Genomic DNA, 71,432 nt, shown 5'->3' on the forward strand with positions numbered 1-71,432 from the left:
ACAGAGCTCAGAGGCTTGCATGAGGGGCCATGGGCTAAGAACGGGAGTAGTGGAGGCACTGGGCACAGCCCCTGCCCGAGGGCTGCCCCTGCGGTCACATCCAAAAGCCTCGCCGACCTCTCACAGTGCCAGGCCTGGCCTTTGTCGCCAGCCTCGCGTTGGGCTTCGGGCCGCGCCGGGCAGGGCAGGGGTCGGGGCGCTCCCCCAGCAGGGAGCCGCGGGGCGGAGAAATGGCGGCGCCTGAGGCGGCTGCCCCCCCGCGGGACTCTCGGCTGGGGGCAAGTGTGAGCATGTGTGTGTGTAACGGGGGTGAGGTGTGTGAAGGGTCGGTGCGTCTCTGTGCGCGGGTGTGGGTGTGCGGGTGTGTATGTGCCCGCGCGGAGGCGTGTGTGCGGGTGCGTGTCTGTGCCGGGAGGTGAACTCTATCAAGGGGGTAACCGTGTGCGGGAAGTCGGGGAAATTCGGCGCCTGTGGTGGCGACGAGGACGGGAGAGGGGGCAGCCTGTAGCGGGGCGCACAGAACTGGCGGGTGCGGGTGGGTGCACCCCGTGCGTCTGCCTGTCGGTGCCTGTATGTGCGGGCGCGGGGCGGCGCGGCGAGGGCGGGGGGGGGGGGGGGGGGGCGCAGGGGCGGGCCAGCGGCAGCGGCTCTGCTGGCCGTGGTCCAGCCCGGCGCACTAATACAGCCTGGCGGCTCCCGCCTGACTGACGCCGGCCGGGGCTGCTGCTGCCGCTGCCGCTGCGCCCTGGCCCCGCCGCCGCCGCGCAGCTGCAGCCCCGCTCCCGCCCGCGGCGCGACGAGACCCCAGCCCGCGCCCGCTGGCAGGTAAGAGCCGGGGCTCCCGGCTGCATCCCGGCAAGGGCGGAGTGAGAGGACGGGGGACAGGGAAGCAGGGAGACAGTTTCGCAGCCCCAAACTTCCCGTGAGGGCTGCTCCGCATCCTTCCCCGTGCCGGGTCGGGTACCGGGGCGGCGGCGGGCCGCAGCATCCTGTGCTCCCGGCGGGGCAGCCGCGGCGGCGCCCCGGGCTAGTGTCCGTCCCCGCGACTGCTGGCCCCGGCCCCGCTGCACTGGGGCGGTGTGCGGGCGGGGGTTGGGGCTGGGGCAGCAGTGAGATGAGACAAACCGACGCCAGGACTACAAGCGAAAGGAGGAGTGCGAGGGAAAAACAGTTTTATGGATGGCTAAACGCTGACAAGTCTTCCCGCTGTTAGGGTTTCTTTCCTTCTCATTTAAGTAGGAGGGGAAAAAAAAGCCACTAAAGCCAACAAAACCCCACATGACACGTTTGGAAATACTTTTCCTTTCAGAGGTTATTTTCTGTTAAAGAAATCCCGCTTCTGGACATGCTCCCAAGCAAAACGGAGCAGAATTGCTGGGCTTTGGGTTTGTATTCTAAAGAGGGACTCTCTCTTTTTTTTTTTTTCCCTTTCTTTCTTTTTTTTTCGTCTCCCGGCTAACGTTGCTTGTCAGCAAGTAACCAACATTTCCAAAAACAATAGCCTTCGGTATGGCAAATTCTGAATTATTGTAATGTTATCTCTATGCCCGGGTAGCTCATCAGTTGAGGGAACTCTTAAGTTTTTTGCATTGGTAACAATTCAGATATTGTGTCATAACTTTGTGTTTTCCTACTTTGATTTTATGGGGGAATTTATGTGCACTAGTCAGGTCTGCTTTAAAAGAGGTATTAGTGGGAATAAAAAGAAATGACATACACATAGACGTGCACACACAGATGCACAGTTAATTAATTTCTTGTGCTTTGTAAATTAGTGAAAAAGATTTTATGCCCAGAATGGTCAGTTTTTCAGTGAATGAGCACTCCTTCAGCAGAAATGGGAAATGATGAGCACAGCTTGGGAACGTGTTCGAGTTTGCAGTGTTTTGGGAAGGACACTGCAGATAATGCGAGTTTCAGTACATTGTATCTCTAGCATGTGGAAATGTACATCTCTATATGTGTATGTATGTGTGTGGTAGGAGTAATCTCATTTCAGGAGTATAAGCTGAAGAAAGTGCTGCAGAATTCTCCCCCTCAGCAGTGGTGGGAGAAATGTCATCACTCAAACAAACCTCATCTGTTTTAATCCAGCCAGACAACTCCCTTCTTTCAGATTTGATAAGTACCAGTGTCTGTCTCATTCATGTTTGCTTCCTGTTAGATTTGAAAGCAGAAGCTGGAGATGTTTTGTCGTCTGTTTGTTGATTTTTGGCTGGTTTGGTGGTTGTTTTTGTTTGTTTGTTTGGTTTTTAAATATTGCGTTAATCTGACATATTAGGTTAAATAAACATGTCCAGAAATACATTTAAAGTGAATCGTATCAAGAATGGTATCTTGTATTGTATTTACTGAGTTTGTCAGCAGTTCCCATTCTTGTCCATCCTTTGTGATGGACTGGAAAACATTTCACTCTTCACTTTGTTAATTTGCACATAAGCTGATAAACAGCAATTCTGCAAAAAAAATTCCTGGAATAAGGGTCACGTGTATTTTATCATAAATCCTTATGATAATCAGGGTTTGTAAATTGACACAGGTGGGAGATGGAAGCTTTTATTTATATGCACTAACTGAAACAAACATACACAAAGCTGTCAACTGGACAGTTTTGTGAAGAAGTTGAATATTAATATTTTATTAACACATTTGTTCAAGGCCAAGAGACAAACACACATGTGCCAAATATCTGCGGAAGGTGAGGATGTGTGTAGAGATGTTGGGTAGCACCTCAGATTTGGAAGCTGCTCTCATGGAAATTGGTAGTAGTGCCATCCCATGTTGTCTTCAGTGGGTAGAAGACGAGGCCTGACTCACTAAAACGGGTGTAGAAATATCAGTATAAAGTATCACATAACATCTGAACAGTTAATCCTCCTTTCTCGCCTTTTATTCTTCTACAGACTTTCTGCATCTCACATTTAACAGGTATCTGCTGTTATCAGCCCAGGAGATAGCGTGTCACATAATCCTCCCTCCTGAATGCTGAAGTGCTGTAATTTTGATGGCTAGACTAACCTGTCTTTATAAAGTTTTATTTTTCCATTGTTAAATTCAAAGGACAATGACTACTAATTACAAGTGACCTCTAACCAAAACACTAGCTAGAGTTTATCACTGGTGCTGATACTGGCTAACAGTAATTTCAGCATGAGCAGCACTAGGCACCCAGTTTCAAAGAATCTTGATCAGGACAGCCAGAAAGGAAATGATATATATACTGTGGGTAATTTGTCTGCTGAAAAAAAATAATACAAAAAAAGAAGAGTACAAAGATGCCATTTGCTGTGCAATATACCCCTCACAAGTAATAGTTACAGAGATGGGGAAGAAAGAAGAGTAAACCATCATAAATATTTTAACTGCGAACAGCATAGTAAAAACATACATAGGAAAGGTTGTTCTGGTAGACTGCCTTATTTCCTGCTGCAGGCAGGTATAAAGAATCATTAGTGTTATTGAACATTAATAACCAAAGATAGTAATAACAATGAGAGTTTGAGAAAAGCATTGCTGTGCTGTTACTGTCTTTGAGATCATTTGTTATTGGGAAGCATTAGACTGAATGCAGTAGAATGAAATTGATTTTTCAAAGATATCCCAAATTATTTCCCATCTTATATTTTTTTATGTAATGTTTGAATGGTTAATACTGGTGGAATTTTACAGATGAAGAGGTGAATTAAAGAGTCTAGGGCTCTGTGTATTTATTACAGCAGCTGAAAACCTTGTTGTGCTTTTGCAGATGAGTGAATAATAGACCGCGGGATCAGAGCCCAGACTGAAATCCTGACTAATGTATGTATGTGTTTAAATCAGAGCAAGTGAAACATTATCTGCCCAAGTTTTGTGCAGATACCTGTGATTTTTAGACAGATTGTTCTCCAGGACAACTTGCAGGTTTCTGCAAGAACTATTGCAACATCTTAGACTGATGTAAGGTTGAGTAGTTTGCTTTGAGGTTCAGCTGCTTTGGACAATGGCACAGCAAGGACACAGTGGAGATGGACATGGAGTGGAGTCAATTTGCCAGTTTATGCAGTCACCCCTACACAAAAGCATGAAACAAAACAGAAGATCTGATAATCAGTCTCTTTTTTATGAGGCAGCATTAAGATTGAGGTGTGTTTCTGATTGGAAAGAGAAATGTCTTATCTTTCCCAGATCCTTCTCTACAGAGTTTTTCTGCCACAGTCTTTCTCCTTGTCAGTAGCATCACCATACTCACCTCTGCCAAACTTAGCATCATCTTTTCCTCTTCGGTTTCCTCACAGGTCATGGTACTCTCAGGTGCCTCTTGACATGTTTTCTTCATGCTACTTCCTACATTCCTCCTTCCTTTTTTTTCCTTTTTGCAGCTGCCAAAGCATTAGTCCATACTGTGGCAACCTTCCAGCTTGATACCGCAACCTCTTGTTTCTCAGTGAGCTCTTCTCCCACCTACGTTCTGTTCCCAGTCAGCACAACCTCTGCCGAAATCCCATATCTTTTGCTTTTCTTTCTGAGACGTCTCCATGCAGACTTCTGTTCTGGAGTCTCTCAGTATGCCTGGTCTTTGCCTAGGCTTTGAAAATGTTCACCACTTCCAGAGTTCACCAGAACTATTGGCTTCAAACTCGCCATCCACTGAAAGAGAGAACTGGCTAGGAAAGAAAACAGACCCTTGGGTCATTACAGTTTGTTCTGCTTTAGGCTTCTTTTCACCCTCATTACCTGGCTTCAATAGGAGTCCGATTGGCTGTTTGTTGGTAACAGTTACTCAGTGTTTGTTCAGTCTGGTGGTGTACTTGGTCATGCAGCCGTGCTGTGAAGAACAGCAGGCAGGGAGCTGGCAGTAGTGGTACCCTTTCCAAAAAGTAACAGCAAAGCTCCATGTAATGAAGAATCCTTTATAACACAAGCAACCCCACTGCTGAGGTCATTAGATTTCAACAATACTTACTTTTTCTGTGGGCATGTTTTCTTGCCTTTCCTTAACAACAACAAAAAATTCTGGGTTTTTTTTATTTTTTTTTAAGCATTCCCTTGCAGCATTCCTCATCCAGAGAGTTCTTAGTGCTTTTCCCATCAGTGTACCTATATGATAGATGCAGAAACTGAGACACCTGAGGGAAAACCATATACCAAGAGGCCTGTGGCAGCCTGAGGTCCTCCTGCATGCTACCCAGTACATGCAAAGCTGACTGGAGGCACAAGCAGTTCATGTGGCTTTTCAAGACTCCTTATGGTTACTTGCTGGCCTGGCCTATCCAATCCAACTTGTCCCTGTCAAATTACTCTGACTTCAATGCCAACATGTAGTTTCTTACCCTGCAGCGCATATGAGGTAGCTAATTTATCTCTCTCTCATCAACAGATCTTGAATTACTTCACACAGGGCATGAGAATTTCACAGGGACATCTAGAATAGAGAAACCAAAATTAATTCCTGTGTGAGGAAGCAGCCTGCAGCTCCCATGCCTGCCCTTGCTATGTGCTTTGTAGGACTGATGCAGGAACAAAGGCTTCTTGGTGGTAACCTCCTTGGGACTCGGGCTGGAGAGGCTGTGTGGGGCAGAGCTAAGTGATAGGAGGGGAGAGGAAGGGGGGAAACAGCCCTGGAGAGATGGGGTATTCCTTGGACTCCTGGGGTGGGTTTACAGAAGAGAATGTTGCTATTAAAGACTCAGGGACCTAGTACTGCTTTTTGCTCTGTATTTTCTGAAGCTGATTGTTAGCATTTCTTGTCATCTTGTTAAAGAGAATCTAGCCTTTTTTTATACTTTCAGGGTGAAATGTAGGCATTTGAACCCTCTTTAATCTCATAAACAAGTCTCCTGATTTGCAGAGTAGCTGAGCACCCACATCTTCAGCTGAAGTCACTGGGAATGGCCAGCTGTCTCCTCCTTTTCCCCCACACAGGAGGGAAGTAGACAGACAAGTTCTTGCTCCTTTTGTTCTTAGTCATGTTGTGAAATAACTTCCATAGAAAGTCCAAGCATATCCAGATATTTTTCATGGAAAATGTCTCAGTGCTATTGCTTGAGAGCATTGGCCCCTTGTCCAAAACAATCTTTGCTACTGAATCCAATCTTTACATGGATAAACCATACTAATATTAGTGCTTACCTGTCCTCTACACTCTTTATTTGTCACAGTTCTCCAAGATGTAGGCCCTGTGGATGCTCCACCCTTCCTCCCCCCTGCAGGGTTTTGCAAGCCACTTGAGGGTTCAATTAGCACAGATTACTGCGGATGTTCATGCAGGAAAACCTATATGTCAATCTTATTGCATTAGCAATTTCCCACAGTGATGTACAATGAAAGCCTTTTAGGAAAAACACATTTGAATGTGATATGGTTTGAGCACAATGAAATGCTAATGTAATTCCATGGAAAACTGCTAACGTGATGTATATGGAAAAGCTTTTTGTGTATGAAACACATTCCCCTATATGCACTCAGCCGGGCTTTCTCATCTGGGAGGAGGGACAGGAGGCCCACAGTCAGAGAGGAAGAACTTCTGGAAGTTCTTCCATGTGAGTATTTTATTGATGATGTATATAATCTTTTGAGCTGTATTTCATTTGCCAAGCTGCAAAAGATGTCCAATGTGTTAACATCATAACTGAGTAAGTAAACCTTCAGGCAGACCTCCCGGATGTTTCTGTCTGGTATCTTGGGTGTTAAGCGGGGAGACTTTGTGCCAGGCTACAGCTGGAAGCATGGCTGGAGGTGCCTGTCAACATGAGGTGCTTAGAGGCAACAGGCTCCCCAGCTAACTCCTGGTGTCACACAGTATCTCTGACTTTGTGGCATTAGATACCTGGCACAACTAGGCAGCAGATTTCAAAACATGAGATGCAGCCCTTGGGTGGGGAGAACCAGGTGCCAAGAGTTTGCATCACCAGGAATGGAGCTTGTAGGTCTGACAATAGGAGCCAGCCTCCCATCAGTTCTGTGTATTCCCTCTGGAAATAAAGGTATTCATCACTGTGCTGAACCTCACCAGCTGGTCCTTGGGTCTCCTGTTAAGTAAGTGGGTTGTGCTACCCAACAACACAAGAACATTTGCTTTACCCTTTTGCCTGTGTACACTATAAGTGTACAACCAGAGCTCCAAGAGTGCATTCCTTTCTAACGACTTAAGACACTGAACTTTCAGGACAAGCTCTCATCTGACTTGAGGGCCACATGCTTGTTGAAGTAATTGTTCTTTAGACGTATCCTTATTCACAACATTCTTGACATCCAACTCTAAGCAGATCCTTTTCCTAAAATGGCTATTTGGGAATGGCTCCAAGAATCCCAGTGATTGATAATGAGGATTACAGGATCCGATTAGCGTGGATATAAACTTTACGCCAGCAATGAAGCTGAAATTCTTTTCTAGTCCTCTTCTTCCTTTGTGTAGTGTTTGTTCTGGAGGCGCTTGGCTGCATGTTTTGTAGTAGAGACGAGTCAGCGTTTATTTTAAAAGTAGGAATTCTAATTTTTGCGTATTTCTAGCAGTTCCATTTTTAGAAACACTGATGGGCTTCACTAGACTTTCTTTGGGAATGGTGGGTATGTAAGGAATGCAAGACCAACTGTCTATTAAATGGGGATAACCAGAGCCACAAGAAGATAGTTTGATTTTGCAGGGCAGGTTGATGCACTTCCTCATCATATCCCACTGCCTTCTGCCTTATCCCACAAATACATCCTTAGGTCTCCTGCATGGCATGTGTGCTCCTTAGCTTCTGGCTCTGTGAGAGGAAAAAGGGTCTGAGAAAGAGTGTCTTCCTCAGAGCTGCCAGTCTGAGCCTAAGCAAGGCAGCCACAGGAAGGGGTAAGTCAGGGACTGGGTGACAGGGTCTTCCTCCTGCCTGTAGGGAGCTGGGTGTGGGGCAGAGATGAGGATGTGTCCTATGGGATTGCATCTCAGTAACTTCGGTGTGGCCCAGCCAGGGAGCACAGTGCAGTTCAAGCCATATAAACATCAGTCGCTGGTTTCCTTTAAAAATTAATACCGAGGAAGGAAGTTCAGTCAAAGAGAGATCATGGTGATAAATTAGTCTTGCTTTATGTTCTTGCACAGACTTTGCATGTAGTCATTTTATGGGGTGCCTGCAAATATTGTGGGAGATTTTAAAAGGCAAAAATGATTGAGAATGTCCCTGAGCAGCAGGATGCAAGTAGGTCAGGGGCTAAGCCCAGTGTAGTTATATTAGCTTGCTGCTGAAGAGATGAGCTCTTTTGCATCATCACAGTAAGGGACATAGGGTTGGAAGGGCTCATCTCAAAGGGTTTTCCAATCCCTTTTTACTCTCTCCAAGGAGCATAGTCATTCTTGAAAGCTATGTAATCTGCACTCACAGACCTTGAGCAGAAATAACTATCCCAACACATAGCTACACTGTTCATATGTTCTCCCTCTTTCTTCAAGCGGACATGAAAGACAGATTTCCCCTGTCCTGCTTGCAACAGCCTTTGGCATGTTGATATACTGTTAGCATGTCCATGCCCCTCTGCTCTCCCCATATGAAGTCACACTAATGAAGCTTTGTTGAAACATCAGTTGATGTGCACACCTAGAGTGGTCCCGTTGCAGGAACTGGTACATCCCTTTCAAGTCAGGCATCATGAGCATACTAAAAGTGAGCTGAGTACTTAATTTTCTTTTTAAATGAAATTTGCAAATCTTAGACACATCCAAAAGTGCTTGACCTATGGAAATTTATGTGTCTCTGGTAAGGTGTGCAGCTTATATACTTGAATCTTTCCTTCCTTATATCAAATGTGAATGTTATTCATAGAATAATTGAATCATTATTGTGGTAAAGACCTTTAGGATCATCAAGTCCTTTTTACATTAAATGAAATCTAAATTTCCCAAAGCCTTTCCATAGTGGAGATGTCAGCACGCTGCCATGTGAGACTGCCCACATGTGAGGGCATGTTCAGTTTCCAGGAATTCTGGAACCCCTCTTACTGACTTCAGTAAGAGGTTCTAGCTCTGATTTGAAAATAGAAAGCCCACAGTGATGGAGTTTACTCTGCTTTTCTCTGCTCTTGGTGTGTGTGTCAGGCTCTTCTATAAGATAGTGGAAATTACTGCAGGGAAGTTGCTGGAGGAAAGTATTTCTACTGTTGACCTAAGGACCTACAAGTTAATTGGTGTAAGGTGTAAAACAGGCTTAGGAGTAGGAGAAAGTATCCTAGTCCCTTCCACTTTCATGTTGCTGAATCTCAGTCTAGGAGTCATTCAGGCTTGAGCTGAGATTCATCTTCCCCAGCATGAGCTGCATATAGTGCCTGGGTTTGATAATTTATTTTGTACATGTTTACTTTTACGTGGAATGGTCTGTGCCATGTGCACATGTGTTTTTCTCAAGTAGTTTTTCATGTTTTTGAGGGTTAATAGGACTGATATGAGTGTCAGCTATTTGGGGATGTTATATGACCAAGTAAATTCTACTGAGAAGCTGTTTCCATACAAATAAATATGCCTAGTACTATTCTTGGACTGGAGGCCAACTGGGATGGAGAGGCTTGCTTCAGTGCTATGACTGTCTCACCCTCCGAAATGGAGTGGCTCTATGCCACTTCATATTAGGAGTGACCCCTCTCCTGCTAACTCTTACACTGTGCACAGAAATTATTTGGGAGAGTGCTACAGGTGCAAACCAAAGGCATTCCAGGTAGTGCTGTAAAAATTTGTGCCATAAATAATCAAGTTCCTGTGCCCAGAAATGTTCCCCAGCACCAGTGTAGCTGTAGCTAGGGTAAGCATCCTGCATTTAAGGATAGCAGAGCCAGTGAACTGAGCCAAAGCATTTTCAGTCCCATGTGCTCCTTCAGACCGCAGAGACTAAAGGGTAGGACTATGCTCATGTGCTATATGTCTTCTACTTCTTCTCTAAAGCAAACATTAGACCTCAGTGATGGAATAGAGATTTACAGCATGGAAGATTGACCTTGTTTGGTGTTGACCAGTCACGTAACTGACAGATGAAGAAAGCCTTCCTTGTAGTGCCAGAGGAGGAAATTATGTTAGGGATGTATCTGAGTGATGCCTGACTGATATGATAGCACATTATACTGTCACTGGGGGAGATCAAGGTGAGCAAACTAGAACTTCCATCACGCTATAGCCCAGGGTTTCATACATGTGCTGAAGTTATCAATTAATACTGTAAAACTTCCCTCCTCTTCAGCTCTCTGAAGCAATGGATGTTGGATCATCAGCACAGAAAATTCATCAAACATGTTTTTGAAACATTTAAATGTTGGAAGTTTGCAGCTGGGTAGGCAAGTTGCCTGTAAAAAAACAAAGCTTACAACTTAAGCAGCTGCTGTCCTGAAAGACTGTTGTTAAAATTCAACCATAAACTGACATCTCTGTCATTACAGCCCTGGAGCAGAGTGGCTGCCTAGGTATTTCATAATAGAGTATCTAAGCCTCACAGCAAGGCTTAGTCTGCTGAATAGTATGACTTACTGAGAAATTAATAACATTAAACAAGGGTGTTCTGATAATGTTATTTGAAAGTTGTTTGGTTTATTTAATACCATTTCTATTTTATATGTCAGTTGAATTTTTGGGGAAAAAAAGATTTTAGAAGAACCTAGGGGGAGAGCAGTAGGAAATTGTGCAATGTACTTATCTGAGGCTACATCACGTGGTCTGCAAAGCACGGCTTTTGCTTTTATACACATCATCTTGGCGACTCTCCCACTAGCAACAATAGTGCTCAGACTCATACTGATGTCACTGTTGAGTTATTTAATTTGACTGAAGGAGATTAATGTGTTTATTTAAAACCTTGGTCAAAATGGAAAAGAAAGTCTCAGGACAATACTTTTACGTGAACATGTGTGTTTTCATTATCTGATGATTGTAATGTTGCATTAACTTATCAGAAGCAGTTGTTTACACACACTAACACCCGGGAGACCCCCTCAGATAAGAAGTGTGAACCATTTTCTTTCTCAGCTTGGAGTAGGGACGTTTACACCGCTACTGGTCCTGTGGGATTTCATCCCAGGCTCTCCTGGCTTCCTGTTGTTGCTTTCAGGGCTGATCTACAGGGATCCTGACACTGTTTCATTTTCTTGGCTGAGGATGGGGTTTGGTGCCACCAAGCAATGACAGCAGTGTGGTGGTGGATCTTTTCCACGTTCTCTCCAGGGCAGCAAGGGGCAGACCTCTAGGTATCTTGCTGCATGGCATGCCTGGAGAGGGGCTGGCATTGGATTCTGTAGGCTGAGCCTGCTTCCTCAAAGCCTGGAGGCTGCCTGACTAAATTCTATCCACATTATATTTTACAAACAGCTTGAGGGATTTTTCCTGTGATAAATCATTCTGAACTTATTTTGTTCTCACACATACCCTCTAAGTGTTTGGAATAGACTTCAATTTTGACTAAAAGGTGTTAGTAACTATCCAGTCATTGGACTTTCACTTAGAGAATGGGGAAAAAAGTCTGGAATTTGAAGTTCCTCTTTGCAAGATGGCACAAGTTTAGGCAGTTCTGTGGAACTGATCTTTGCTTGTTGAATGGTGCAACTGAGGGGGTTTATGCTATGCTCTGTCGAGATCCTCTTTTGGCAGCTGAAGACACACGGACTTACACATAGCTTGATAATGTAGAAATTTTGTAAGCCAGAAGTCCAGTGCCATGGTGAGTGCTTGCTCTTGCTTACAGTTTTATATTCCCTCTGTTCACATTTCCATGCAGCCTCCTGTTCACTGGTGCATGGAATATGAATCTCTTGGGGGAATACTCTCCCCGTGTGAGGTGTATGTGTCCAGGTTTGGGCTCCCTAGTTCAAGTGAGACAGGAAACTACTGGAGAAAGTCCAATAGAGGGACTATGAGGATGATAAAGGGAATAGAACATCTCTCTTATGAGGAAAGGCTGACAGACCTGGGACTGTTTTTCCTGGAGAAGAGAAGGCTGAGAGGCGATCTGATCAGTGTTTACAAATACTTTATGGGTGGATGTCAAGAAGGGACAAGTCTCTTTTCACTGGTGCCCAGTGATAGGATGAGGGACAATGGATACAAACGGGAACACAGGAAGTTCCATCTCGACATAAGGAAAAACTTTGCTGTGAGCTTGATGGAGCACTGCAACAGGCTGCCCAGAGAAGTTGTGGAGTATCCTTCTCTGAAGACTTTCAACACCTGCCTGGATGTGTTCCTGTGTGGCTTGCCCTAGGTGAACCTGCTTTGGCAGCAGGGGTTGGACTAGATCATCCTCCAACCCCTACAATTCTGTGTGATTCTGTGAATAGCAGCTGCTTCTAGGGATTGTGACATGCCAAAGAGTTGCTTTTATGCTTTATTTTCTGTGGGGTCAAATGCTTCCATCTATCTAACTCTGTGGAAGGCTTTTGGAAATTTGAGCCCCTGCCCTGTTGTGGAGGAAGGGGGAAAGATCCTTACCATGATCATAGAGTCACAAAACAGTTAAGTTGGAAGGGACATTAAAGATCCTCTAGTCCAATCCCCCTACCATGGGCAGAAACATCTTCCACTAGATCAAGTTGCTCGAATAACCATCCAACCTAGCCTTATGTTTACATGTATCATAATTTCTCAGGGTGCTGTGCACCTTAAAGGGTAACAGCAGTGAGGCAGAGGAATGTGTATGAGAACAAAATAAAAGAGCTTGGAGGAAAATAGCTCAAGGCAGTCACTGGTCCTCAGCAAATACTGCAAGTTGCCTAAGAGGCTTGGATGCCCTGGGCCATGTGTGCTTTCTCTGCAGCATGCTCCAGAGTGTGGTGCTAAGAGTATCAAACTATACCAAGGAACCAGTCCTTGGGATTTGCCTTGTTTCTCAAGGTGTTGTACCAGTGCCTGTACATGTTGTTTCCAGGTGCCCTTTGAGCTCTAATGAGAGCTGCACATGTAAGGAAACTGCCAAAGTATATGGTTTGTGGAGCCCTGATATTCCCACCACCTGGAAATATCTCTGTCTCCTCAGTGGCTGTACATAAGCAGTGCTGAGGATTATGTCCAGACCTTTACTGATGGTGGGCAAGAAAGACCCAGGTTCTTCCACAAGGGTGGAGTAGGGCAGTCATGGAGCTGTTTCTGCGGAGGCATCCATTTAGGAGCTGCTCTGCTCCTTTAAGTGGCATCTGTGTAATTCAGACCTTTGGACTTGGTATGCACAGAGGGTCCATCAAGTATATTTAAAGCAGTGAATAGCTTGACATGCAAGAATTTTTTTCCTCAGGGTTCCAGTCAGTGGAAATACGTCATTTTCAGCTAAAATTAGACTGTCTCCAGTTACATTTAAAATAAATCTTAAAAAAAAAAAGGAAGAAAACAAAACCAAAACCAAAACAACTGACGAAACCAAACCAATAACAATAAAAAAACCCCACCCAAACACCAAAAAAAACCCCTGCCACAAACAAACAAAAATAATCAAGAACTACACTCTTTTCATTGGACTTTGTCAGATGTAGCAAATCCTAGCAAAATTAACTCTGGATCCATCCAGCAAAAGCCACATCCCAAATCCCTGTAAATTATTGGAGAGTATAAAACAGACTGATGAGGCAAGCATGATTTTTCTCTTGTATGTGAGAAAATATGAGTAAGCTTAAAGAATGGTGACAGGACTTTCAAACACACTAAATGAAATTTCTGAGCAGTTGAATTTTAATTTAATTTTTCAGTTAGTATTATTCAACTCTTGACATCAGAGTGAGATTGGAGGGGCAGAGAGGGAGCTGAAATCAGAAAAATGCCTGCTCATTACTTCCATAAAATTTGAAATTATGGGTTTAATTTCTTAGAAGATGCTTGAGCTGCACCTGCAGCTTCCAGGATGAAACATACCTGCATTTTCTTTTGTAGTAAATATAGCCTTAACCCTGCAACAATTGGCCTAGTGCATTAAACCCAAACACAAATTGAAGTGACTGGACACTTGATGCTTTATAGGTGCAGCTTTTATGTGAGTGTGGAGAGTAGTGGGGAGGAGAGGCTTGAACCTCAAATACATAGCAAAAAACAATCAGAAAACCATTGAAAATTAATTCCATATTTTGAATTATTTGTGTTTCAAAAATGTTATTGAAGGAATAATGAAAGGAGTGTGTGAAGCCTAACTATGTACTGTATTGTTATTCCAGGCTTCATCAGCAGTTTCTTGATGTTTCTGAGTTCCGAGACCCACCCTGATGGACTACTTGTAACCAGTGCCTAAGACTACAAAAACGTGTGTGAAAGAACCTTTCCTTGAAGAAAGCATCCATCTCAATATTGTGGAAACTCGGTGCAAGCCTTGCAAGGCGGGAGAACAATTTGTGCTTCTGTTGACGCTTGCGTGTGATCTCTGCTTCCTATGCACTCCAGCACCCCTATCAGTTCTTTGTTCTCCTTCACCAGCCCTGCAGTGAAAAGGCTGCTGGGCTGGAAACAAGGAGATGAGGAAGAAAAGTGGGCAGAAAAAGCTGTTGATTCCCTGGTGAAGAAGTTAAAGAAGAAAAAAGGTGCCATGGAAGAACTGGAAAGGGCTCTGAGCTGCCCAGGTCAGCCCAGTAAATGCGTCACGATCCCACGTTCCTTAGATGGGCGGCTGCAGGTGTCTCACCGCAAGGGGCTTCCCCATGTCATATACTGCAGAGTGTGGCGCTGGCCTGATTTACAGTCTCACCATGAGTTGAAACCACTGGAATGTTGTGAGTTCCCATTTGGGTCAAAGCAGAAAGAAGTGTGTATTAACCCCTATCATTACCGGCGGGTGGAAACTCCAGGTAATTCTTTCATCTACAAATGATTCACATCTCTATTATCTTTTGCGCTGGCAGGTCTAGGCTTGGTGCATCCTAACAAGTTGTGCTTTGAAATCTGAAAAGGTAGGCTCCACTTGTTAGAAGGACCCTGGCTCTTTCCTTGCTTGGTGACATCACAGCTCCACAACCAGGAATAGGAAGGGAGTAAGGAACACCTTGCCCATGGGGTCTGCATGCTATTGGACTCCTGAAGGAGCTGGGATCCTGTCCAGGGTGCTGAAAGGGAGCTTCTCTCCGTGGGCATGGGTGCTGGCTGGCCTCTGAACCCTCCCCTTGTAAACTGTTGTCCATTTGCATGAAGTCTAGGCAGTGTTCTAGACGTACTACCCTGGGTAGATTTATGTCTGAAACCCAATAATCAACTCATTAATCCACAGGAAAAATGTGTCACTAGCTCCCTGTTTTAACAACTGCAGTTGGAATAAGATGGCTTATTTTGCTATGGGTAGGAAACTAACTCATTTGATTCTTCCTGAAGTGCCTGGTGGCCTACCTTCAGTGGCATTAACTTACCTAAATGGACAGTTTATGTGAAGTAAGTCTCCCAAGTTCCCATAAAACAAATTTTCCCCCTGACAGTCATCTTTAGACTGTTCTTGGTCAGCACTGAAAACTTACGACCTCAGAGACAGGTCATTTAATTGGCCTTTGTGTCAATAAAACAACTGTTAAAAAATTACAGTGTTCTGCCTTGACTTCTGTAGGGATCTTAAAGAGCAGGGCTGGTAGAGATCTTGAGCAGTCATCCTCTTCTCCTCTGCTCCTACCAAAACAGATGACCAAGTACATTCCCGACAGGTCTATTTCTAATGAGCTCTAAAAATCCCATGTGACAGAGGTTCCACAAACTCCCCAAGCAAGTGATTTTGTTGATTTGCTATCCTTACAGTTCAGAATGATTTCTAATGTCTAACCTAGCTCCCTCTTGCTGCCAAAAAATCACAGTAATTTAATTTACTAATGGATACAGTTGGTAAGTGTATACTTATTATTCTGTGATTACTCTTTGTCTGGCATGAACTTTATTCTGAGGTGACATTAGGATCAGATAAGTGAACTGTGGGATGTTTCTCTTCACACAGATGAAATAAGGCAAAGACATTTGTTAACATTTGTTAAACAACACAGGCTGCTCCCTTTTCTGATAGTCCTTCCACTGCAGTGGTGCTGTCATTTTGAAGCTTTATCCAACTGCTGTAAACATTGTCACAACTAAAATTTTACAGCTGTAGTGAGTGGTGCTTGTTTTCAACAGTTTTCAGTGGGAAATGCTGATCTCCTGCCTTGCTAAAGTAAACTCCTCAAGAATTTAAGAATAGATGCTCATAAAGTATCCCATTTTGTGTATCTTTCTCTTTTCAGCCTGCAGTCTTCAGTGTCTTTTATTTTTTTTCTTCTAGTGTAACTCCAGCGTAGTTAATGGAGTCTTCTTAACATGGTAGCTGACAGCACCTCACAGTGCTGTTTTCAACCCTCATCTTCTGATCTCTTCATTGCCAGCTAGCAAATGCTAGCACTAGGGTAGTCCAGCAGCTGCTAAATGGCTGTCCTGACTGAAACTTCGGAAGGTTTCAGCCATGAACATGTCTCTATTGTTTCTTTGTGCAGCAGACTGGCTACATCTATACTGGTACGTAAGCCTAGGCCAAGGTGAAGGTCTGAGTATTCCTAAATTGGTAGCATGCTCCCAGGCACAGCTTTGACCCATGCAAACTCACATGGATGGGCAATTCTCAGGGTGCAGAGGTTAGCCCATAGGAGGGACTTTGGGTGCTTTGACTGCCTTGTTTCAGAGCTGAAAGTGAGAACAGCTGCAAGGATACAAGCTGTGCTGTGCCAGTTCTCCACAGGACTTGGGAATTGTTCTTAGGCTGTTGTATTCACCCCTTCTGCTCTTCTTACAGGGACAACTCACAATCTGAAGTTCACAAATTAATCACTTCCTTGCTAAAGATGAAGTGCAGCAATGACATAGTGTGCAACCTATTCAGGTGTGCTGGGGCAGCAGCAGGAGAGGCAACTTACATCACTGCAAGTGGCAGCAATGCAGCTGCAGTCTAGAGGCTGTTAGAAAGCAGTACTGCAAGGAGGTGGTGGTGAGGCAAGAGAAGAAATGAGCTCCAGGAAAAAGTGGTAGCAGTGAGATCATCACAGAAAAGGCTGGGAGTGACTGATCTAGGCGCCAGTCTGTTTAAACAACAGTCCTCTTTTAACTACAGGAAATCTGCATCTTGGCTGTTGGTGATCTTAGGCTTATGTGAGATTCTCTGAGTCTCATCTTCTGGAGCTAAAGAATCCACCCATGAAGTTAGTCAGCAGCACATTTTTTTTTATAATCCACAGGCCAGTATTACTTTCATACATACATCCACCCTTTTGGGCCTCACTTTCCATCACTGCAGTCTCCCTTGCTGAGTCAACCACTCTGTGACCAGATCTGTTAACTTTTATTTAGACCAAATGAGTTGTGTCAAAGATGAGAGAGCCTCAACTGTTTTGGTTTTTTTTTTTTAGTGGTCTGGCAGATCAGTAGACCTCTATTATTTGAGAGCAAGCTTCAAGCTCTTGCCTGTGAGTCAGGGGTTTTATTGCCTCCACTGTGTCCTCAGATATCCAGCCACATCCTAGTCTATGGTGACCAGTACTGCACAGGTTATGTGTAGCTTTTATTGCTGCTAGCAGTATCTCCAACAGATTTCTTCTCAGGTCTGCTGAGAAACAGGTGCCATTTAGGAAAAAAGCAGCAAGTATTTCCTTTATTTGTGCAATGTCCCACTTGGGGAGGGGCTAGGCCACCTAGCCTAAAGGAGGTAGGTGTGGTATTTAGGCTCTACTTCCCACTTTGTTCTCCTTCAAAGAGCTGGTGAGAATTCTGAATGGTTTATTGTCAGGAGAAGCTGTCATTTCAGAAAAGTACAGAAGCTGCTTAAATACATACTCTGTTATTTTTATATGAAATCATTAATGTGAGGATATTGGATACTCTAGTGTGCACCATCGCTGCAGACAGCAGAAGCCTAAGTGAACTTTTGACTTACACTAACTGATTGTCAAGCACGAATGGGACTAAGAGATGGTAGCCTCCCCCTTGAAAGACCACTTGATGATCTTGCTGTTGGCTGTGAGTCTGGTGTTTGTGAGTGGCCATGGTCATAGGGAGCAAGTGGATCTCACCAGAGGGTAGTTCTCCAAAGGTAGTAAACTCTGCAGAGGTTGACTGATGTATGAGAAATTGCAGTGTGGATGGTGTACCTGGAATTAAACTGCAAGGCAGGTGGTTTGCTTGCTGTAGCACCTGAAGTCACAGGCTATGGGCATGGCCACGTTTCAAGGAAGAACTGTTGCCGATAAGGGGAACAGGAGAAAGCCTAGTGCAGGAAAGGCAGTGGCAGGACTCGGAGCATGACTATATTTGTTTTCAGCTGAACAAAGATCATCAGCACTTGGACATGCATAGAAGGAGCAATCCTCTCTTGCTCTCAGTGGAGAACAGCAGGTAGGAGAAAAGAATTCCACTGAGTGAGACAATGCAAGTAAATAATGAAGACAGGTAGGTCCCCATGCTCTCAGTTACTTAGTTTCATGCCTCTGGTCACATTTCCTTCAGGGTGGTTGAGCCCTGGAGAGTGAAGAACAAGGAGAACAAGGCCCTATGGGGAATTTTTAGCCACAGACAAGAAAATAGCTGAATTCCTCATCACCACAGGAGCTTTAGCCCTCTAGGCAGCCGCAGTGCAGTCAGTGGAAATACTGAGTGAGGTGGCAAAAGCTGTACAGCAGAGCAAAAAAATAAGAATACTTTGGTCAGAGCTGGGAAGGAGTTCAAGGCTTGAAAATTCCTCTTGCTGACTCACTCAGGGCGAGTCAAAGGCTTTCCCTGGCAAGTTCTGTTCACACATTCAGATTCTCAGCTTTCATATACAGACGTTGTGTTGAGCTCTCGCAAGGCTGCAGAAAGCTGCTTCCTTCACAGTGGTACCCACAATGAGATGCCACCTCTCCAGAGCTGTATGACACAGCTGTAGCACAGCTGTCCATAGCTCAGAATCTCTGCTGAGTACCAAGGGATCACCAGTTGCCTGCTTCCTAAGGCTGCTGGTCAGAGCTGGCTGAGCAGCATCAGACCTGGTTCATGGAGCAGCAGAGGAAAACTCCAGAGGCAGCAGCAGCTCAGTCTGGAGCTTCTCACAGGAGTGTGATGAAGAGGTTATTAATTTATGAGTATGAAAGATGAATTATATAAACAATGTTATTAATAATTACAATTATTAATAACCTATGAATCATTATTTTATATACAGATTCTAGGGCACGATTGTGAAATACATCCCATAAGTGGTTTAGTATTTCAATTTGGACCCAATCAGAATATTTACAGAGTTAATTTGCATTACAAGAACACGAAGGGTGCAATTCCGCCGCTTGTCCACCAGGCGGCGACTCGACAGGACGCTGCCGGTTGCTTAACTCTATACAGAGAGTATTACAATATGTCAGAGGCTTGAACTGGAAATGTTACGCTGCTAGGCGCGGGTGCTTTGAACTGGGTGTTAGTGGGTGCTGCACACGTGAAAAATAGACTGTGTCCTTCGTAGCGAGGTTAGTTGATTAGCTGCAGCAGAGGGGCTGGTGGGCAACCTTGTCCCTCCCACTGCAGCGGAGAGGGGGCAGAATGTAGGCTAGCCTCTGGCCAGAAGCTCATTAGAAATGCATTGTGCCACAGACTCGCCTACACAGTCTTTTAAAAGGTATCCCAGGGCCTTGTGTTTCCAGGCTGGTAAGGAAATTACTTTCTCAGTGAACCTCCTGCCATCAAACCAATCTTTTAAAAGTTTTTAGGGCTCAGTTCTTCAGTTCATGAGTGATTGGTTAAGTTCCCAAATGGTATATGTCAGTGGGCAGGAGCATGATTTAACCCTGCCCCAGCTGCAGTGTAGTGCTACATCAGGCAAGAAGCTATAAACATGCTATTGGTACTAGATGCTTGTGTTCCTCCTTCCCCTTAAACTGCCCCAGTTCTCTGAGCAATCAATGTGCAATGAGAATACATTCCTAGGAGAGTGTTCCTACAGTCTCTTCTCATTAAGCACATTGCTATTTGTTTCCCTAAACTAGTGAGGATGGACTGAAAGGTTACATGCTGCTAGGTTTTAGGTCAGAGAAACTCTGAATGCTTGGTCAATCAATACAAGCCTGCTGAATTGTTCCCAGTGTTGGGACAATTCACGCATGTCACACATGCTCATGCATGCCTCTTCTCTGGTGGCTTTTAGATCCATGCAATAGCAGCTGGGGATTCATTCCCTCTAATTGTGTTTGAGGGCTTAACTAAGATAATTCTTTGCATTGAGAGTTGTTAGCCGTTGGAATGGGCTGCCCAGGGAGGTGGTGGAGTCACCGTCCCTGGAGGTGTTCAAAAGGGGATTGGATGTGGCATTTGGTGCCAAGGTTTAGTAGTCATTAGGTTTTGGGTGACAGGTTGGACTTGATGATCTATGAGGTCTCTTCCAACCTTATTGATTCTATGAATTCTATTCTATGATCTGGCACTATTTGAGCTACTAACTAATAAATTTTGGGGTACCTGAATTAATCATTGTAGGTGCTGTCCTCCCCCCATCTACTGTGGGGAATCCAACTAAAGCCTCTAGTTGAGCTCTCATATGCAGAAAGATTTAGCAAGCCTCTTTGTGGTCCAGCCAAGGGACTGTATCTTCATAAATAAGTCACTGGTTGGGGTTTTCTAAAGTATTCTGGCTCCAGTTCTGTTCTCGATCCTGACACATCAGGATCCAAAGTAATTTGTGCCAACTTCAGATTTCGCAATACAGCAGTGCTGTTAACAGCACTGAAAGTATGAGATACAAGTGATAAGAGTTTGTGAAGAGAGGCAGTATCTTCTATGAGACCAGTTTCAGTTTTCTGAATTTAGTTTCAGGTTTTATTAACGTCTTAACTCCCAACCATTGACATTTGCCTCTTCTTGCTAGGTCTTTTCTAATTGTATTGCAAGAGCCAAATTAATATTGTGCCAATATTTGAATTGCCATTTACATTTCCTTTTAAAGATTCCCCTGTCTGGCTGGCAGCATTTTCAGATACCTGAAAAACCTTTTAAATCTGGTGTCTAGCTTCAGATCTGTGCTTCTTTTTGCCCATCTGAGAACGCTGGCAATAAAATATGCAGTGTGTTGTGGAGTGTGTTCCTTGTAATTAAACTTGGCTGTGGTTTTGGCAAATCCTGGTGATAGTGTTTAGCAAACACTTGACATGTTCAGTCTTTCAGGAAGGAGGGAATAGGTAATTTTGAGAGGAAGAAATGTGCCACTTGCATTTCTATAAAAGGACTGGGTGCACGTCATACCCATGCATTTTATTGTACCTTCCTCATCAGGATGGAGTCTATATTTTACATATAGAATTGCTGTAACTGGCTGCAAATATGGAAAAAGGAAATGGTAGGATGAGCTTTTGATGCTTGTTTTTGGAAAAGTTCTGTTACCCTTCAGTGCCTTGTATATAGACAGCAAAATTTGGGCAGTGTGGAATACGCCTCTCTTTAACTTATAAGGAGATATACTTTCAAGAGTACAGTTTTAACCATTTTTTTCCTGTTCTTGTTTTTATTTTCAGTCCTACCTCCTGTACTTGTTCCAAGACACAGTGAGTTTAACCCTCACCTCAGCCTCCTTGCCAAGTTTCGAAACACTTCTCTACACAGTGAGCCTCTGATGCCACACAATGCTACCTATCCTGATTCTTTTCAGCATCCTCCATGCACCCCTTTTTCATCATCACCCAGCCACATGTTTTCCCAGTCACCTAACAGCATCAGCTATCCCAACTCACCAGGAAGCTCTTCCGGACCAGGAAGTCCCTATCAGCTCACAGGTAAGAATGAGCTTTCAGATGAGTAAGAATTGAGAGGTCTCGAGCACAAGCCCTGTGAGGAGAGGCTGAGGGAGCTGGACTTGTTTAGCCTGGAGAAGAGGAGGCTCAGGGGAGACCTTATTGCTCTCTACAACTTTCTGAAAGGAGGCAGTAAACAAGTGGGGGTTGGTCTCTTCTTCCAAGCAACCAGTGGCAGAACAGGAGGACACAGTCTCAAGCTGTGCCAGGGAAAGGTTAGGCCTGAGTTGAGGAGAAAGTTCTTCACAGAAAGAGTAATTGGCCATTGGAATGTGCTGCCCAGGGAGGTGGTGGAGTCACTGTCCCTGGAGATGTCCAAAAAAGGATTGGATGTGGCATTTGAAGCCATGGTTTAGTTGTCATGAGGTGTTAGGTATTAGATAATAGGTTGGACTTGATGATCAGTGAGGTCTTTTTCAACCTGGTTGATTCTGTGATTCTGAATGAGCTCTCATCCCAGCTGAGGCAATTGAGGTTCTTGGCCATGGCCTGGGGTCAGGTGTCAGTTCTATGTGCTCACCACAGGTTGTAGTTACAGACTGAACTGTGGTACAGGATGGATCTGGAACGTGATTTCTTGTGACCCTTTCTTAGTGCTGTCTCCCAGCTGGATGCTCAAGGGACTAAGACTTGTAGCCATAGAATCACAGAATTACAGAATCATAGAATGGTTGGCTTGGAATAGACCTTAAAGATCATCTAATTTCAGCCCTCCTGCAAGGGCAGTGACATCCTCCTGTAGATCACGCCTCCTCCCACTCCTGGAATTGCCCATGTGACATTTTGTGATTACTGTAAGGGAAAAGTTGAGTGGGGCAAGTCTGCCAGGCTACCTTCTGCCTGAAGCTGCCCATCCAAGTTTCTGATATAATCCACAGAACAAAACACTTACTGCATCTGTGTTTAGGCACCTCTAATACAGATGGCCAGGGTAGGGACCTTTAGTAACTCCATTAAGAGAGACAGGATAAAATGTGGAAATTGGTACACAGAAATATTTCTTAAATGTATGGTGATCCCACTGACACTATGAATTTCAGGAAATTAAGGTGTTTAACAAGCTGTCCCCAAATTTGGTGAAGCCACTAGGCAAATTCCTGTGACTTCGGAACATGTTTCATCAGCTCTGCGGTTCTGAGGTCAGCAGGGTTATGTCACTCAGATTGTTTTCTTTGCAAACCTGTTTAGTACTCCTCTAATTACCTGAGAATTTAACTATACTTTTGCTGTCAAATATACCAAGAAGATGTTGTGCAACGTAGCTGAGAGCTAGCTGTAATAGCAAAACATGCTTCAGAATCACTTCTGCACTTGGTTCAAATAGTTTCAATGACCTCAGCTTTTTCTCAAAGATTAATTTCTGGCCAAATCCTGTAATGTAATGCTTCAGTGTTTCAACTACAAAGAATTTAAATTCATATCCTTAATGATACACCTTTTTCGAGTTTAAGTGCAAGAAAGGTGTTTATTTTTACATGGTATTTGTTGTATTTGAACTTCCTCTTACAGTGGACACTTCCAACAGTGTGATGTTTTTCTTTCCCCTTGCATTCATTGAATGGACCTTCATTCATTTCTCCTGTAGATCTGCACTTTGGATTAAATTGTATTTAGCAACACTCAAACATTTCAGCAAGTAGTAGGACTTGTTTGTCCTCTTCCATCTTCTTCTTTCACTGCTGTGTAACCAAAGTCAATTCGGTGGTGCTGGTCCCAACAGGTAAATCAGGCCCATTCCAACTATGCAATGGCTCTTACTCATGCATTTAACTGAACTTGGGACCTTGCAAACCTACTTAAAAATGGATGTGGCTTAACCTGAGCTTCAGTATATCACAGTGTACATCATGCTGATAAGCATAATTTGCCTGTGTAACAATCAGGGGCGGAAGACTATCTAAAGCAAACGAGTTACATCAAGAACCTTGGGTGGGATTGGTGTCACCAAATATAGATGTCAACAATGCAAATTTCTACCTCTCACACATTTGTATATACTCTCTAGTTCATGGAGAGAAATGGACACTCCTAGAGCAAGATTCATTGCATCTTGAAGGTACATGTCTAAAGTAGCAGAGACACACCATGGCTGCAGGTTCCTATTTTTCTTTAGTGGGTGACTAGCTTAGATGGAGACATCAAAAATACCCATATAACCGTGTTATATTACTTTTTGTGACTTGTATTCTCTTCCATTCTTACTTGATTTTGTTTTAGTATTCTAACTTGTTGCATTTTATGTGGGAGGGTTATGTTATGTTATGTAGCGTGTGAAATGCCCAAACCTTGAGCAATGCTTAAATAGAATAACATCTCTATGCAGTACTTACTTGGAATATTCAGTGCTTGTGTTATGAGACACTCTGTTTGCTCACTCTCGGTGAAGTTGCTCTGTTTTGAGGACTAGCCAACAGCACCAGAACAAGGGGACACAGTCTCAAGCTGCGTCAGGGGAGGTTTAGACTCGAGGTGAGGAGGAAGTTCTTCACCCAGCGAGTCATTCGGCATTGGAACGGGTTGCCCAGGGAGGTGGTTGAGTCATCGACCCTGGAGGCGTTCAAGAGGAGATTGGACGTGGCACTTGGTGCCATGGTCTAGTCATGGGGTCTGTGTTGATAGGTTGGACTCGATGATCTTCGAGGTCCTTTCCAACCTAAGTTATACTGTGAAATACTGTGAAATTCCAGGCACAAAAGGAAATGTCATCCTGGACCTTTAGTCCTGCAAGCTTGTGTATGGCTCTAACATGCACACAAACTGACTTTCTATTCAGATGAATAAAATTATATGCTTTCAGTGCTTATGCAATGAATTTAAATGTTTTCTAATATGAATTCCCTTTTTCTTTGGCTTTTTATAGCCTCCCATCTTTCTGGAGAATCTCCACTATTGTCACCTGTTTTCTAGCTTACTGTGCAATAAATAAAACAAACCAGGACAGGGCAGGACAAATATGACCAAGTCTGATTTTTGAGTCTAAAGGCTGTATTTTTTTATAGCCTGGGGAGAAGTTTTAAATTTGCAAGAGAAGTCTGAAATAGAGGGATCAAATTGTTATTTTGTTAGGGTAACAGCCGGTGTTAACAGAGCGCTTTACCGGACACTGACCTGGGGCACTGTTGTGACTGTCCCTCTTTCAAGTCTAGTTTGTCTGATATGACAACCCATCCTTCCTTCCCATCCTCCCTGAACATGTAATGGTCTTAATCTGAAGACATAAGGGATGTCAGGTTCAGATCCATGCTTTTTTTCCCAGCCCTTCTCTAGCTAAATGATGCTGAAGAAGTGTCCATCACAAAAAGCTGGGGAGAGTTTACCAGTGCATTGATTGGTAAATCTCGTTTCTCTTTTCCTTCTTTCAAATAGTGGAAACCCCACCCCCGCCTTACCACACAAGAGAACCTCCAGGAACCCACAATGGGCGGTCCATGGATGCAATAGCTGAAAGTCAACTAGTGCTGTCTGTGCCCAATGGAGGTAAATCTGCCGATGGAGAAGCTGAAAGTAAATAACCATTTGTACTATTCTTAAAAAAAAACCACACCTTGTTAAGCAAAAGACTTACTTCAACAAGAAGGTTCAGTGATCTGTAATAATAGGTTTCAGAGAGCTTTGCAGTAAGGCTGTGTAATCCATCCACTAGCTAGTGTAATAGGTTGACTTGAATTCAGTGAATTATCTGTGAAGTTGCAGAGTTTAAGCATTATTTGCAGTCATGGACTACTACACGTAGAAAGCTGTTAATGAAAGCAAACGCTGTTATCGATGTTGTAAAGGCAAAGATATCAAATTAAGCATAGTGAGGCAATATAACACACAAGAGCACTATCAACAGGTAGTTCTTTATCACCTTCAGTTCTGAGTTTAAAGCCTTGTGGTTGGGACCTTTGTTCCATCTTTGTATTCATGTTACTTCAGTGACTGGCTAGAAGAGAAAAGGATACATCTTAGAGAAGTATAAAGAAATTTTTGCAGAAGGCCAAGCTCTTTGACCTCACGTAAGAATGCTTTAGTGGGAGAAGGCATGTATGGTCAGAGTACAAGGGTCTGGGATTCTCCTTGCTCCACTCAAAGCCACTTATGACCTCTCCAGCTACCTCCAGACTAGTAGTGTCTGGTGATGCCTCCATCATTCAAAGCCCATTGCTGCAGAGCAGCAAAAGGAAATTGAGTTCTTCTGATGGTTTTTGCTTTGGATTCCTGATACGGCAGAAGCCTTTTAGTTCAGCATATTGTAATCCTAAACAAATGTCCTTTATAGACTAAACACTTGTACAGGTCTGCACATTAAAAAAATAATGCCAGCTTTCTGAAACAACGAGGGATGTGTGTATCTCAGAACTGGAGCAGAAGGGAGATGAGGGTGATAGTACTAATTATGGATGAGCACACAGAATGGCCAGATAATAACTAGTTATTTTTAAATACATTGCCAAGATACTTCAATCTCTTTATCATGGTTTACCATTCCTGATCACTACCCTAGTGAATATTAGTTGGAAATTTATTAGAGGTTATGCACAGAGGTGTTCTGGGGACAGAGGGGCTCACATGCCTGTGGTGAGGAGGCAGGGTAAGGTTTCTTACTAATTCCTGTAGGACAAATGAGGCTTAGAGATTCTGTTACACTTTTAAGTCTTTCCCTGTCTCTGAGTTAGAAAACCTGGCAGGGGTACGTCCAGAAGGAATGACCTTGCTGACATTTCTACTTATAGTCCCACATGGAAGTGGAAAACCCCAAAGCATGCAAAAAATTGAGGGGAGTAATTGATTACTTCTGAACTTCAGAGTTTGGTATTAGGCTGAAGGCTTGGCTTAGTTTTGGCTTCCTTTGAGCCCATCTGTCATCCCGAGCTCCTGCTAGTGTGCAGAGGAGATGTATCCCTTACTATTTTCAGTGCACAGATTGGGCCCTGGTTCAGTAAGCAATGTCAGCATGTGCTTAATTTAATGCAGTGGAGTTATCACTTAAAAGAACAAGTGGGACTCCTCAGAGACTTAGAGTTAAGCTGGCGTACTAGTGCTTTGCATGTTTGAAGCTTCAGTCATAAAGTTAAGAAGAAACAGAAGCTGCTATTGGGATAAAGCATAGCATAAGTGACTGTTTACATGAAAAGCCAGGGGTTTATGAATAGGAGGGAGGGAAGGAAAGAGAACAGAAAAGGATTGTTTAAAATATGTTACTGAGACCTGAACAGCTGATTAATTCTGTTTTCTCCAGACTTTCGGCCTGTTTGCTATGAGGAACCCCAACACTGGTGCTCAGTTGCCTACTATGAACTCAATAACCGGGTAGGGGAGACTTTCCAGGCTTCCTCACGAAGTATTCTTATAGATGGATTTACAGATCCCTCAAATAACAAAAACAGGTTCTGCCTGGGACTGCTCTCAAATGTAAACCGCAACTCTACTATAGAAAACACCAGGAGACACATAGGAAAAGGTAAGAGGAAATCTCTTTTCCTTGGGAATACTCAGCTCTTGAAAGAACCATGCACTGCATTAACAAACCAGCTGATTTGTCAGATGTGCTTATCTTAAAACCAAAGCTCAGAGATTACTTCTGAAATACAAGAAAAGCATTTGATTCTTTTCTGACTGGATAACAATCAACAGAGTAGCTCCTTACAAAAGCTATTTTCTTGGCCAGTGAAGAGAAAAATGATGTTTATAGTTGTGTGCTCTAATTTAGCAGTATGTATTTTCATTTTATTTATTAGAGCTTCTGGCAGCTGGGAATATTGCCACTGAAATGCCACTAAAAGGATAATTGCTGGTGCCTCAGGGCTGGTTCTCCTCCCACCAAATAACAAAGGGAGATGGATGAAACACTTAGTAGTTGAGTTACTTGGCTGAAGAACTCTACCCCAGAGTTGCTTTTGTAGCTTTTCCCTCCTACAAGTCTGATTCCCTGCCTTGTCAGCTTCTTGCCAGAAAAATTAAGTCTTGGATTCTCCCTCCAGCAGTTCTTGTATACTTCACTTCTGGAATATATACCTGCTCTGTGTGCAGGATCATACGCTACTGGTGACAAGTATGAGGGGACCGCACCTGGACATATGTGGCCGCAAACACTCCATCCAAGCTTAGTGGGGCAGTGTTGGGCCTGATACTGTTCCAGAATTTACTGTTGTTTGTGCCAGTGAGTCAGAGCCTGTACTGGCCACTTCTCTGTGCAGATGAAGCTTTGCTTGTTCTGGTATATCCAGTCTAGACTCATTATCCTGCCAACCCAGCCTCTCACCAGTAGCTGCTTGGGAATGGATTTCCCACTGGGCTAATTAACTCTTAATTGTTTCACTACTATTATCTTGTCAACTTCATCTCATTTCCCAGGCCTAGAGCAGTATTTTAATTGACTCTTGATAGGGTAGTGTTGAATGACTGAATATGAGGAAGCTCTGAGACAAATGTGACATAGTTTTTATAAACAACAGTGAACCTGAGGCTGGCACAGGCGATGTTGTACTTATCTCTTGTACTTTTCTCTGGAAGGGAAAGTGCTGGTGTTGCAGATGCACTGTGTGAAATCAGTGTGATGCTTCAGGTGTCTTGTCATAATACTTTGTTTTGAGGGGTGCAAATGTGTTGTACATCTAGTTCTAACTTACTTAAAAAGTAGAGCAAAGCCTCTCTGTCATCATAAGGTGTCAGAGGAGTGTAGATCAAAGCTGAGCATGGCCTTAACAGAAGAATAACGAAAGATCCCAGAGCTGTCATCTGAGGATGTTACATCCTGTGATTTTTTGCCCCCAAAAAAGGAAGATACAGAATGGAAATAAAATGAGGTAAATGTTAATGGTCCTCATCCATTCAAGTATGAAGATCTGTCTTCATTGCTTAGAAGTCCTTTAAAGTCTTACACTAGGAATCTGCCTAAGGGAAGGGAGCAGGTTGCCCAGAGAGGAGTTTAGTATATCAGAGAGCCTTAATTTTACTGCTCTTCCCTGTTTATGCAAATCTTTAAAACAACATGTTCAAGTGTAGTAGAAGTGGCACCAGTACAGGCCTGCAGAAGGGCACGGAGCTCTTCCAAAAGTGTGTAGTTCAAAGGCATGCTGGACAGATGAAAGCTACTGAAATGGATACAATTGTCACATGTTAACAGGGAAGAAAAAAGAGTGAGTAAACAAGATTAGCTGTGTAGGATAAGGATATGTGATTGAATTGTCATCTAGCGTATCAGCATGAAATGGTTTCCAGGAAATACCACATCAAAGCTAAAAACAATCCAGAACACAATGCGACATCTACTAGCAATTGGACCTGTTTCAGCAGTCAGACTTCAAGGACAAAAAGGGGACTTTGTCAAAAAGATATGGATGCCTGGAGACTGCTGAATTTCCAGTTTCTGCAGAGAGCAATGAAATCCCACTGAAACATATGGACCCTTGGTTTGGTCTTGTACAAATATGCGTTCAGCTGCTTGGCTTCCTTAAGGGCGCTTGTCTCTGTTGAACAAATACCAGAAGAATGGAATTACACACTGACATTTCATTACTGCTGTATTTATTACTTTTTAATGTCCAGAAGGAAAAAGCAAATTGTAGCCTCTCCTTTCAGAAGTGGCTTTGGTGCTTTTGTTATTACAGTGCACAGTTTGGGCAATGCCTCTGAAAGCATTAGTTTTTTTTCATAAACTGAGTAACTCAATATACTCAAAATCCAAGGGTTTGGAGTTTTGCAACTTAGCCCCCATAAGTGTGGTCACTCTTAATTAGTGGCTGCACCTGTAGATTTGGAATGTGGTGAAACTGTTTTGTCCTTCTGTCCCTACCCTTTATTCTTACTCTATCTGTTTATTTCAGAAAGTTGTACGGACTGCATCAAGGTCTGCCGGGACCCTTTTGTTTTCAGCCCTTCCATTTTATCCATCATCTGCAGAAGGGAAAGGAGACATAGGTCAAATAATGGCACTCCCAGTGTGCAACACCTCATAATGTCTGGTGTGGTTGAGCTGGAGCTGATGACTGGTCTAATGGAGCTGTCATCTCACTTGTGTTCCCAGTGCAATACGAGCATGTACTTTGAGCCACACCCCCTGCCACTCACATCTAATTTGAGATCTCGTGGGTACATAGAATTTAGTAAAAGTCAAGTGATGATTTGAAGACAGACTTTAAGGTTCCTGTCTGAGTCACCCTGTGGGAAGTCTATGGGAGAGCGTTTTTCCCAGATTCCTTTCCCACTCAACCTGCTTTTCCCCAAGTTTTTCCCACTTCTATTTAGAGGCTGTTTTGTCCTAAGGATGTGCTACTGCCCCTTGCTGTCATGACCACAGAGTGATGAACAGACTGGGAATATGTAAGCAGTCTTTTTCATATGAAAGACAAGAGGAATAAAACTAATTGCAACAGAATTATTAAAGCACAGTTGTCACTGGCTTTATAGGCAATCCACTGAGACTGTGAACAAATATTTGTATGCAAGAGTTTGAATGATGTACCCTGGAGCAGAGAGGAGGATTTTGTTTTTATTTAGTAGTGGTTTTTATGAGAACAAAGAACTGAGTCCTTCCACCTCTTCTGGCCATGGGAGGGGTTCATCTCACCTAATCTAGCCATGGGAAAGGTGAATGTTGAGGCATCTTCACAGGATGACTTGGCCCCCTTCAGGTTGTGGTTTCACACTCGTATTTAAGCAGTCTGGGTCCTCACTGCAACACTTGCACTGAGGAAGGTCTCACTGCAAATGCATATTGATTTGTTCCATTTGTTTTAAAGTTTATTACCTGGTTCAGTTCCCCAGTCTGGCTGTATCTCCAGCCATTTCTGCCAACGTGAAATCAGGTGTGGGAAGAAGCAGTAGGGGCAGGGAATGAGAGCCTTTTCACACCTTCACAGATTTCCTTCAGTTTAAGCATGCCGTGAGCTTGCACTCCATAGCAAATGGAGAGAGTCATCTGGTCACATTGCCTCTCGTGTTCAATCAACTAGAGAAGGCAGTTACACAATTAGATTCAAGATTCACACAAGATTCCTTACTTTAAGTTTGCTGAATTGGGCTAAGATATGTTATTCCACCGATTTAGGTATATTTTCATGCAAGCAGATGTCCTGAGGGGACCAGAGTCTTTGAATGGATAGAAATACTCCTGTTTTCTCAAGACACTGTAAAAATTTCAGAGCTAGTGTTGGTAAGTCACTTGGGCACCAAAAATTCCAGAAGGAAATCAGTAATTCCCTTGCTAAAGTTTGCTTTGAACAGGATCTGATGAGTAAGTCATATTGTGTAGATACAAATAACATGGTTCTGATGTGGTGGATAAAGCAAAATACAGAAGAGCTAAGAACAGACCATGCTGTGTTTTAATTGCATGAGATGATAGTATGAGATGATAGGATCCTTTAGTAAAAAAAAAACCAGCATGCAGTAAAGTGGATCTTGGTTGGCATCCACATGCTCAACTATGAAAATACATATAGATTTGTAATGCACAGCAGATTTGTCAGTTCTTTGACGGTTTTGATCTATGTTTTGTATATGGTTGACATACATTTGGTACTTATGTGTGCTTTGTCTTAAAGTACTATATTGTTGGGTTAAAAAAGTAAAAAAGCCCACACAGAGAAAAACACCATGTGCCAAGACTTTTTCTCCTAGAGAAGTACCCTGAAACAGTGTTTATGACAATTTCTTTTTCCATTGTACAGATACACACAGAGTTTACTGTCTTTGGAAATGCAGTGGAGTGATCCTGGGCTTGTATGCCCACACCAAAGCAATAGATAAAGAATCACTGGTACAAAATGTGTTGTGAACAACGGAGAAATAATCCATGTTATTGTTTTCTTTGTCAAGGTGTTCATCTTTACTATGTTGGTGGGGAAGTTTATGCTGAATGTGTCAGTGACAGCAGTATTTTTGTGCAAAGCCGCAACTGTAACTACCAGCACGGTTTCCACCCAGCCACTGTCTGCAAGATCCCCAGTGGCTGCAGCCTCAAGATCTTCAACAACCAGCTCTTTGCCCAGCTGCTTGCCCAGTCAGTCAATCATGGTTTTGAAGTGGTGTATGAGCTGACCAAGATGTGTACTATTCGAATGAGCTTTGTTAAAGTAAGGATTCTTTGTTTTCTCTTGCATTTCCTGAAAAGGCAAATCCCATGGTGTGGTAGCTTTGGTGCAAAACTGGACTCCATCAAATCCTTCCCAAGTGGTGGTTTAGACACAACACTTGCAAACCACAATTTGGATTGCATGTTTTCCAGTATTGCCTTAAATTTTTACATGTTTAAAATCACTACCTATGGTGGTCAACATGGAAATTCTTGGATTCCAAAAATGTATTCTGTAGGCTTTGTGAGCAAAATAAGCAGAGATTGCATGGTGATTGCAAAGAGCTCAACTTAGAGGGACTTGCTAACATGTGAACATTGTAGCACATATCTTTGGTAGTTGTAATATCTCCTATCATTATTGCTTTGCAGTAGAGCTTAGTAGACCCATAGATCTGAAAATAATGTCCTTATGTCTTCAGACTAATTTACAGTCTCACCACTACTATAGACTGGTGTATATATAGTCCCAATCAAGGAATACTGGGTCCTCTTTCATCCCCCATTGAGCCTGCTGTGAATTATTGTTGTTTTCCACATTTGTGATCCTTGGAAAGACATGATGGCATTCACTCTAGCCAGCCACATGACCTAAAGAGCAGGCAGAATACAAAACTCAAAAGAGCATATGACCTTCTCCTGTTATTTGGAAGAGAGAGGCAGTCACCAAAGCCATTTCTGTTTCCATGTCTTTCATAACTGAGCTTTGAAGTCTGACTGATCTGTTTGTGAAGTATCAGCCTGGGAAATTTTCTTAAATCTTCTGAATGGCCTTCTCACCAAAATCATAGAATTGTAGAATCAATAAGGTTGGAAGAGACCTCAAAGATCATCAAGTCCAACCTGTCACCCAAGGCCTCATGACTACTAAACCATGGCACCAAGTGCCATGCCCAATCCCATCTTCAGCACCTCCAGGGATGGTGACTCCACCACCTCCCTGGGCAGCCCATTCCAATGGCTAACAACTCTCTCTGTGAAGAACTTTCTCCTCACCTCGAGCCTAAACTTCCCCTGGTGCAGCTTGAGACTGTGTCCTCTTGTTCTGGTGCTGGTAAAAAATGAGGTCTCTTGAGTCCTCTTAGCACTTAGGATTTACTTAGGTGCTTATTGTGGCCTCTAAACCCCAGAGAATGGTGAGTGTTTCAAAACTGCTTACAGATGTGCTAGATTGACTTCCTGTAGTGCTGCTGGGGAGAGTACCAACATTCTTCAGCCCATGGACTAGAGAAGTTGTACTATTGGTAGTCAGTTGGTCCTGCTAGGTACCATAAGAAGTGACTTTAGTATATCCCTTTGTCTTGCAAATTTGATTCTGTACAAATGACTGAATCAAGTTGATAGAATTCATATCTAAGATACTACCAAGCTTCTTGAAGTTCAAGCTCAGTTCCCCTATGTTCTGCAAAGCAGATGAGTTGAGTCCTATGCAGCTTTCTGCTTTAGACTCTTTCCAGCCATCCTTAGAATAAAACCTTTATTTTTAGAATAAACCAAACCAGGTCGGAAGAGACCTTCAAGATCATCGCGTCCAACCCATCAACAAATCCAACCCACCCAAACAGCTAACCCATGGCACCAAGCACCCCATCAAGTCTCCTCCTGAACACCTCCAATGACGGTGACTCCACCATCTCCCTGGGCAGCCCATTCCAATGGGCAATCACTCTCTCTGTATAGAACTTCTTCCTAATATCCAACCTGAACCTCCCCTGGTGCAGCCTGAGACTGTGTCCTCTTGTTCTGGTACTGGCTGCCTGGGAGAAGAGACCATCATCAGCCTGTCTACAACCTCCCTTCAGGTAGTTGTAGAGAGTGATAAGGTCACCCCTGAGTCTCCTCTTCTCCAGGCTGAGCAACCCCAGCTCCCTCAGTCTTTCCTCATAGGGCTTGTGTTCCAAACCCCTCACCAACTTTGTTGCTCTTCTCTGGACTCGTTCCAGCAAGTCAACATCCTTCCTAAACGGAGGGGCCCAGAACTGGACACAGTACTCGAGGTGTGGTCTAACCAGTGCAGTGTACAGGGGCAGAATGACCTCCCTGCTCCTGCTGGCCACACTGTTCCTGATGCAGGCCAGGATGCCATTGGCCCTCTTGGCTGCCTGGGCACACTGCAGGCTCATGGTCAGCCTGCCATCGACCAGTACCCCCAGGTCCCTCTCTGCCTGGCTGCCCTCCAGCCACTCTGACCCCAGCCTGTAGCACTGCCTGGGGTTGTTGTGTCCAATGTGCAGAACCCGGCACTTGGATGTGTTAAATCTCATGCCGCTGGACTCTGCCCATCTGTCCAGCCTGTCGAGGTCCCTCTGCATAGCCTCTCTACCCTCCAGCAGATCAACTCCTGCCCCCAGTTTGGGGACTCATCTCCTTAACTCTCTAAGAGTATAAAGAATACCCTGTAACTTTGTCCAAGACAGAATCTCCCTGCCCGTGACCTGCCCATGACCACACTGTTGCTTTGTTCTTGAGAAGGAACTGGCATCTTGTTCACAAAGAAGCAAACAAGAAATCCAACAGCTTTTCCTTTAATGGAAGACTTGAATAGCCATGTTATTTGTAGATGCAGTGTACCCAGTTACATAATATTTTCATTATCTCAGCAACTCACGGGCAGTCTCTTTGATGTGTTCTCAACCTCCATGCTTAGCATGGCAGCAGAAATGGTTGTGTTGATGCACTAAATAATGCTGCTGCCATATTATCACCTTGCTTTGTTGAAACAGTAGCAGCCACTATAATGCCTCAGGCACCAGAAGGCCAGTGCAAAGACTTATTTTGAACCCTTTCCCATGACCTTTAGAAAATGGCTATGCAAATTTCATCAAAGTTCTTCCTTCCTGGCCTGTAAAAACTCTTTCCTGTACTCAGTTGTCTTAAATTATTTCCCTCTCAAAGTATGAGCTGGGCAATGTGTTCAGTCTGGGGACAGGATTGCCCTTGAGTGTTAGATATGTATTGCACAAAGGAACATGTTGCCTGTCAGAGCCACATACCAAGAGTTCCTGGGCTCCCTGTAGCTTCTCTTCTGATTTGCATTCTGATGCTGCTGGTCACCTGCAGCCCATAGAGCAAGCAGAGGAAAAGGGCTGCCTCTTAACCTGCTGATGCTTGAGCTACCAGCTGGGAGGTAGGAATGAGTAGGGACCAAGACAAGAGAAATTTGCCAGACTGGGACTTGCAAGGACTTGCAAGAAACTGGAGTCAAGACATGGGACAGATGTTGAAGGTCTCATCTCCTCTCATACCCTTAGAACAGAATAGAATAGAATTAACCAGGTTGGAAAAGACCTCAAGGTGTGGCCTAACCAGTGACTTCCCTGCTTCTGCTGGCCACACTGTTCCTGAGACAGGCCAGGATGCCATTGGCCTTCTTGGCCACCTGGGCACACTTCTGTCTCTTGTTCAGCCTACTGTCAACCAGTACCTCCAGGTCCATTTCTGCCTGGCTGCTCTTCAGCCACTCTGTCCCCCGCCTGTAGCACTGCATGGGGTTGTTGTGGCCAATGTGCAGAACCTGGCACTTGTGTTAAATCTCATGCCGTTGGACTCTGCCCATCTGTCCAGCCTCTCAAGGTCCCTCATCCAGATCATCAGTAAAGATACTGAACAGGACAGGGCCCAGCACTGATCCCTGGGGGACAACACTACTGACTGGCTGCCACCTGGATGTGGCACCATTCACCACCACTCTCTGGGCTCAGCCTCCAGCCAGTTCCTAACCCAGTGTAGAGCACTGCTGTCCAAGCTGCAGGCTGACAGCTTGGCCAGGAGTTTGCTGTGGGGGATGGTATCAAAGGCCTTGCTGAAGTCCAGGTAGGATACATCCACAGTCTTTGTGTGCCCATAGAGCAGCTGGGAGGAGTTCAACCCAGAAACAAATGTGAGTGTGTCATCAGTGAGAGCAGACAGCGGTTTCCATCCACTGAGCAAGTGCAGGATCATGAGTATTGTCTCCTCTCCACATATGAGGCAGCTGAAGCACAGAGTAGAGAGAAAGCATTTCTCCAGACCGAGGTCTGAACCCAGCACATTTTCTTAGTTTTTGGGGCTAAGGGGATGAGCCAGCAGACTTTTCTGTGCTCTACTGCATATGAGGCAGCTCAGTGCTCTGAGATGTGACTGGAAAGGGCCTACAGAAGGTGGGAAGGACCGAGAGGAACAACACAACCCCTCAGTTTGATTTCCCCTGCTAAAAGTTGCATTTCTGTTCCCGCTGTGGGGGTATAGGTATCCTCATCATGATGATTACACAAAACACCACTGCAGCTTTGAAAAGCCTTCTCATTTTATTCCCTTGTTAAGAGAGCTCTACCTCCAGGTTAGTTTCTTCCTTGGGGATGAAGGAGGGTGCCTGTGGCCCCACAGTGATTGCACAGAGGTTCCTACTCTCCTGGCATTTGCCCTGCTAAGAGCTCCAGTCATCAGCTAGAGGCAGCAGCAGTTTGGAAACTGCCAGCAGAGGGAGATGGCAGCCACCTGTGTGCCCTGCCAGGCTCCTCCAAATCAAGTGGGTTGTGCTTGCAGCCTGTCATTCCTATTCCTCCAGATTTCCCATCCTGCCAGACAGCAGAGATAACCAACTCTTATGACACGTGCCCTTCTGGCTGTGTATCTTCACTGCAGCTCAGTGCTTAAAACTTCACAAACTCAGAAGTCTGACTGCACTGGTTAGAGAGTGGCATTTTATACAAACATACCCAGAACTTTAAGTTTGCCTGCAAATATAGGCACTTTCTAGCCTGATAAATGCTTTGCAAGTGAGAAAGATGCTGTCTTTTTAAAAGTACTCTGTAGTCTTTGGTGTGTACATATCTTACTCTTCTTTTTTTCCCCTCTTTCCTCAGTTAAGTGGAAATGTTTTTTTATCAAAATGGCTTATTATGGCATCTAGTTTTCATGCTGATCCTAGTTCTGCAGCTGATCATCTAGAGAAGCAGATTCTAGCAGCCCTCAGAGGTCTGAGCTCTTCAGTGTTCTACAGTTTAGGTACCTTTGGCAGGCATCAATCTTCATATACCTCTGTGTCCTTTTTTGATTACAAGAATACCATCCTGCCTGACTAGCATAACCATAGCTCAGCTTCTCTGATCAGCAGCCCACAAATGAAGAGCCTCATTCTGCAGTGAGACCATGTTTTGCACATTGTCCATGGGAATCCAAGTTCAGTTCTGTCAGTGAAACAGCCAGTGAGCTGCGAGACTTTGGGCTGCGACTTGGATGTCTTGTGTTACCTGCTTAACAAACAGACACTGTGCCCACTCAAGGTACTGGGACTTCTGGTTCTCTTTTCCCCCTGCCAGCACCACATCCTCATCTTCTGTCAGATGCTCCATGTCCCTTATCTCTCCAAAAGAACTGGAGAAATTATTGCAGGGTTTCCCACAGGGAGTGCTCCTGGGGGACAAATGTGTTCAAGGATAGAAAACCTCTAGAAAATATCTATACATAAGTTAGATATCATACATAGGAACCTAGATGGCAGTTGTCAGAGTTTCAGATAAAGAACTAGAGCTTCTAGAATCTCAAACTCATAGAATGCCTCTCTACCAATAAATGAAGCAGTGCCCAGGATCATTCCCAGTTCCTGTTAAAGTGTTATGACAGGGCTTGGCCTGCTTTCTGTCTGTGCCAGACAGCAAGTCTGGCAGACTTTCCTGGGCATGCATCTGGGGTGCGAACAACAGGAACCATTCATCTTGGGCTGTTTGCAGGCAGCCAAGCTTGGAAACAGGCCTCTCTACGTAAATTGTTCTCAGCACCTGGAAGTGTGACTGAGCATTTTTAATTTAATAATGCAGAGTTTCTGATAACTGTGATAACAATGATCTTAAAAAGGAGCACAGTTTCAAGAGAAAATTATCCCTGGAAGCTTGAGCAATGGACTATCTGTAGTTGTGTTAGACTCAGCACTGAAAGTGTGATTTTAGTTTTACAGTTTTGTTTAAGAACTCACTCTTTGGTCCTTTGATGCTTTTATAGGGCTGGGGAGCAGAGTATCATCGACAAGATGTTACAAGCACACCCTGCTGGATTGAGATCCACCTGCATGGACCACTGCAATGGCTGGATAAGGTGCTGACTCAGATGGGCTCACCTCATAACCCCATCTCTTCAGTCTCTTAAGAATCATCTCTAGAATTCTCTTAGGATGGATGCTATTGCAGGCAGTGGCTTATAGGATTTCCAGTGAACAGAAGTTTCTCTGTGTAGATTTATGTAGATGTAAATATATCTGTACACAGTCCAGTCTACTCTTTTATTATTTTTTTTTCATGCAGTGTTTTGTGATTTCTAGTTACTCTGATGCCAGTACAATAAGATAGAAATTCAGGTATAGCATATCTGTTCTCTAGTACAAAATAAGCCAAATTCCTGCAAAAGTGTCAAACATTTCCTGTGAGCATCTTCATTCCCCAGCCAAGCCAGTAAACAATGCAAATTCTCAGCACTGTCATATGGATCCAGAAACCTGGCTGTAGCTGTTCCTAGTAGGTGAAATTCACCCCTCTGCAGGCAACCAAAGTCAGATCTCTGCACCACTTATATGCTAACTTCAGGTCTAAAACAGGACCTGAGGTGGTGTGCAGTACTTATGCATAGAGTTGACTTTTATCCAGCGAACTGAAGGACTAAACTTCCATGCCATACTGCAAAGCACGATGGGACAACAGATCCTCTGAAGAGCTGAGGCATCTCTGTCTCCCCTAGAATTTGGTGTGAGGAGAGAACCCTTAGGATGCGTTCAACACTGGAGCCTTATCAGAGTATTCTGGACACATCCAAGTAGTCTGATGCTGTTAATACAGTAGTGTATGGTACTGCTGCACTGAAAAGCCACAAGCTCCTAGGAAGGGGAAAAAAATAATAAAGAAATATATGCCTATAAGTTTAAAAGCTAATTAACTTCCAGTGCTTTTTTGCAAAGTACACACATACTTGCATATGTATCCGGCATGTAAATGGAATCCTATCCATTATACTGTATTGATGTAGTTTGTTTTAAAGTTAGGACTGTCTGTAGTTAGACTACTGTGCTGATACCAAGGGTACGTCTCAAAGGGACTTGAACTGTGATTCAGAAAAGGGAAATGAAGTGTATGTTGAAGAACCAAATAATTATCATTATTCTTGGGATAGTCTCTGTACTGGGAACAGGAAGCCCCATGCACACAGGATGCAATGAGAAGGAGGTGGGGGTCAGCCACGTCCATTCCCTGTGCTGGGCCAGTCCTCAGGATCTGACTACAATGCTCAGGTCTGACCGAGTGGACTTCCCTGCCAGTCACTTGGGTGACTTGTCATCATTTGCAGTGATTTTGCCTTGCCTGTGGAAGATGGTGAGGCACAGTAAGCCACAAACAAGAGAAGAGTGAATCTATGTGCAGACCCTTTTGTTTTTTAAAAGCTTCTTGTCTGTGATCCTTCTATAAGCAGGCCTATTGCCTGCTAAGCCTTAGAAAATGCTGTTCACTTGGTAACCTTTTCTGAGGAGGCAGGTGAAACTCATACTATGTTTTGATAGTCCACGTTACTTTCCTGAAAGAGTAGAGGATCATTTATTTCCAGGCATAACAATGAAAATTGTTTTGATTTAAGAAAGAATGATAACTTCTCCAAATGTCATTCCTCCTTAGAATACACCAGAAGTATCCTGAGAGAAAAAAAGAATGTTTTACAGAATGTTTCTTTTCTTCTCACACTATCTGGTGTTACACCTTTTACCCCATAATTAGAAGAGAATGCCCGAATTCAGCTACATCATGTTTGAAAAGGAAAATAACATTCACTGGGAAGACTTTCCATGTGTTTTAGATGCTATGTAGTACCTGCTGTGGGGTGGTAATTATAGGCAGCAGAAGAATCAGTAAGCTGGCAATGTTACTTCATTTGAATGCATCTTCAGCTGCCTGCAGAATTTGTAGGGCACAGAAGGATAAATTCCTGTTAAGTTTGAGCAGTAATAGCAAGTTGTGTAGGAAATTTGTAAATACAAAGAGCCTCATTCTGCCACCATTTGATGTCATCAGTGTCACCGTGGGGATAGTATGAGCTTTACAGTCACTTGCGGTCATGACATCCGTAACGAAGTAACACAGAAACTCTGGGCATGCCATTCGCTGTTTAGCAGACTTGAAAGAGATCAGTTTGGAAAAAGACACTTTCCTCATCTCCCTCTGTCATCAGTGTCACTGTACTGAGGTACTGGTAATACAGTTTTTAGAATGTTTATTGAACCCTTTCTCCAGTAATTTCCCTGTGCTTTTCATGTTGCTCATCCCTTTGCTTTTTTAGCAGCTAAAGACAGAGAAAATCATGTCTCCTATCCAGGATCTATCTCTTCCTTTTAGGGTGAAACCTTCCCTCCTAAGATATAGAGAAGCCTAGGGGTTACTTTTAGATGTTCCCAGCATTGTCATCTTACTCAGAGTGCAAAGGGGGATGTCTTGAGGTATGTCTGCTCTTGAGCATCTGCAGAACCCAGTTTCCTGCAATGCTGCAGAATAGAATTGGATGCCCATTGGAGTTCTCTTGTCATTTGTTTCATTTCAAGTAGGTGAATTACAGTGCACTCTGAACATGCTTATATCTTCCTATCAACTATAAGGGAAACTCAGGCTCAAATATGAGCTGCTACATATTCAAAAGTAGTGAGGTCAGCTCTAGTGGCTTTCCCAGGCTACTACTGATGCTTGCTTATGAAGTATCCATATTGTTAAAATGGAAGTTGGTGAATTCAGAGCAGTTTTTTCTGTTTGGCTTTAATACAGTCTACACCTGGATCTCATTAAAGGTACTTACCTTATATTCCCTTACTAGCAAGTCAAGAGGCACTGTAGAGCATGATTCTTATGTTCTCTTTAAAATCTCTGCATTAGGATGAAATGAATTTTAGCAAATGCAACCAACTGTGGAAAGCTGGATCAAAGCACCTGATTCTGGGCAACCAAAGCAAATAGCCAGCACTGAGTTGCTAGCCTTTGGGAAGGCTGGTATCACTGTATGAACTATTTCCTATCTTGGTGGCCTCTTAGGGGTTTAGTCTGCTATATAAGATGCTGTGCAAATGAACAGCAGCTGACAGCTCCTCCCCAAGAGACAGTAAGAGCTCACATCACAAAGGAGAATTGGTAAGAATGAATGAGGCAAATAATAGGAAGATGACCCCTGCCCAGATGCAGTGATAAAAAGTAAGGCTGATAAACCATCTATTTACCTTTCTTTCTGAACAAAGTCTGTCTTACAAGCTTCTCTAGTGTATGCAAATTGAGCTTAGTTAGAAATTCAGGTTTCTCATTGTTTACAGCAATGTAACTTTGCATCTCACACTAATGTCTCCCTGTTCTGGAAGGAGGTGTTTTCTGTGGAAAGGTCTTCAACCTGCAGTCAATTTAAAGTCTTTAAATGTACTCATTAATACTCAAGCTTTGGAGATAGGCTTCCTGGGAGACTTAAGACCTCTTAAAGGGAGACTGCTTGGTCAAAGGCAAATCTTATCTTAATTCTTTCTGAGCCATCGACAGTTCAAATCTATTTGAAAGTTTCTGTGGAGGAGTACTAGCATGCAGCAGATTTTGATCAGGCAGAGGCACAAAGCACATTCATCATGGTACGCAGACCACTTGTTTTCCTATTAAGTGATCAAGACTGCTTAATTGCTGCTGCAGCAACACCAGTATTAATATGCCATTTGCTTCCAGAGGTGACAGAAGCAAATCTAGCACACTGACTGCATGGAGCCATTCAGTGGCACTGCTGCTCTGATGGCTTAGTCCTATAGCTCTGCAATGTAACAGCTGATCAGGTACAGTATAGCAATGGCTGTGGCATTCAGAAGTGGAGCATATACTTTGTCTCCCTATCAGAGGCTATGCCACAAGCCTCTTTCTTTACTCATCAAAATAGCATGTTTTGCTGTGCTTAGTCAGAAGGATAAGATACTAGCAACACAAAGGAGAACTGTGGCCCCCAGCTTAAGCAAAGGAAATCCCTTCTGTGTCTCCAGCAGGTACTGTGTCAAGACTTTCACCATCCTGAGCAGTCTTCTCAAGGTGTCAGACTTGATGCCCTGCAGAGATCCCTTCCACTTTACATTATTCTGTGGGTCTGCACAGAGATTCAGTGATAACTGGTTGTGACAGGCAGGAGCTCTGTTAGTAGAGACAGTTTCAGGATAAAGCATGTTTATCCTCAGCTATTTCTGTGTGAGTTCAGTGCAGGACAAAGTTATGAAGTATTAATGTTCCTTCAGCGTAAAATCAACACTGCAGACTTCTTTCAGTGTAAACATCATCTCCACTGCACAACTCTTAAAATGGAGAAAACGAGGCATTTGTGACTGTAACTTTACCTACAAATCTCCCCTTGTTCTTCCGGGCTTACAACACACCTTTGCCTGTAAGGTCTACAAATGGGAAAGTCTCACTAGTGACCGAGGTGTTGCACAAATAGCTGATTTATAGAGGTAGCTCAGGCAGAGACTTGTCTGGATGGAAATGATTTTTTTCTTTTAAAGAAAGCTTGATCCAATTTAGTAACTTTGAAATGGTCTCAAGTATCAGGCAGATTTTCTTGGCAAATCAGAACTTCTGTGGTGTAGCTACAGCTTTCAGGAATATTGGAGCACTACGTGGTGCTCAGCATAGGAAAGAACCATTACATTCTCTGTGCTATTCACCTCTTCCACTGGCTTCCCATCACCTAAGTTAGTAAAACCAAACCAAAACACAATAAAGAAGGATTAATGGGTCATAGGGTTAAGTAATTAGATACTGTTTTTCAAAGTTGAGAATTGTTGTCTGGAATATAGATTTACATCCTCAGAAATGTACTGAAAGTAACATGTTCCACGTACTCTCCAAGCCAAAGGTGAGAGCACATTGCTCTATAGAAGGCTGTAGAAGTGGCTGTCACTTGAACAGCTGACCCAAGCTCTTCCAAGTGCATGGAAACCCCACTGAAGGGCTGAGAAGATTTTTGAAGGACTTAACAGTTCATGGTTGGCTTCAGTAGCCAAAGAGGATGAAGGGACTGGGGAAGAGGGAGCATATGACCAGTTATGCTCAGTGGTCGTCACTGAAGGTATCAAGGAAGTACATGCTTGGGCAGCCATTGTGTTCACTACAGCTTTTTACATTCACATCTAAACTAATAATCAAGACCTGCTTTAGGAGCAACTTGGAGTGCCACAATCCTTGATCCTTCCTATACACACAGCCTGAGTGTGCCAACCTCCTGATTAAGCCATCAGGTATATTGGGGCAAATGGGTGTCCCATGTGATCCCAGGGAGTAGGCTGTGGTTACATCTGAGAACTTCACTTGCAAGATTACCTTTTGCCTTGCTGCAGAACTAATGAGAAGTTCAGCTTGGAACAACCATTCGAGGACACTGTAACCATATCCAGTATGTGCTCCTCAAAGAAAACTGCAGTCTGAACAGAAACTCTGTGAGTGGAAGACACTGATGATACAGGGATCTACCTGAGAATTGCAATAAAGCAACTCACTTCCTGCAAGATCGGAGATTGCAATGCCTTCATGGAGACTCCTGACTATGAAATCACATTTATAGCAGAAACTAAGAATGACAAATGCGCTTCCCTGAGAGCAACTAAGAGGTCAGGTCACCATCAAAATAGACCTGATAATGTTGGTTCCATCTTGTGGTGAGGAGAGAGATTATGTGAGACTTCAGATCCATGAATAAAAAGCTTCTCAATCTGGAGGCTTCATTGCAGTCACTGAAACAGGGCTTCTTCACAATGGCAGCTCTGGGAGTTACCTTTCTGCAAGGTACAGAAAGCCTGAGTGGGCATTTTGGCTTTGTGTCTTTATTGCAGACACTGCTGCATGTTGTGCACCAGCACAAAACACAGCCTTTGCTTCGTACTGATCATTTGCTCATATGAACCTCCAGAGTGGCCAGTAGCAGCCAGAATCCTGTTCCCTGTTCATCCCTGGGATTTTCAAACAGCTTGCCCAGGCGTGCCTTACATTATATTGCCATATTGATGCTGCACTTTCCTGCCAGGGAGGTGAGGTATATGAAAGTCCTATCAAGAGGACACTTCCACTTGTACCTGGGCCATGCTTGCAAATTTGGTGCCTGTACAGATCATGAACCTACTTTGAAGGCCATGTCTCTCAGTCAAGGTAGACATAACCACTACGTCCTTCAGAGTCAGCTACTCTTCCACTATAGCCAATGTGAACATTTGCAGCTATTTGTGAACAGTTTTTAGATCTTCAGTCATAGTGTTTTTATTATCCATGGATGCTGCTATTTTATATCCTGTGTTAGTATTCAAATAATATTGCATATGAATAGCATAGGACAAAATAGACCAACCAGTTAATAATTTTAAATACAGACCTCAACAGCAAAGAAAAGCTAGAAATAAAGTCTGACCCCTTGCACTTTCACTGTAGTGAGCACATCACATTTCAAATTGGGTTTTTGATGCTAAAGTGTGTGTTAAAACCTACTCAGTTATGTCTATGAGAAGATTTGCAAACAAGAGAGCAAGGGAACAAGCATTATGATGAGCAGACATCATGCACACTGATACATTTGCTTCACTTTCCCAAGTAATTGAGTTTTTAATTATGTATAATACTTTCAAACTGCAAGTTAAATATACCACGGCATACTTTCTGCAGGTAAGTCAGTGTTAGCAATTAAATCCCTCATTTCAGTACCACATTTAAGATGTAAATGGGGCTAAGAAGTGAGAGAAGTGAAGAAGCAGACCTTTTTGTGTGGATCAGTGAAAACGTAAGGTTACAAAATTGTATGCAGTCAAGGGGCCAAAGAGTGGATTTGAGCAGGGTGTGGGGTTTTTGTGTTATGAGCTATCACTCTGGTGCACAAAAGAACCACAAGTCATACACAAATTTAATAGTGTCACTTCCGTCTATGAACAGTTCTGCCCTCTCTTTTCTATCATAATCAAAGGAAAACATCTGCACTATCCAGAAGAAATTCTATACTGTAAAACAGTGTAGGTCACTTTATAAAGAACACTACTTGGACACCTGCCTCTTGAGAATGAAAAATCATAGGTGTAATTAGTTTCAGGGGCTTGAGTGATCAGAGCAGCTCAGAGTCCTCCAGTCCCATGCCCTGTCACAGCAAGAAAGATACAACTGCTAATGAAGTGGACATTTTCATAAGCATTCCTCTTGCTGCATTCAATTTGAGGCATTCTGAAGTGAACATAGTCTGATGTTTGAACAAAACACTTTTTAACACACTCCATTTTCTTTGGCTGGAATTATTCAATTGTAAAAGGGATTATTCATGTCTTGTGTTTTACTGTTAATAAAGATATTTCTGATTTAAGAGCTCTTTCTTTTGTTATCTCCCATTATTCTCTTTGAAAGATTGCCCATGGAAAGCTGTAGGTGCCATTCTGATGAGCAGTGACTGTGGGAACCAGAGCATTTGGTAGTAGTACTTAGTCATACAGCTCAGTCTTAGGCAGGAATGGGTAATTTCACTGAGTAGGTAGCAGGATGTAGCAACACTTACAGCAGAGTGGGATGCTAGACATAATCAATTAAAAATTAATACAACATAAACCCTGCATTTTACAGACTATATGCATCCCTGACTATCCTGCATGGATTTAAAGATTCAAGAGGATGCTTCAGCTCACTTTTGAAGGAGACAGTCCTGATCCGACAGTCAGTTAAATGAGCAGTGACGCTGCCCTGTGACAGAAGCTGTGGACCAGACTCACATTAGTGGCAAGACAGACTTGCAGCTGTGCAGGTCTCCAACTGCTTAAGTGAGGTATAGGAAGAGTGCACTGAGGCAGGACTTTCAGTCCTTCCAAAGTACAGATATTTTTTTTTCTGCAATAATAGAAGCAAGGGAGTAGAAGATATAATGATCTTGGAGCCATGCAAACACTGCTGAGTTCGCACATGGGTTAGGAATCCCATCTGATGCTGCCCAAACAGGACATCTCTGTTACCAGCAGAGCCCCTGCTCTCTGCACCAGCCTGTTACACTAACAGGCCACCAAAAACAAAGCATAGGTGAGCTGCACTGTGCTGACCGTCTCTATTCGTATCTTCAGCAGCTTTCATTTGTCGTGATGAAGTTATTGTGAATTATGAAATTAGAATTATGAACATTAATTTTTATTATTAAAAAGTATTATTCCCCAATTAATCACTAGCTTATACACAAATTCTAGTGCACGATTGTGAGGTATATCACATAACTGGTTTAGTATTTATAATTTGAACCCAATTAGAATATTTATAGAATTAATTTCTATTAAAGGAATGAAGGGTGCAATTCCGCCGCTTGTCCATCAGACGGCGACTCGACAAGACGCTGCGGCTGCTGTAACGATATACAGAGAAGTGTTACAGTGTCAAGAGCCTTAACCTGGAAATTGTCTTGTGAGCTAGGCGCGGGCTTTGAACTGAATGTTAGTGGGTGCTGCACACGTAAAAGATACACTGTGTCTTTTGTTTGTAGGGACGCTAGGCTACGGTTAGCTGGCTGCTGCCTGCCCAGCTTGCACTGGGGCAGGCTCCTGGGCTGGTCCATTCCAGAGGGGCTACAAAAGCTGCGGGCCCGCGGCGGGGAGCTTCCCTCTGGATGGTGATGGTGGGGGCAGCCTTCTAGCTCCCGCGGTGGCGGAGGGAGGGGGGTGAACATAGGCTCTCTGCTAGTCAACAGGTTTCCCTTAGCAGGGCTCAGGCGGTTCCCTCAGCATGGCTGCAGCTGCTGGCGGGGGGAGTCTGGTGCCTGCTGGAGATGGGGGTCAGGCCGGTAGGGCAGGGCAAAGATTCCCTGTAGATGGGCTCAGATGACTCCAATCCCGTGATGTGGCAGGCAGGGCCAAACCCTCCAGGGGTTGAGCTACACTTGTAGGGGGCTTCGGCCCAGTGGCGGCAGCCCCGACAAAGGGGCATGGCTGCATCGAGCGGTTCCCTTTAGCTCAGCTCAACCGGAGTGAGCGATGCTTTGCTTGACTCAAAGGAGCTGGCAGGACTTTCTCAGGTAGTCCCAACTGAATTACCCTGGGGTTTGCAGGGCAAGGAGCGGTGGAAGTGGCGGCTCCTCTTCTCTCTTGCAAGGGAGCAGGGTCACTTTCACATATATTCTGACACACTGAAAAGACTAAGCTGGTTTTACTTAAACTAAAAATGACTTTCTATAAAAGCAGCCTTCAAACACAACAATTGTAATGCCCCTTGTCAGGGGTAGCCAAAAACCCCAACACTAACAAAAAAAGAACAGGCTTTGGTTGTTTGTTTTTAAAAGAAAAACAAATACTTTACTCAATCACTTCTTGGTCCAGACTATTGATACAGAGTTGGATATTTTTTCTTTCAATTTCTTGTTTAAACAAGAACTTGCACAATCCTACATACAATAAATCCCTACTGAACAAGTTATACACATACACAAAGCACAGCTTGTAAAAATTTGTAAGACTAACAAATATTTCTGCAGAGATATCATTTAGTGGATCAAACTGCTGCAATATCAAATTAGTACTTTAAGAAGCACTCACACCACTCAGATAACCTCTGTTCGGAAACATGGTTTAATACAAAGCTTTGTTTTACAAACAAAATGTGGGATTCGACACAATGTACTGTTTGGATTCTTCACCCAGTCAATTGCAAGTTCATCTGAACTGGCTGAAAACCTGAGAAGTCTAGCACTAGAGCCAGTTAGGTATCAGCTGTCTTGAAAGTAGAATTTTAACTGTGTTGTTTTGGAAGCAACAACTACATACAAGAAAAAAAAAGCACAATCACATTTTACTTTTTGGATGCACTTGGCAGTATGAGTAAAAAGCTTTACAATTTCATTTAATCACTTAAAAACTATCTGTAATTAAGTTGTATTTCATGTATGAGGCTGGTTCTTAAACAAACACTCCACAAAACAAGGGCCAGCTCTCAGTTGCATATGTTCCACCTAATTCTCCTCTAAAGCTTTTTTCCCCATTTACCACTTTTGGAACTTTCAAACACATCCTTTTACATGCTTTTCAAGAGACAGTGAAGCATTTCAAATCTACTCAATGTGTAGGTAATGAATATATATATATATATCAGGAGGTTCACCTGATTTGCACTTTTCTGAGCCACTGGATCAACTTTTTGATGGCATGATGTCTTTGTCTTTAGTGCAAGATTCTACTGGACATCAGTTTCCCATATCCCTGAGCAATTGCTGTTAGTCTGTGCCACTGGCCTGGCTCAAATTCAGGACTTCATGTCACAACTTCCATAGAAAGTAACTGGCTTCCTTCAATGATTGTCATCAAAGACTGACTTGTTTAACAGTAAATCCTTACATAGAAAATTGTTAATTTAGTGGAAGACTTTGGTAGGAAAAGGGTGTACAGCTCAACACTGCTAATATAAACAAATTTATATTAAAAAAATTAAACACTAAAATTAAGTTTTAGAAAGAATCAAAAAATAGACTCCTCCAGATTTGCTCACATGTTTGCAGACACCCAAGCAGCTCAAAACCTCAAAAGTGCAAACAAGTAAAATACATAACAGCAGCAACTTCAGATCTCCTTTAAACACCAAGATTGTTCATATTTATACAAAATCCTATATTCCTCCTTCAGCACCAGAGACATCTGCAGGTTACTGATCTGTTCTGATTACCCAGGTGCTCCTTGAAACTGTTGCTGCCTTTGTTCCAGCGCCTGCTGACTTAACAGTTGCTGTTGTTTCTGTAGAAACTGCACTACTTCTGGACTTCTGAGTAGGGACTGCAAGAAAGAGGAAGTGGACTTTAAGGAACTCACATATATTAAATATCTACCATAGTGATTATATTTATAATATTTTTCTATTAAATCAAATTTGTGCAGTGCTATCCCAGTTGGCAACTAAGCATCACAGAGCCTCCTGTTCACTCCTCACTCACGGGATGAAGCACTGTTCAGTATTAACTAAATGTTGCTGTGTTATCAACATTGTTTTCATCACAAACCCAAGACATAGCCCTTTACACACTACTGTGAAGAGAATTAACTGGGTTCAATTAAATGCTGAAGAATTACAAAGCATGCTCACAAAAAAAATAGTATCTACAAACTGTTTCAGGACATCAGCAGGTAACCAGAGGCAGCATTAATACACAGCCTGAAAGCAGGTTCAGAATGTAAAGAACGTACAATATCACAGAAAAAATGAAGATGGCAACATACTGAAAATACACTTTTCAGCTGTGCTTCAGCTTTGAAATGATTTCTACAGTTTCCATTACAGATAGCTCAAAAATACTCAAAAATAAATCAAACATTCCAATTCTACAGCAAAGCTCACTGCCTGTCAGAGTCCAAGCATCTTAGTCACATGGTTTAAGTTCACATAGTCCTGCAAGCAACTCTATGATTCTGTGTTCAATGAGTATTCAGTAGTTTCCCAACGTTTCTAAACAGTAGTCCATCTACAAGGAATGAGTTATAAAACCCTTCTGCCTTCAGTCACAAAATACAGAAGTATCTAAAAAAATTTGCTTCTGGCTCCTGGCCTGAACTGGTGCAGTCTGTGATCCATGCTTTGGGCTCTCTATCCACAACTTGGTGCTTCACAGTGCCTTGCCTCTGCTTTCTTTATCCAGTACAAGCTGCAATTCCAGGTGCATGTGGGCCACCAAAACCCCTCTCTTCACAGAGATTAAACCCATGCAAGCATAAAGGACTTGGTATGTCTAAGCAATAAATCTGCAGGCAGCTACCCATGATATGCAGTAACCTGCATGTGCAGGAACATGAGGTATGGAACAGCTCTGGCTGCAACAGGCCATGAGAGATCTTTTCTGAGTCACCAAGGAACCCTCAGGCTTTGTGTTGTGTAGACATGCTGTGGTGGTTTTAGGCTATGCCTTTAAAATTTAGCTACAGACTTTGAGCAGAAAATTAGAAAAATATAAATAAATCACTATTAGGTGTAAAAAGGAAAACTCATTGGAGAAATATCTGCTATAAGACTGACTGCACCAAAACAATTCTTTCTCTTTTCTGATATCTTCTCTGCTTGCTTCACTCAGGAGAGATTAACCTGCTTTTTTGGCTGACCTTGGCTGCATTGTTTTAGTTAAGTCTAATCCCTGCTTTCTCTCTGCTCCTTTTCTCCCTTTGGGACAGGGGGTGGGGGGACAGTGGAACAGCTTCCCTGGATTCTGACCAGGGGGATTTTCATGTTGTTTGCTAATTGTAAATACCTGTATAATACTGTAAATACTGCATATTTTGTACACATTCATTGCATTCCATTGTAGAGTGTAGTTTTGCTTGTAAACACAGCTTTTATTTGCTTCTAAGTGAGTTGGTCTGGCAAAGTTAATGCCAGGGGGAAACATCAACCCACCACATATGCTTAAAACAAAGAAAAAATTTCTAGAAGAAATATGCTGAATGAGGGAAACTGAGTCAGAGCAGAGAGAGAGAAGCAAGAACTGTTATCAAGGAGAATCTGAATCTCACTTCACCAGAATACTGCAAGGAAACCTCAGTTCTTGAAGAGCCCTGACACAGCTCTGTGCAAAATCTCTCAACATCTATTTAAAGAGCTTCTTCTTGTTGCTGTATTTCTAGGAAAAAAAATGTTTTATTAATAAGGTATCTTTCAAATTTTATTAAAAGCCACATTAACTAGAAACATCCAAGAAAGGGGACAACAATAAGTGAAGCATGAAGAACTTCAGATACTGTGAACCATAAATTCCACAGTTCATTACATGATTTTTGGAAAAACTGAAGAACTAGATACTCCTCTGAGTTTTAGACACAATCATTTAATTGGTGCTCTTAGTGAGAACTGAAGAAAATAAATCTATACAGATGTATACTTGGACTAATACAATATTTCTTTTAAGATTTTTCAAACTTCTGATCAAGCACTAACATTTCTCATTAAACTGCTGTAGATTGCTTTGCCTAGCCTAGTTAGAGACAAGAGGCAAACAGTCCCGTTAGTTTCTGACGAAAGGAGATTGTAAAACCAGTAACAGAAAGTTACAGATGCAAAATAGTTTTAGGTAACAGAAGGGGAGACCTTATAGCAGCATTTCAGCATCTGAAGGGGACATACAGGAAGGCTGAGGAGAGCCTGTTTAGAAGGGCATGTAGCAATAGGACGAGGGGCAATGGTTTTAAACCAGAGCAGGGTAGATTTAGGTGAGACATAAAGAGGAAGTTCTTTAAAATGAGTGCTGAAATACTGCAACAGGTTGCCCAGAAATGTGGTGGAGGCCCCATCCCTGGAGATATTCAAGGTCAGATTGGATGGGGCCCTGAGCAGCCTGATCCAGTTGGAGATGTCCTTGTTCACTGCAGGTGTTATGAGTGGGTTGGACAAGATGACCCTTGAGGGTCCCTTCCAACCCAATGAATTCTAAGTTGTAATGAAGAAGTCAAAGCAACAGTAAACACTTAGTGATTTCCCTTCACTGGGTTTAATTCTTTAAATACACTTACTGAAGCAACAGAGGTGTTTAAAAATTCATGACACATACAATTCATGCAGTCTACAAACATTACTTACACATTTTGCTTTATCAACAAATACATAGGCAGTTTTGTGCGTGATATGTGTTTTTAAACACAGCAGTAATTAAAGCTTGCATCAGACCATGCATTTTCTATGTAAGGCTTTCGAGAAAAGATGGTTTAAGGAGTTAAAAACATCTTGGTTACACCAAGACCACTATTTACCCTAAAGAAGTAACTATTTAGTACCACCAAAAATGTGGCAGTGATTGTTAAATTTAATCTCCCAGTTTTCTTCACTGCTCTGCAGTATACTTCAAATTTGAAAACATGCACATATAGCACATGAACATTAGACTGATCTTTGTCTTTCACAGGGTGACAAACGTTGTCACATTGCCTTTATTTATCCAGGTTCAAAACTGAAAGAAAACAAAACTTACCAGCCTCTTTTTATTCAATACTTGCTCTAAGAGAGTAGGCCTTGCTGGGCGATCTCCAATAGATCCTGTTCTTTGTTTTGTAACAGAAATTGAGCCTTCAACACTATCCTGCATGAGGGAAAATTAAAAAGACAAGTTAGAATACAGAGCCAGGAAAAAAAGACACCTTCCCTTTTTGCCCCTAAAAATGCCAAGAGTAAAGAGTAACCAGGTTACGCTGGCTAGTTAATGGGTTGAGCTTGTTTGATTGCCTTTCTGAAAACTTAAGACATTCACAACAGCAAAATCTCCAGCTTGTGAAACTGAATGGTATCTAATGTTTGCTATCAGGTAGGAATAACAGTAATACCTCTAACAGCAAAACAAAACATACTTCAGAACACTATTACAAATTTGTCAAAGTCACAAGCAAGAGACAGTAAAATACACATTATTTTTTTCTTTCTAAGTTTATTCTGTTCCTTGTACAATCACCAGCCATATGAACTAGACTGTCTTCTAAACAACAGGGCTCTACAACCTGCTGTGGAGAAAATACTTAATAGTTTGAGAAATTCCAAGCAATGCTGCATCCTGTGTGTATTATTCACAACTTACTAACACCTCCATTCATCTGAAAGGGTTCAACCAAGAGCAACAGCAACAAATATCCCAGTATCATTCACTTCAATCCTGTCCACAAAAGTGAAAACAAAATTTGTATTAGGAAAATAACTCTGACTTCACAAGCCAACAACCTTGCCATGATAGACACCACTAAAAAAATCACACTAACTTTAGAATGGAATATTCTGCTTTCTCCTGCAAGAAACTGGGATAAGGAAGCCTGCCCTCTTCCAACATGCAATCACCAGGACTTCACGTTAAAGATTGAGATGTTTCAACCCATCACTACATGAAATACAGCAAAACTCTTCTCCCATATTGTTCTCTTTTCTGAAATAACAACTATTTGTGTAGACACACCACGTAGGTGAAATCAGACCAGTACAGAAATCCAGAATTCAACCAGATCTTGAATACTGTGAGCCATTTCTGTTCCCACAGCTGAAAGAGAAGTAGCTACCATAACGAGGCAAGGTTCAAAGAATGGTAACAAAGATGATAGAAGTATGTAATATTTTACTTTCAAACAAGCATGCTAGCCTTTTCACTGTGAAAAGCAAACAACTTAGGAGGCTAGGCCGCCAAGTAAATGTCACAAACTGAACAGGAATTAGCTGTTTACTGTTATTTTGTAATGTAAATACTAACTGGCAAATTAAGTTCAACAACAGCCAAGCTCAGAAACAAGGAGATCATTCAAAACGGGCAACAGAAGAAACTATCAGAATGTAAAGGACGGTGAGAGTTTACCAGGGCTCAACAACAACAAAAAAAGGTACACAAAAAAAGACATCACTTAAGAGTTATAAAATATGTCAGAAAACCCACATCTATCTCAGCACATCTTCTGAGCTGATAGAGCAAGAAACGGGAAAAAAAAAATCCCTAGTAGTATCACTACATTTGCCTTTTGCTTATGCACCTCGTTTGTGGCAGCTTTTACATACCAAAAAGGATTCACTGCTGTGAAGGTACATTTGTGTGTTACCATTACATTTATACGAAGTAGGAAAAGTCGTTTGAATGTTAGTAATTTGCAGTAAGTTTCTAGTCACACAACTTCTTTTTTGTCAGCATGGCTGACTCTGAATTGCTTTTAGCAGAATACCAAGTAAGACTATTTTTTTTCCTTCTGGCTACAGCTATTTTATACTTAACCCTTGAAGAACAAACTACTACCAGCTTCAAAAGTAAAACTATTTTCCTCTTTCTAGTTCAACTAAATAAATGATCTTAAGTGCCAACTCAAGTACAAGTGACCATCACAAACTGTGTTATCCTGGCTGAGCCTCAAACAAAACCAAAAAGCTGTCAGCATCAGTTTTCCCCCCCCCGACAGTACTTCCGTCACTAAGTGATACCGAGGTATAGGAAAGTGTGAACTATTAGTGGTCTAAGTATTTTACTGCTGTCGAGTATTAGGTAAACAATAATCAACCGAATGTACACAACTCATATTTATATACAACATAATCTGATACCAAATGGCCTCTGTAACATTAAAAAGCTACGTTTGAGTACCAACGGACATCTCTCTGGGATCTAGACTCAAAAAACAAGGAAGAAACGCGGCTTGCCCTGGCACCAGAAGAGCCGACTCTCGAACTCCTTTCTTCTCCCCTTTCCTCGGGACAGAAAGGTCGCATTCCATCTGACAGAAACTGATTTTTCACGGGAAGCCCATGCTCTCAGCAGACCAGAAGGCAGCTGCGCTGCGCACCGTCCTCCCTACCCGGCGAGGCCCCGGCTGAGGCCCACACCACAACCTCCTGCCCGACGATGCCTTACCTCGGCCCGCGGGCCGGTCCCCGCGGCGGCCGCCCCGCCGCCCCCCAGAGCCTGGTCGTTCTTCTTGCGCTTGTACTTGTCCTTGTAAATCTTGTTGCGGTGGCGCTTGCACATCCAGGGCTTGCGCTGCTTCACGACCTGTGTGGTGGTCTCGCTGCAGCCCTGGTACGTGCAGCTCTTGCAGCCGCCACCCGCCGGGGTCGTTTCACCGCTGGAAGATGCTGCCGCCGCCGCTGCCGCCGTCGCCTCCTCCTCCTCCAGCTCCTCCGGGCTAGCCGTGCTCTCGCCGCCGGCCGCCTCGGCCTCCTCCCCCGCCTCCGCCTCGCCGTCGCCGCTCCCCCCTAGCTCGTAGAACAACATGAGGCCTCCGCTACCGGAGGGCGGCAGAGGCGGGTCGGCGACCGGGAGCGGCAGCACCCCCCCCGCCGCCGCAGCCGCCGCCACCTCCTCGCCGCCGCATGGCTGCATCACGAGCAGCGCCAGCTGCGGCGGCGAAGAGGAGGAGGCAGAAGAGGAGGCGGCGGAGGAGGAGGAGGAAGCGGCGGCGGGGCTGGCCCGCAGGGCGCCGGTAACAGAGCCCCCCGGCCGCACGCCGCCCGGCACCTCGTCCCGCGCGCCGCCGCCCTCGACGCGCGCGCGCATGCGCCACGCACGCGCATTAGCAGCCGGCGGCGGGAGAGGCCGCGAGCGCCGTCTTTGCAGTCGCAAGTCACGACTGCGCCCCCGCGAGCGGAGCGCGCCTGGGTGCGAGACGGTGCAGGTGGGGTCACGCGGGTGGCGGTGCTTGCAGCACCCGTGGCTGCGCCTCCAGCGTCGCTGCCTGCGTTTGTGTCCTTGCTTTCCAGATGCCTTCATCTGGTCAGTGGGAACATGCGAGTTGAGTTTGGCTTCCTCTCCCATTTATTGCATCAGCCTGCTGTTGCCCTTGTAACTTTCAGCTCGCTGCCCCTTGGCAGTTCTTCATTCCTTCATTTGGGTATTGTCTCCTTGTCTTACACCTACTTATTCTTTGAACACTTTTTCCCTATTACAAAGTTCATCTGAACAGTGAAGGCCATCTTTGTCCAATTTGGGCCGTTCCAAGTACGCTATTCCAAACTAAACATCTTTGTAATGTAAATGAATGCTGTATCTGTAATCTTAGTCATTTTTCCACTTCACAATGCTGACATGAGATGTTTCCCTGCTTTAATCCAGTCCTTTTTTCTTTGAAGGTCTTACATTTTTTCCCAAGAAAAAATGACAAGTTGCAAAGGAGCTATCATGCCTACTTTCAGTTTTCCTTCTGCTGTTTCTATGTCACTCCTGCAAAGAAGTCCCACCAACCTCCATCTCTGATTACCTGTTTACTTCCTTACTCTCTGTGGGTTCTTGCCTTTCTCATTGCACACATTGGTTCACTCACATTAAAGAATGATGCGCACCCCATTTGTTCTCTGACAATTACCACAGCTCCCTTGTCCTGTCCTTAAGGTCAATTATGCTGTTTACAGTATCACAGTACACTAGAGGTTGGAAGGGACCTCCAGAGATTGAGTCCAACCCCCCTGCCAAATCAGGATCACTTAGGGTAGTCCACACAGGAATGCATTCAGGTGGGTTTCGAAAGTCTCTAGGGAAGGAGATTCCACAACCTCTCTGGGCAGCCTGTTCCAGTGCTCCATCACACTCACTGTAAAGAAGTTTCTCCTCATGTTGAGGTGAAATCTTCTATGCTCAAGCTTGAACCCGTCGTTCCTTGTCTTATTGCACACCACTGAAAAGAGATTAGCCCCCTCCACTTGACACCCACCTCTCAAATATTTTATAGACATTGATCAGATCCCCTCTCAGTCTTTCTCAAGACTAAACAACTCCAAGTCTCTCAGTCACTCTTAGAGGAGATGCTCAAGTCCCCTAATCATTCTTGTGGCTCTCCACTGGATTCTCTCCAGCAGGTCCATGTCTCTCTTGAACTGGGGAACCCAAAACTGGACACAGTATTTCAAGTGTGGTCTCACCAGGGCAGAGTACAGTTTAGAGCTGTAGCCATTCATTTTCACCCTTGATCATGTTGTAATACAATTCTCTCACCTTTGTCAAAATAGCTAACAAAGTGGTATAGTCCTAGACTGTGATTACAGCAAAATGAGTAACTTTCTCTTTGTGACAGTTTAGGCTCTGCCTTTAAAAAAATTCTGGGGAAATTTGCAGTTGGGTGTAAAAAGGAAAACAAATATTAATTCTAAACAAATTTCATTGGTCAGATGTGAGATGTACGATAGCAATATCTCTCACATTCCTTTCTCTCAATCTCACTCCATCTTCTGTCTTTTTCTTGCATGTATGCTGTCCTGGACAGCATCACACTCTTCATCGCCTTTGACCTACCTTTAACATGGATGAGATGACTCCTCAGTTCTACTGTTTAATCTGGAATTACAGACTATTTTTTGTCGTTGTTGATTTACGTTCCCCAAAGATGCTTCAGTGTCTTTTTCATCTCTGCTACAGCCATGCTGGAATGACTTACAAGACTCTCTTTTAGGAAACAGCCTTGCATCTGTGCCATTAGTGGACATGTAAAATTTACATGTAGCCCTGTTCTCCTGCCACAGCTCTTTAGATGTGTGCTCCTTGAAACAGAAGTTGTCAGTAGATGTTTAGGGTTTCTTTCACATTACAATTCCATCAAAACACTTTCAGTTTGTTTCCTTTGCTTTAATTGCATCTTGAAATAACATGCATGTAAAATTTTCCTGACATTAATTAAAATAAAATCCAAAGTCATAATGAATTGAAAACAATGTCATTTTTCTCCAGTCACACTCCCTGCACAGTCAGGTCAGTAGATTAAAGCAGTTCTGGGCTAAATGAGAAAATTGTTTATGGAGTAAAGGCTTTCAAGCAAATGCGCTGCTGAAAACTCCCTCTCTTTTAGAATCAGTTGGATTCTACCTCAGGCATCCTGGTAACATATGGGCATCTCATTGGAAAGTGTGCCTGGAAGTATTTCAACTCCTTAGTCTCATTTTCCTCATCTGAGGGAGAAAAAAAAGAATAATGACCCCTTTTCTCTTCCTGAAAATTAACAATGCCTTACAAAGATACTGAGGGAAGCAAATCAATTGGATATTTAATGAGGCTATTAACTGGACTGGAATGTGAAGTATTATCCAATGCTTTTAACTCCAGAACCTTATTATCTGCTTGCTTGAGGTCACAGAAGAATAAAGGCAAATTAAAGAAGTAACTTAACAAATTATGCCCTTGTGAAAAAGTGGCCATTAATACCTTGTTTTCTGCCTGGTTTGCTTGGAAAAGAGAAACATTGTGATGGAAAAGAAATCAAGCAAAGTATTAGTTTCCTTGGGCTGCACTTCTGGCAATCCACGTCTTGGGGAAGGAAAGTAATCCTTGGAAAATTTTGTCATGAGTCTGTACATCACTGCCGTCCAGCCAGGAGCAGGTGCATCACAGTTTGCCTTCCCAGGTGCAGTTAAGAGGAGATGCCAAGTCTGATTCTTGAAATCTAACAACTTCATTTGTCATTAGGCTGACAGTTTGTTTAAATAGATTCTGTAATTTTCTGCTGTCTCTTTAATTTGTATTTGCAGAATAGTTCATTTTAATGTTCAAGACTTCTGTGCTGGTTCTTAATATCCAGTCCTTAATTGTCTTGGGAAGGAACATATATTAAAAAACAGATACAGGATAAGATTCAGAGAGATTATTATTATTGAAGAGGCTGAGTTGTCCTACTTAAAGACCAAGATGGTACTAATAATTACAGCTGCAGTCATTTTTTTCAAACTGTAAGTTATTTCAGCATTTTCCCATGAGTGATGATATGAATTCTGTTCATTCAACACATCCAACTGTCTGTCTGCCTACCTATGTTTTATGCAGAAGTGCATTTGCCTTTACCATGTTTTTTTAGGAGCACAGGCCATACTAAGAACTTCACTGAGAAGTGAGACTCAGAAATGCATACATCCAGTGTTGTGATATCCTTACAAAGATAATATGATCTAAATGGAAATTATCTTCTAACCTTGTTGCTGTGCTATAAAGTGAAAAAATCAAGTCAAGGAGAGGGTTTGGGGTTTTAAAACACCTATGAAAGGTACTTGGAAGACACAAGAGAATGAAGACTGCCGACGGAAGCTGAGAACTAATTTTTGAAGCACATCTCTTTAGAAACACAACATCTGAATAGGGAATCAAAATCTAAGTATACAGTCAAGAGAGATTTTCCTATTTTATTATACTTCTTACTGCTTAGCAATCTCCTTCATTTCTCCTACCTGCTCTTGGGGTTCAAGTCAAATGGCACAGTGATACAGTCATGGAAAGGTTCAAAAGCTCAGTGGCCTCAAAATGGACAGGAAAGTGAAGCAAAGAGTGATCACTGTGCTTACTGATACAAATTTCCAGGTGATAGTCAGTGGTGAAGTGTTACCATGAGTAGCACATCAAATGTCTTTAAGCTTCTGTAATCAGTTTGTTAAAACTTGGTTTTCAGATAAGCATACAAGAATTTAATGCCAATTTCATCAAATCCTATAAACATTCCTTTTTACAGTATTCATTTCTTTTCCCCAACAGTACTAGAAAGTAAAAAATTTATTAGGCTTCATGATTTATAGACAAGTTTATTTGTTTAAAATCATGGGAAACAAACAACCTCTAAATAAGCTGCAGTTTGGTTTGCATTATGGATACATTGTGGGTTTAGTGCATGCATGACATAAAATGGCCATCAGAAACGGGTTTCTCTCCCCAGGCCCATCTTATTTTGCATGATTACCTTTGTCCCATGACAACAGATAAATTAAATAAGGCTGCTTTCATCGATTTACATTTAACTAGACATAAATTAATCAGCTTATAAATAAAAATAGCATCCATGATGTAATAAAAGCAATCAAAAATAAGCTGAATAAAAGTGTGCAAGACAGGAGTTAACATTGGACCTCACACTGGACATGTACTAGCCCCTGGGCTCCCAATACTTTTTCATACTAAAACACTTCTAAGTCTCAGAACAGAGTTTCTTTCACACTCTTTTCAGTTGCTGAAGTAGACCTTATCTGGAACCCATTTTCTTTGATGATTTCCACTCACACTGAATAAATGGATGACTGCTTTTAGCTCCTGAGCAGGAGCAGTGTCATTGTGCATATTGTCCCCCATGCAGCATCCTTGAACATGTCCTGAGATGTCTTCTATTCTGTGTGAGTCATGCTATATGCTTTTGTGGTATGGAACAGTTACCACTTTGGCAGAGGTCATTATCTGCTAATTCTAGTTATCACTGTTTCACAGATTCATTCCTTCTCAATCTAAATCACTGAGTTCAGGCCTACTTAAAAAAAAAAATCTCTCTCTTTATGGCAAAGAAAGTGTGAATAACTTACCATAGCAAAGTAGGCACAGCCACTCTGCTTCATGAAGCAGTAAACATAAATAATGGGATAAGTTTACAAATATTTAGAAAAAATATTAAATGTAATGAGCTCAGTTTTAGACTATGAAATATTCTCTTCCAGTAGAAATAGGAAGAGCCTCGCTTATTAAGAGAGTTAAAACTAGATGGAAGCAAAGCTCTAGATAAGGGAAGCAATCCACTGTTGACAGGGAAAGATGTCAAATGAGCTGCTAACATCTGTGGCTGCCAAATACAAGAATGCACGCCTGTATCTGGATGTCAGCACTTCCTCCTTCCTTTCTTATAGCAATTGTTAATATTGCTTATGTTTTTCAACCTTCATGCTGACATTTAGGGTCTAAGGGGTCCTGGGATTACTTCCTACCATAGAGTTACTCACACAGGTTGTGTTCTAAGTGGTCTTTTCCACTTTAATCATGTAGTGAATTATTTCCTGTGTAGTTCTCATAAGTAAGTTTTGCAAGTCATTTCAAATCATTGGGGGTGGTTGGGTTTTTTGTTTTGTTTTGGTTTTTTTTTGTGGTTTTGTTTGTTTGTTTGTTTCAGAATTCTTGGCTTTTTAGTTCTTTTGTTGTATTGTTCAGTAACTTCTTCCTGTTATCTTTAAAATGCTTGGAAAATACAGAGACAGAGGGAGTTCTTACATAAGAATTTCAGGATAGAATAGAATAGAATAGAATAGAATAGAATAGAATAGAATAGAATAGAATAGAACAGAACAGACCAGGTTGGAAGAGAACTTTTTTCACAGTATCACTTAGGTTGGAAAGGACCTCGAGGATCATCGAGTCCAACCTATCAACACAGACCCCATGACTAGACCATGGCACCAAGTGCCAAGTGCCACGTCCAATCTCCCCTTGAACGCCTCCAGGGTCGATGACTCAACCACCTCCCTGGGCAACCCGTTCCAATGCCGAATGACTCGCTCGGTGAAGAACTTCCTCCTCACCTCGAGTCTGAACCTCCCCTGGCGCAGCTTGAGACTGTGTCCCCTTGTTCTGGTGCTGGTTGCCTGGGAGAAGAGGCCAACTCCCTCCTGGCTACAACCACGTTTCAGGTAGTTGTAGAGGGCAATAAGGTCACCCCTGAGCCTCCTCTTCTCCAGGCTAAACAATCCCAGCTCCCTCAGCCTCTCCTCATAGGGCTTGTGTTCAAGGCCTCTCACCAGCCTTGTTGCCCTTCTCTGGACACGCTCAAGTGTTTCAATGTCCTTCTTAAACTGAGGAGCCCAGAACTGGAACTTCAAGATCATCGTGTCCAACCTATCATCCAACACCACCTAATCAACTAAACCATGCAACCAAGCACCCTATCAAGTCTCCTCCTGAACACCTCCAGTGATGGTGACTCCATCACCTCCTCGGGCAACCCATTCCAATGAGCAATCACTCTCTCTGTGTAAAACTTCCTCCTAACCTCCAGCCTAAACCTCCCTTGGCGCAGTCTGAGACTGTGTCCTCTTGTTCTGGTACTGGTAGCCTGGGAGAAGAGACCAACCTCTGCCTTTTTACAACCCCCCTTAAGGTAGTTGTAGAGAGCAATAAGTTCAGCCTTGAGTCTCCTCTTCTCCAGGCTAAGCAACCCCAGTTCCCTCAGTCTCTCCTCATAGGGCTTGTGTTCCAAGCCCCTCACCAACTTTATTGCCCTTCTCTGGACACGCTCCAGCAAGTCAACATCCTTCCTAAACTGAGGAGCCCAGAACTGGACACAGTATGATCACTTTCAGACTATCACAGATTGAGACTCATTTTTACAGGAAAGAAGGGAAAGAATTAGCAGTGCAGGACTGAAACATGGCTTGCTCCTCAGAAAATAATGAATCTATGCCTAAGAAGCTTTTTCTTCTCTCTTTTCTCAGACTGATGAGACTTGTGTATTTAGGAACAGGAATAACATTTTCTAGACATGTAGCCTGTCTTTATGCTATGTGTATACAGCTATTCCCTGCCTTTCACCTTGACAACCAAGAATATGTCTAATGTGGCCCACAAGTATCCAGGATTTACATTTTGTTGGAAAGTCCTTGGGGACCCATCTGTTCTCCTCTCCATCCTACTGAAGTTGTATGTTTATACAGTTTAATTCTGAAGGAGTCAAGGTTCAGAATTCCAACTAGATCGTTTGTTCCAAATACAGGAACCTGAGAGCTCAAAAGGGAGTCATTAATGGGCCATCAGAGCACTGCTTAGTCATTTGCTTTTATCCCTTAATTCCATTTGCCCTTATCTTTCTCTTTCAGAGATCTAGGGCCAGCTCTCTGCTACGTTACTGGGCACCCTGACACTGCTACTTCATCTGAAATATTTTTCTCAAACATTGAGTTTATTGGTTTTCTCACACATGTGAAGTTTCACCTCAAGCATTTGTATTGATAAACAATCCTTGCTTGGCTAACTTTTTCTCAATAAAGAATTTGAACTTGTTTTTAGAATCACATAAAACTCCAAAAAATGTATATGTGCTGCTCTTTGGTTCTCTTTGACACTGCCAATCCACCAAGCAGTTCCTCCACTCCTCTTTATCCTAAAACTAGGAGGGCCAGTAGTTTAAGAGCAGTGCTTTGAGGATAAGCTCATTGACAATCTGCAGTGTAAGGAGCACACAGGTGCAGATTTTGAACTTAATTAGTGCTGATAGAAATGCAAATGGTATTTTTTTAGACAATGAATGCAAGCTGGACATCTAAATCATTGTGATCCTCTGAAACAGCCTATATTACAGAAGAATTTTAGGTGCAGAGAATCTAGATGTTGCATTCTTCCCTCTCATCTGTTTAAAATAGACACTACTGTTGTGATTGTTTTTAAAACAATATTAATAATGTGAACTTATGTCTATATATATCTGTTTACTATATAGAATAGAATAGAATAGAATAGAATAGAATAGAATAGAATAGAATAGAATAGAATAGAATAGAATAGAATAGAATAGAATAGACCAGGTTGGAAGAGACCTTCAAGATCATCGCATCCAACCTATCACCCAACACCACCTAATCAACTAACCAATGTAACCAAGCACCCTGTCAAGTCTCCTCCTGAACACCTCCAGTGACGGCGACTCCACTACCTCCCCAGGCTGTCCATTCCAATGGGCAATCACTCTCTCTGTGTAAAACTTCCTCCTGACCTCCAGCCTGAACTTCCCCTGGCGCAGCCTGAGACTGTGTCCTCTTGTTCTGGTGCTGGCTGCCTGGGAGAAGAGACCAACCTCTGCCTGTTTACAACCTCCCTTCAGGTAGTTGTAGAAAGCAATAAGGTCACCCCTGAGTCTCCTCTTCTCCAGGCTAAGCAGCCCCAGCTCCCTCAGTCTCTCCTCATAGGGCTTGTGTTCCAAGCCCCTCACTAACTTCGTTGCCCTTCTCTGGACTCGTTCCAGCAAGTCAACATCCTTCCTAAACTGAGGGGCCCAGAACTGGACACAGGACTCGAGGTGTGGCCTAACCAGTGCAGTGTACAGGGGCAGAATGACCTCCCTGCTCCTGCTGGCCACACTGTTCTTAATGCAGGCCAGGATGCCATTGGCCCTCTTGGCTGCCTGGGCACACTGCAGGCTCATGTTCATCCTACCATCAACCAGCACCCCCAGGTCCCTCTCTGCCTGGCTGCTCTCCAGCCACTCTGACCCCAGCCTGTAGCACTGCATGGGGTTGTTGTGGCCAATGTGCAGCACCTGGCACTTGGATGTGTTAAATCTCATGCCGTTGGACTCTGCCCATCTGTCCAGCCTGTCGAGGTCTCTCTGCAAAGCCTCTCTACCCTCCAGCAGATCAACTCCTGTCCCCAGCTTGGTGTCATCAGCAAATTTACTGATGATAGAGTCAATGCCCTCATCCAGATCATCCATAAAGATGTTAAAGAGGATGGGGCCCAGCACTGATCCCTGGGGAACTCCACTACTGACTGGCCGCCAGCTGGATGTGACACCATTCACCACCACTCTCTGGGTTCGGCCATCCAGCCAGTTCCTAACCCATATAGCATGAAGGACTGCCAATTGCCAAATTCAGCTTTTATTTAAAGCCTGAGCAACTACACTGAAATAGCTAAGAATAAAGTCAACCCTGCCAGTTTCCTTATAGCTATCTGTGCAAACAGCACTCAGCAGAATTTAGACCTGTGAGCCATTAATTTGTTTACAGCTTCTTCAGTAACGCAAGCCTAACTGACCAAGAAATCACAATGCCTTTATTTATTCAGTCAGAGTCTGGAGGATCTATCTTGCTTGTGGAAAATAAAAAAAAAGGAAAAAGAAACATTAACACAAAAATCATTCATCACTACCGACTGCACTGATATCACTGAAAACTAATAATTCATTTTACTGTGTTTAGTCCTCCTAGTTTGCCCATGATCTGCATCTCCTCTTACAAGGGTGTCAGATGTTTGCAATGACATACAGCTCTATTTGGCCTAATTCCACTGGCATCAGGTGGGAGCTTGTCTGGAATACTCGTAATTTCTTGATACCTTGCCGACAGGCATGACAGCCAGCACTACTTAGTGTATTAACATAATCCACGAGAGCTGTTCTTTAACTCATGTTTAGCCTTGTTAGTCCTATCTGCTTCTTTACTCATGCATGAAACAGTAATTGTACTTGAAGTAATGGTCTTTCAAGCATGTCCTAGCCAGACAGGTCAACAAAACTTTTGAACTTGTAACATTTTGTAACAAATCCATCTTCCCTTCTTCCCAAGGAGGGAGGTCTCAGACTGCCGGTGCTAAGGCTGTTACGATTTCTAAACATGTGAGACAGCAATTTTCTTTACATGAGAGACACGGCACTGCTTAGAATAGAATAGAGTAGAATAGAATAGAATAGAATAGAATAGAATAGACCAGACCAGGTTGGAAGAGACCTTCAAGATATGGCGTCCAACCCATCAACCAATCCAACCCACCTAAACAACTAAACCATGGCACCAAGCATCCCATCAAGTCTCCTCCTGAACACCTCCAATGATGGTGACTCCACCACCTCCCCAGGCAGCCCATTCCAATGGGCAATCACTCTCCCTGTATAGAACTTCTTCCTAACATCCAGCCTGAACCTCTCCTGGCGCAGCCTGAGGCTGTGTCCTCTTAGTGCCAGATTATGATAAAGAAGAATTAATCACAGAGTGGAAGATTGGTGGACCAGTAACCAAGACCAATTGCTGTCACTGTGGAAAAAAAGATTTCCACTAAACAGTAATGATAAGAATATATATTACACATAAACATGCACAGTGTGTGTTCCGGGTTCTGCACATTGGCCACAAGAACCCCATGCAGTGCTACAGGCTGGGGTCAGAGTGGCTGGAGAGCAGCCAGGCAGAGAGGGACCTGGGGGTACTGGTCGATGGTAGGCTGAACATGAGCCTGCAGTGTGCCCAGGCAGCCAAGAGGGCCAATGGCATCCTGGCCTGCATCAGGAACAGTGTGGCCAGCAGAAGCAGGGAGGTAATTCTGCCCCTGTATACTGCACTGGTTAGGCCACACCTCGAGTACTGTGTCCAGTTCTGGGCCCCTCAGTTTAGGAAGGATGTTGATTTGCTGGAATGAGTCCAGATAAGAGCAACAAAGTTGGTGAGGGGTTTGGAACACAAGCCCTATGAGGAAAGACTGAGGGAGCTGGGGTTGCTCAGCCTGGAGAAGAGGAGACTCAGGGGTGACCTTATCACTCTCTACAACTACCTGAAGGGAGGTTGTAGACAGGCGGATGATGGTCTCTTCCCCCAGGCAGCCAGTACCAGAACAAGAGGACACAGTCTCAGGCTGCGCCAGGGGAAGTTCAGGTTGGATATTAGGAAGAAGTTCTATACAGAAAGAGTGATTGCCCATTGGAATGGGCTGCCCAGGGAGGTGGTGGAGTCGCCGTCATTGGAGGTGTTCAGGAGGAGACTTGATGGGGTAGTTGGTGCCATGGGTTAGCTGTTTGGGTGGGTTGGATTGGTTGATGTGTTGGACACGATGATCTTGAAGGTCTCTTCCAACCTGGTTTGGTTTATTCTAAATAAATTTAAGGGTAAATTTGTAAAACAGAAAAAAATTGTGAGCAAAATTGTGTAAAAAAATTAAAATAATTGCTTTAAAAGAAAAATTTGTTAGATGGTTGGAAAAAACAGTTCTGATCTATCAGAAGGGCCAGCTTTGGCTTACAACCAGTATTAGTACAGCAATGCAGACAGGAGAAGATTTGTAAGTGAAAAATGGCAAGTAATGAAAAATAGTCAAGAAGCTATATACAACCATGAAGTGTCGAAAAATTGTTGAAGAGTGTTATAATCACATAGGAAAAAAGAGCAGCTGGGGGCTGTTAGAAAATAAATTCTTTTTAGGTCTGCTACTGAATGGAGATGATAAAGTTATTATTAAGGGGGAAAAAAAAAGTTTAATAAGTATTTGTTAGTTCATTATAAAGTGTGCCATGCTTTTTTTCCCATCATAAGAGGAAATTTACAGTATTTTCCATTTCCATAGCAACTGAGGGGGATATTAAACATTTGCAAAAGAAAAATCTTGTTAAGAATGCAGGCTTATGTACTTTTTTACCCAGAGACCTGAGAGCTGGCCAGGTAGACCTCTTGTGTGTTGAAATTTAATTGTAATAAATCTTAGAACACCGCAGCTGTTCCAAGAGACAGGAAGACTCTTAATGCTGTAGCAATATTCCAGAGACAGGGATAATAACTCAAAATAATATGCCCTGATTATCCTGATGTAAGTCACAGGTATATAAACCTTCAGTAGTAAGGACTAGACACGTATTATAGCTATTAGAGACTTAGCTAAAAAATATGGAATAAGTGCCAATGAAGATTCATTTTAACAGGAAATAGGCCTTTTAAAGTGAATCTGACTGTGGGTTTGGTTTGGGGGTTTTGAATTGTATTTTTAAGAGAGTATATGTCTGAGGAAAGTACATAATGTAATTTATGTAGGCTTTGTTAAGAAATACTGCAGTTTGCAAGTGCATCCTGATAAAGATTAGTATTGTATATCAATAGTAAAGGCACAGTAAGGAAAGAGTCTGGGAAGTGATTTTTTTAAACAGATGCTAATGGTGAATTGTCCACAGAGTCATAATTGAAGATGAATATCTGTGGTGGGATTTTATGTGCAGTTGCACGAATCCTGATATTATTCAACAGTTGAATTAATGATGTGGAAGTAAACGCAAAGAGTTGATGAAATTTACAGACAATACGAAGATACGTAGTATGGTAAATTAAAGTGAGGCTTTCTGTGTCCATAGCACCTTCAAAAAATGAAGTTTACAACTATGCAAAGCTAAGAACATGAAATTCAAGCCAAGCTGACAAAATGGGAACTTTTACTGCAATAACGTGGTTCTGAAAATGATTTAAAGGTCACAATGTGCAAGCATCTCACTGAAAACTCCCACTGTGGTGTTCAGGTAAAAATGTCACTTTCAGTACTCACAGTTAGGGAGATAAATTCATTTTTCTGAAGAAAACTGTTGAAACCTGATTCTGAAATACTATTAACAATTCTAGCTTTTGTATTTTTAAACAGACAGAGAGAAAGTTGAGTGTATGGAAAAAGAAACCCTTCACAACAGAGATTTAAGAAAAGAGCAGGAATGGCTTTAGACTGAAACATGAGTTTGCTCAGAAGAAAAAAAAAAGGACTTGATACATGACATCATTAGAATTAACTTTTGAAGAGAAAATAATAGAAGGGACTTAAGTTACATTGATTTAAATACAGAAACCCACAGGAAAACACCAAACCAAACAAAAAAACCCCTAATAACCTTCCCTCCCTGTCTCCCTCCCCCAAATAAAAGCCCACCAACAAACACACACACACCCCCCCCAAAATAAAACAACCACCCAACAAACCCAACAAAATTCCCAATCAGTTTCTGGAAACTAAAGTCATATGGATTTGAATGGGAATTATGCATGCATTTTTAACAGTGAAGCTGATTAACCACTGGATTAAGCTAATAAAGCTGTGGTGGATTTTTTAATCTTTCTGTTTCTTGGATTCATGCCTAGCTAAATTGCTGGAAAATGTGTTGAGTCAAACACAAGATAGCACAATAAAAGGTAAGTTGGGTGAAATATCTGTGAAATAGTCTGTGAAATAATAGAGATTTAAATCAGATTATTGAATAACTCCTCATTTTTAGATCTGTAAGCCACCTATCGGTACCATAAATCTTAATTTTGATACTAGTCAGGTTATGAATGTCAAGGAGCATAGAGCTCGGTCACCTTAGCTAGAGTAGTTTGCATAACTGTTTATTGCTTAAATATTCTGGGCAAACCAAATCTGGTGGGATGATGTCCTGCAGATATTTCTTCCCTTTCCCTGTATCCTGGGGAAGGATCACTCCTCAGTTATGTAGGGTCCCATTTTCCTCAGTGTGACAATGGAAAAAATTATCTTCTTTCCCATTACTCTCTTAAAACTTCTAACACACTTGAGTTTCCTTCAGCAAGATGATGGTCATCACTGCTATCCATAGTGTTGCTTTTCTTTCAGAGCGGAGTTGTTGACAATCTAGTATATCCTTATTTGTGGAGACAGGCTCAAAGCTATTGTAGCAGTAACGCTCTTCTGTGCAGTTATTGGGGCTTTCCACAGGGTTTTCATATTTCTTCACAAGTTAAAAAACCACAAAGTGGGGATAAGGGCAGCAAAGTTCCTCCCACTGTATATGAAGATCAGGTTCATGACCACTTGAGGAACCTGACCAACCTAGTAGCCTTCTGTGTTGGAGTGACAACATCACTGGACAAGGGATGCAGGGCCTTTGACATGGTCCCCCATGACATCTTACTCGCCAGGCTGGAGAGAGATGGGTGGACTTTTCTCTGGATAAGGAGTCAGCTGGATGGTAGCATCCAAAGAGTAGTGGTCAATAGCTTGAAGTCCAGATGGTGACAAGTGGTGTCCCTCAGGGGTCCGTACCAGGACCAGTACTGTTCAATATTTTTATCAATGATATAGACAGTGGGATCAAGTGAACCATGAGCAGGTTTGCAGATGATACCAAGGTGAGTGGTGCTGTTGATGTGCTAGAAGGGGATGTTTTGCAGAAGGGCCTGGACAAGCTTAAGAGGTGGGCCCAGGTGAATCTCATGAGGTTCAATACGGGCAAGTGCAGGGTCTTACATCTGGGCCAGAACAATCCTTACTATCAATACAGGCTGGAGGATGAGGTGGTAGAAAGCAGCCCTGAAGAAAAAGACTTGGGAGTTCTGGTGGATGAGAAGCTGGACATGAGCAGGCAGTGTGCATGTGCACCCCAGAAGATAAATTGCATCCTGGGCTGCATCAAAAGATGCATGGCCAGCAGATCCAGAGAGGTGATTCTGATGCTTTCCTGTGCTCTATTAAGACCTCACCTGGAGTACTGTGTCCATCTCTGGAGCCCTCAACAGGGGAAGAACATGGACCTAGTGGAGCAGAGGAGGGCCATGAAGATGACTGAGGGGGTTGGAACACCTATCCTATGAGGACAGGCTGAGGGAGCTGGGGTTATTCAATGTGGAGAAGAGAAAGCTCCAGGGAGACCTAATAGAAACTTTGCTGTACCTGAAGGGGGCCTACAGGAAGGCTGGAGAGAGACTGTTTACAAAGGCCTGTAGTGATAGAGGGTGAGGGGCAATGGTTTGAAAGTAGAACAGAGTAGATTTAGACTGGATATTAGGAACAAGTTCTTTACCATGAAGGTGGTGGAACTCTGGAACAGGATGCACAGGGAGGTAGTTGAGGCCCCATACCTGGAGATATTCAAGGTCAGGCTCAATAAGGCTCTTGGTAACCTGTAGGATATCCTTGCTCACTGAAGGGGGTTGGAATAGATGACCTTTGGAGGTCTCTTTCAACACAAACTATTCTATGATTCATGATGGACAGCGGTTTGGGAATTTGTATCTGTGGACGTATCAACTGGAGCAAAGTGCAGGTCCTGCACTTTGTGCTGCAAAAGAGAGACTCAGCAAAGAAAGGATTGGTAGCTTCATTTACAACCAGTTACATATTTGAAACAGTGCCAGCAATGCTACAACCTGAACAATCTTACTATGATGAGGGCTTTCTTGTGGACAGGTTGCCACTGACTGTCCAGGAGACTGAGACCACAGCTGTACAGTTAGAGTAAGGGATATGTTTTGTGGATCTTGTGGGGAGAATAGAAAAGTCAGGCAACATTTTCTGTCTTTACCTTTCCTAAAAGTTATAGCATTGCAAGCAGGGCAGCCCCATGACCCTGCTGGTTACAGCAGCCCTAGCCATGGAGAAACAAAGCAATCTCAGAGCAAAGGTCACTTTCTGAAGCTTTTTATACTTCAAGTTCTATTCCTTCTTAAAAGCAGCATTTCGTCTTGCTCATTCCATGTGTATGCCAACGGAAAGGCTTGCCAACAGAAAAGCTTGGATGCGGAGTTTATAGCTGGTGGGAACCAGGAAGCCTTAACATAGATTAGCACAATTCTGGGCCCCCGGCCCCCTGCCCCCTGTCATTTCTAGCTTTCAAAGCCATCCCTTGACTTCTGGTCCAGAAGAATGAAATTAGACAAAATTGTGCTTCAGAAAATTATTGACATGAACTTTCCCATTAAAGGTTTTGTATGCAAACTAATTTTTTTTCTAGACCCACTATCTGATAAGAATTCATACTGATGTTCATATAAAGAAATGAGTATGTTCCAAAATTAAAGGTTAGAACTCCTAGCTTGAGAAAAACTATTTCTAAAGCTCTATCAGTGAATATTTGAGGTTATTTATAGAACAGACACCTGTACTTTGCAAAGTGGGAGAGGAACAAAGTATGAGCCATCATGAAAAATTTCTTGAAAAGAAAATGTGTTAAATTCTCACTTATTCTCTTGTGGGTGAGGTATGTTTTACTCACTGGATTGTGTTCTGTCTCATACTTACCCAGAAATTCTTGTGGCACAGAGACTGCCTTTCTCATTTGTCGTACTACACCTAACAAGAGTCCCCAGATCATCAACTGACATTGCCAGGAACAATCATAAGACAACAACATAAGCTAAAATTATCTAAATAAGCTAAAAGCTGTTAAACAGGCTAAATAAATCAATCCATCTCACCCTTCTCAAAACACAATAATAAAGACTCAGTTAGAACAATGGAAATATGGAAATGTGAAAATAAAAAGGGACCATTGCTGTCCTGTTCCTACTGAGTATACTTCTCCCAGAGATTGTGGGGTCAGGAAGTGCACAAATGCTGATTTCATTCAGGAGGATGAATTTCCTTTCTTTCCCATCTCGTTCATGCAAATAAAGGCCTTTACTAAAATAGCAAACTGTAGTCTTGATTTTAAATGAACTTATCTTCTCGATTCAAAGATAAGGGAATTAGATTTGTCTTCAAACAATTCCATTGGATTCTCCAGTATTTGTATGGAAATGTTCCAGATTTCCTCGCAAAAAGATGCCTGAAACTGTTACCACTGCAGGGCCCTGGTGGAGCTGTGACAGATTAGTTTAATGAGTCTAAATCTAGAACAATATGTAAATAAGTTATATACTTTTCAAACTTCTCCCCCCCTCCCCCCATATTCTCCACTACAAATCTGTTTTGTAGATGAGGCCCAAGAATGGGAAGTGTTTCTTTCAGCACCCGTGTCTCTGAATCAAGTTGAACCTTGTATCATAGTATCATAGTATCAGTCAGGGTTGGAAGGGGCCACAAGGATCATCTAGTTCCAACCCTCCTGCCATGGGCAGGGACACCCCACACTAGATCAGGCTGGCCAGAGCCTCGTCCAGCCTGGTCTTAAACACCTCCAGGGACGGGGCCTCGACCACCTCCCTGCACAACCCATTCCAGGGTTTCACCACTCTCATGGTGAAGAACCTCCTCCTCACATCCAGCCTGAATCTCCCCACCTCCGGCTTCATTCCATTCCCCCTAGTCCTGGAAATGT

At 43.1% G+C, this 71,432-nt stretch overlaps 2 protein-coding genes across 5 annotated transcripts; one reads left to right on the forward strand and one right to left on the reverse strand.

Annotated features, from left to right (window-relative positions):
- The first annotated feature begins 740 nt into the window (after positions 1–740).
- SMAD9 (SMAD family member 9) lies at positions 741–45,099 on the forward strand. Of its 4 annotated transcripts, none has more exons than XM_068142712.1 (7): positions 741–825; positions 14,119–14,742; positions 21,415–21,672; positions 25,057–25,194; positions 26,912–27,133; positions 31,492–31,748; positions 36,840–37,006. In XM_068142712.1, exons 2-7 carry the CDS (start codon positions 14,331–14,333, stop codon positions 36,984–36,986), a joined length of 1,434 nt encoding a protein of 477 aa, XP_067998813.1. In that variant the 5' UTR covers positions 741–825; positions 14,119–14,330; the 3' UTR covers positions 36,987–37,006. The 4 variants fall into 4 exon arrangements, with proteins under 4 accessions (XP_067998813.1, XP_067998823.1, XP_067998840.1 ...); XM_068142722.1 differs by lacking the exons at positions 741–825; positions 36,840–37,006 and adding exons at positions 3,541–3,798; positions 37,727–45,099; XM_068142739.1 differs by lacking the exons at positions 741–825; positions 36,840–37,006 and adding exons at positions 3,541–3,798; positions 37,727–45,099 and having other exon boundaries at positions 25,057–25,167.
- Positions 45,100–47,300: 2,201 nt separating this feature from the next.
- On the reverse strand, positions 47,301–54,976 carry RFXAP (regulatory factor X associated protein). The gene is made up of 3 exons (XM_068147646.1): positions 54,077–54,976; positions 51,683–51,790; positions 47,301–48,512 (listed from the first exon to the last, which is right to left on the reverse strand). The coding sequence occupies exons 1-3, from the start codon at positions 54,974–54,976 to the stop codon at positions 48,402–48,404; spliced, it is 1,119 nt and encodes a 372-aa protein (XP_068003747.1). The 3' UTR covers positions 47,301–48,401.
- Between the last annotated feature and the right edge of the window lie 16,456 nt (positions 54,977–71,432).

Source organism: Melanerpes formicivorus, unplaced genomic scaffold, assembly GCF_026170545.1.
Source record: "Melanerpes formicivorus ecotype bairdi unplaced genomic scaffold, bMelFor1.0.p_v2 SCAF_1, whole genome shotgun sequence".
Classification (NCBI taxonomy): Eukaryota; Metazoa; Chordata; class Aves; order Piciformes; family Picidae; genus Melanerpes; species Melanerpes formicivorus.

What these genes read in the sequence shown, in the direction of transcription:
- SMAD9 (XM_068142712.1), top strand. Translation starts at nt 14,331, where the DNA reads ATGCACTCCAGCACCCCTATCAGTTCTTTGTTCTCCTTCACCAGCCCT. An exon ending in CCGGCGGGTGGAAACTCCAG is followed by an intron (nt 14,743 to 21,414) that starts GTAATTCTTTCA and finishes TTTTATTTTCAG; the next exon opens with TCCTACCTCCTGTACTTGTT. An exon ending in AAGTCCCTATCAGCTCACAG is followed by an intron (nt 21,673 to 25,056) that starts GTAAGAATGAGC and finishes TCTTTCAAATAG; the next exon opens with TGGAAACCCCACCCCCGCCT.
- RFXAP (XM_068147646.1), bottom strand. Translation starts at nt 54,976, where the DNA reads ATGGGAGAGGAAGCCAAACTCAACTCGCATGTTCCCACTGACCAGATG. An exon ending in GGACCGGCCCGCGGGCCGAG is followed by an intron (nt 51,791 to 54,076) that starts GTAAGGCATCGT and finishes TCCCTCATGCAG; the next exon opens with GATAGTGTTGAAGGCTCAAT. An exon ending in TATTGAATAAAAAGAGGCTG is followed by an intron (nt 48,513 to 51,682) that starts GTAAGTTTTGTT and finishes TCTTTCTTGCAG; the next exon opens with TCCCTACTCAGAAGTCCAGA.